The sequence below is a fragment of the Medicago sativa genome, chromosome 2, assembly GCF_051527215.1.
Source record: "Medicago sativa cultivar Bolivia chromosome 2, Bolivia_mono, whole genome shotgun sequence".
Lineage (NCBI taxonomy): Eukaryota > Viridiplantae > Streptophyta > Magnoliopsida > Fabales > Fabaceae > Medicago > Medicago sativa.
In genome coordinates this window covers 64,672,419-64,743,952 of record NC_140750.1, presented here as the reverse complement: position 1 = coordinate 64,743,952, position 71,534 = coordinate 64,672,419, and the positions used below count along the sequence as shown (strand labels likewise).

At 32.0% G+C, this 71,534-nt stretch overlaps 7 protein-coding genes and 1 long non-coding RNA gene across 11 annotated transcripts; 6 read left to right on the top strand and 2 right to left on the bottom strand.

Annotated features, from left to right (window-relative positions):
* The first annotated feature begins 2,871 nt into the window (after positions 1-2,871).
* Positions 2,872-7,077, top strand: LOC146949696 (uncharacterized). Of its 3 annotated transcripts, XR_015027357.1 has the most exons (7): positions 2,872-3,110; positions 3,211-3,237; positions 3,640-3,717; positions 4,032-4,153; positions 4,392-4,416; positions 5,010-5,066; positions 5,572-5,884. It is a non-coding gene; the product is annotated as an uncharacterized LOC146949696 (long non-coding RNA). The 3 variants fall into 3 exon arrangements; XR_015027358.1 differs by lacking the exons at positions 5,010-5,066; positions 5,572-5,884 and adding an exon at positions 7,014-7,077; XR_015027356.1 differs by lacking the exon at positions 5,010-5,066 and having other exon boundaries at positions 5,572-5,705.
* A 3,409-nt stretch (positions 7,078-10,486) lies between these two features.
* On the bottom strand, positions 10,487-11,701 carry LOC146949695 (F-box/kelch-repeat protein At3g23880-like). The gene has a single exon (XM_085748555.1). The coding sequence runs from the start codon at positions 11,699-11,701 to the stop codon at positions 10,496-10,498; it is 1,206 nt and encodes a 401-aa protein (XP_085604681.1). The 3' UTR covers positions 10,487-10,495.
* A 16,966-nt stretch (positions 11,702-28,667) lies between these two features.
* On the bottom strand, positions 28,668-34,572 carry LOC146949694 (uncharacterized). Of its 2 annotated transcripts, XM_085745636.1 has the most exons (10): positions 33,973-34,572; positions 33,216-33,325; positions 32,671-32,965; positions 32,448-32,535; positions 31,892-31,937; positions 31,034-31,241; positions 30,390-30,538; positions 29,790-29,874; positions 29,086-29,215; positions 28,668-28,987 (listed from the first exon to the last, which is right to left on the bottom strand). In XM_085745636.1, the coding sequence occupies exons 7-10, from the start codon at positions 30,397-30,399 to the stop codon at positions 28,847-28,849; spliced, it is 366 nt and encodes a 121-aa protein (XP_085601762.1). In that variant the 5' UTR covers positions 30,400-30,538; positions 31,034-31,241; positions 31,892-31,937; positions 32,448-32,535; positions 32,671-32,965; positions 33,216-33,325; positions 33,973-34,572; the 3' UTR covers positions 28,668-28,846. The 2 variants fall into 2 exon arrangements, with proteins under 2 accessions (XP_085601762.1, XP_085601763.1); XM_085745637.1 differs by lacking the exons at positions 30,390-30,538; positions 31,892-31,937 and having other exon boundaries at positions 33,973-34,571.
* Positions 34,573-38,717: 4,145 nt separating this feature from the next.
* LOC146949693 (uncharacterized) lies at positions 38,718-42,558 on the top strand. The gene is made up of 12 exons (XM_085745633.1): positions 38,718-38,968; positions 39,708-39,867; positions 39,959-40,226; positions 40,311-40,398; positions 40,508-40,641; positions 40,728-40,818; positions 40,909-41,050; positions 41,134-41,291; positions 41,418-41,538; positions 41,632-41,802; positions 41,884-42,003; positions 42,100-42,558. The coding sequence occupies exons 2-12, from the start codon at positions 39,709-39,711 to the stop codon at positions 42,283-42,285; spliced, it is 1,638 nt and encodes a 545-aa protein (XP_085601759.1). The 5' UTR covers positions 38,718-38,968; position 39,708; the 3' UTR covers positions 42,286-42,558.
* Positions 42,559-43,313: 755 nt separating this feature from the next.
* LOC146949692 (uncharacterized) lies at positions 43,314-50,250 on the top strand. The gene is made up of 8 exons (XM_085745635.1): positions 43,314-44,217; positions 44,307-44,748; positions 44,840-45,750; positions 45,834-47,057; positions 47,132-47,350; positions 47,434-48,291; positions 48,382-48,965; positions 49,996-50,250. Exons 1-7 carry the CDS (start codon positions 43,431-43,433, stop codon positions 48,963-48,965), a joined length of 5,025 nt encoding a protein of 1,674 aa, XP_085601761.1. The 5' UTR covers positions 43,314-43,430; the 3' UTR covers positions 49,996-50,250.
* Positions 50,251-50,476: 226 nt separating this feature from the next.
* On the top strand, positions 50,477-51,558 carry LOC146949691 (uncharacterized). The gene is made up of 3 exons (XM_085745634.1): positions 50,477-50,625; positions 50,733-51,083; positions 51,164-51,558. The coding sequence occupies exons 1-3, from the start codon at positions 50,554-50,556 to the stop codon at positions 51,434-51,436; spliced, it is 696 nt and encodes a 231-aa protein (XP_085601760.1). The 5' UTR covers positions 50,477-50,553; the 3' UTR covers positions 51,437-51,558.
* A 1,081-nt stretch (positions 51,559-52,639) lies between these two features.
* On the top strand, positions 52,640-53,846 carry LOC146949690 (uncharacterized). Its single transcript, XM_085741526.1, has 3 exons — positions 52,640-52,932; positions 53,013-53,363; positions 53,456-53,846. Exons 1-3 carry the CDS (start codon positions 52,810-52,812, stop codon positions 53,720-53,722), a joined length of 741 nt encoding a protein of 246 aa, XP_085597652.1. The 5' UTR covers positions 52,640-52,809; the 3' UTR covers positions 53,723-53,846.
* A 5,210-nt stretch (positions 53,847-59,056) lies between these two features.
* Positions 59,057-63,338, top strand: PSKR2 (phytosylfokine-alpha receptor 2). The gene is made up of 2 exons (XM_085745632.1): positions 59,057-59,568; positions 59,813-63,338. The coding sequence occupies exons 1-2, from the start codon at positions 59,511-59,513 to the stop codon at positions 62,980-62,982; spliced, it is 3,228 nt and encodes a 1,075-aa protein (XP_085601758.1). The 5' UTR covers positions 59,057-59,510; the 3' UTR covers positions 62,983-63,338.
* The last annotated feature ends 8,196 nt before the right edge of the window (positions 63,339-71,534 follow it).

Here is a 71,534-nt window from a genome sequence, read left to right as displayed (position 1 = left end):
TGGCCTTCTCTTTGTAATCTGAGTTATATTTCTAACCTCAATATCTAAGCTGTTTCAAATGCACATTTCAGACGTATTTAATAGTAATAATACTTGTAAGTTTAGATATAAATATGATATCTCAGTATCTCAATTGGTCTACCACATTTGATGCACGGTTGAGTCTCATTCAAAATATTAGATTATTATTCGACAGGGACATTCATTTCTTTGGAGTATTAATTAGCAGATGATATTTGGTTTACTTACTTTGCAAATTTGAGTTACATCTTGAACTTCAAGTTCATATTGGTTTATAAGAGGATCAAGATGAGATAGTAAAATTTCATTTCATATTATTCATTTGAATTTCAAGTTCATATTTTCAACCGCTTATTTTCTACCACTAATATTGGGAAAACTAATTCGTTAATTGAAAGTCAGTGGGGCATAAATAAGTTGGATCAATGCAATTTATAATAAATAGATGAAGATTAAATCCAATATTCTTTCAGGTACATTATATTGGAGAATTGTAATATACACAACACATCAAAAAATCCACTTAGAAGGAAAATATTAGGATGTTAACCTAAATTAAACAATCCCTAAAAAAAACTTAAATTAAAAGATTAATTAAGAGGATGGATTACATGTAGTAACTTGTTGGCTTAATGTGAATCAATATCTCTATGTTTATTGATTTCAAAAATAGAGTTTGGAAAGTATGGTACCATAAGTATCAAGTATGCTTTATAAAAAGTTAATAAAATAAACTTTTGGTAAAAAAATTTGATAGAAATAATAAGATATATAAATATAAATGATCCATATTATCAATGTATTGATTCACAAATATCACCTTATATATATTCTAAATATTTGGGAGACTTGTTTCCTCAAATTTTCAACATACTTTGGGAATCAAATAAAAAAAAAAAAGGGCAACCCGGTGCACTAAAGCTCCCGCATATGCAGGGTCCGGGAAAGGGTCCCACCATTTGGTGTATTGTACGCAACCTTACCGTGTTTTACTATAAATGATCCATATTATCAATGTATTGATTCACAAATATCACCTTATATATATTCTAAATATTTGGGAGACTTGTTCCCTCAAATTTTCAACATACTTTGGGAATCAAATAAAAAAAAGGGCAACCCGGTGCACTAGAACTCCCGCATATGCAGGGTCCGGAAAGGGGTCCCACCATTTGGTGTATTGTACGCAGCCTTACTGTGTTTTACAACAAGAGACTGTTTCCAGGAGCCTTATCGTGTTTTACAACAAGAGGTTGTTTCCAGGACTTGAACCTGTGACCTTTCAGTCACATGACAACAACTTTACCAGTTCCGCCAAGGTTACGCCTCACTTTGGGAATCAAATATGGTTTGAAAAATATTCTCGTTCTTCTATACACAAAAAATTTTCACTGTTTTTGCATCATAATATATCTGGGCTAACCCAATCGGTCTTGCCAAAAAAAAAAACTTAATATGATAGGTAAACTTCTGGTTTACAATAATGTGTATTTCAATTGCACTAATATAAGTATAGTATAAATCAGAGGGAAAAAGCACAGCTAACTTCTTCACTAAACTTATTTTCTTCAAAGAATGTCTCGTATCGAGAGATATTTAACATCTTTTTTTTTCTTTTCAATATTTAGATGGATATCTTAAAACTCAATATATTTTTATGAGATTTAGAGAAATATAATTTATTTTAGTTAAAAAAGTGTTTTTGTGCAAAATTCAATTTTTTAAAAGAAATGTAGAAGTCGAACATTCCATAATTCATTAGCTACATCAAGGAAATCATAGTTAGATACGTCTTCTTTCTAAAAAAAAAAAATAGTTGGATACGTATTGACTTCAAAAGTATACACCATGAATATTGAAAGAAAAAAAAATTAAACAACTTTAAATTACATGGTTTTTTTTAACATTAAATTTGATGAGATCACGTTTAAATAACTAAACGATCGAAGGTGGCGATATTTTATTAGACTTTAACTAAATTGTCTAATCCATCATGGTCCACTTAGAAACAGATATCAACACACATATTCACCATTTTTTTTCTGACAGAAATTCACCTATTAATTAGTATTTAACATAGATGACCATAATTTATATTAAAATTGATTTTTTCCTATGAGAAAATAAAATTTATATCATTTCATTAATCAAAATGTGTTCAATACAACTTGATGGATTAACCAAGATATGAAAACTAGTTGATCACATGAAGGAGTTTTCATATAATTGACTAAATACGGTTTTACATTCATGTATTATATTCCCAAATTTTATCGCCAAAATGCAGCTAGTCACTTATCTACTAGAGAATTCTACCTCAAAGTGTGAAATTTGAGAGGACAAAGACAATCTTGAATAACTGCCTCAAAGTCTATTGAAGGAGATACAAAAATAATGTTTTTTCAACACTCATTAAATTGTAAATACCTTTCTTCTTGCTTTATTGAGGAATTGGCTTTGTATATTGATATATTTAGAAAATTACACGGGAATGAATTAAACTTGCACCATAATCATAGATACCTTTTTTTTTACAATCATAGTCATAGATGTATAATCAAAATCTTAATCTTAATATTAGACTATTAGAAGGCCTATTTTAGGTATGTTTTGACAAGTGTCAATTTTTTAAGTCATCCACCTATACATCACAAAAACTACAAGGTACACTCTTTTAGCCAAATTTAGCTCTCATGGCTTAGGCGGCAAACTCATTCTTTTGAAATTCAAATCCCCACTAAAATACAAAGAAGATGCACTCAAATCCACAATTTTAGGCAAAATATCTATTCACTTCCTCGAAGACTCATACTGTCATACCTCATATACCCACTTTCTCACACTGACTGCAAATTTCTTTTTCACTCTCATAATCTCAAACCCGCTTCTTCTCTCTTCGTTTTCTTTATTCTTCCCTTTCATTGTTTCTTCTTCTCCTTCTTTTTCAAACCCTTTTCCTCATCAACATAAACATAAACATGAGTTCTTCTTTCACTACTGAGTTCTTCATTCTTCTTTATTTTTCCTCAGATTTTTTGGTTCAACCATTGTACAACACGGATCTACAACACCAGATTTGATCTTTATGGGTAAGTGACTCTCTCTCATTTTTTAATTTCGTTATTTTTTTATTGTTCAAATTATTGCTTGGGTTTTTCTCATTTTTCATATTTTGAATGTTTTTGACAGCAATGAACAATCAGTAGCTATGATAAGGTAAATTCGTTCATCTCCCTATAAGTTAAAAATGTGCTAAGAGTTTTCATCTTGCTTTCCATCTCTTATTTCATGAATTGATTCCATATTATTATTATTCTTTTGTTGAATGTTCAATTGTTTGTTCACATTCACGGTTGTTTTGATGCTTTTGCTGAAACCTCAATTTTTTCTTTTGATTTTGAACCAATACGAGAACTGAGTTGTTGTATTAGTTGGTGGTAGAATTTCCTCAAAAGAAACCCCAGTTTCAGTTTCCATTAATTTGGATTATACTTTCAAGTAAAGTTCTTCATGTTATCTGCTTATCGAATTTTGGTAGTATTTATGCGATGAATCAAGATTTTAATTAGTTATTTCAATTTTTTAAATGCACTGCTGCTGATTTCTTCAACCCACAAGGTGTTTGTAAAAGTGTCTGAATGAAGGTTGCAAGATTATATGAGTGGGATGTGTTATGAGGGCTCCTTACATATCCAGGTGAGCTTCTATTGTTTTTTGGTTTATTTTGTTGCATTTTATTTCTTTGTAGATGATCTTAGGTGTGACTCTTTAATGATTTTAATGGTGTTTTTTGCAATACTATATAACTTCATTTTACTAGCTTATTATGTATACAATATGCTGGTTCATTTATTTAGAGTCAAGCACAAGATTCATTTTTTTGTTCCCTAAAAATAATATTTTTTTTATTATTGTGCGCAGAATCTCCAATTTTTGTATATTTTCACATTATGCACTGATCTCTCTGCTCTTTGTGTTTCCACCATCTCACCTTATTATTTTATTTTCAGCACATCATGGAAGAAGAAATAAGAGCACAGTAGTAAAAGAATTATCTTGTGGCTGAAAATGGTATCACGGATGGAGCCAGATGAACTAAGAGCGGTTGTCCTTTAGAATTTTGCCATTCATGGTGAGGCCCAGCGAAAACTGTACTTACTTTGTCGTAGTTTTAAAGGCTTTCTTCTTATTGTTCTCATCTATTTTTTATGGTGTTTCTTATTTTACAAGTAGGTGTTTCTTAAGATTCACTGTTTGTAAACTTCTTATTTTACAAGTAGATGAACTAAGATGATTAAACTTTCTTGGGTTCTTTATTTGTTTGATTTGCTTCTGCTACCAATAATGCTATGTTGCTTTGTACTTTTTAGGTAGTTGATACCAATCCAACCAAAGGTATTTTTCCTCTAATCAATAGTGATACTCCTATTTTATTTTTGCCTCTATTCTAACTTAATTTAGATTCTTTTTAAAAAATCATTTTGCTGTCACTTTTGCTTAAATATGATTTTATAGTTTTGTTTGGAACTTACATTTTAGTGTATCCAAATGTGAAGTTAAGACTAAAACTTAACATGATTGTTTTGTGTTGTTCTGCATCTATTGCATTAGTTGGGGTAGGAGCGTATGCATATTGGAAGGATTTTGTTATTTTCTTTCCATAATTTAGATGTCAGAAATAGACTTCCTGAAAGATGTTTTTTTGATGCCACTTATAGGTTAACACTTTTTAAAAAGAACCCTCTTTCTACAAAAAAAAAGGTTTTTAAACCCATCTGCAATATTCGATTCTTATCTTCAAAGTCAAACCCAAGATGCTTTGTTGGTCCATGCGACATTAGTGTGAAATTTTTAACTTATTAGTGACTTTCTGTTGTAATTTTTATCTTCATTGTTGATATTTTTATTAGCTATCATATTCTTCTACAAGTAATTTCATGAAAAGTCCATGTCTTTGTACTTATTGTTAGCTGAAATATTTTGTACAGATTTACTCTTTGCCATTTTGAGTTAGTGGACCAAAAGAGTTATTTTTCTTCCAAGAGGTATATTTCTCATGAAAAGTCCCTCACCTTAGGTTTGTTTGATTCATTATCATTGTATGCTAGATGGTTTTATTAATTAATATACGAACAAGATGCAGTAAGGTTTGTATGAATTGCACATAAGTCATAAAATGTGCACTTTGCATGAGAAAACATCAGGTTAATCTAGAGGGTTCCATGGGGATATATGCTGGCCCTTTTTAAAAATTAAGTACTTTAAAGTTTAAGTATTGTTCATACTTTTAAATGTTGAGCCATTATATTATATTTCTTGGAGTAGAATAAACATGTAATTGTCATGTCAAAAGAAGTCAATTGTTTTAAACAAGAAAAACAAAAGAAGTCTGTTGTTCTTCTGTAGTTTAATAATACAATAATTCAACAAGTTATTTAGGTAATAATGTTATGTCTGTTTTAATGGTGCTGCGTAAGTTTGAGTACACCTGTTCCACTCAGAGTTAATTAATATCAATGTTTGTTGTAATTTTATGTTCCGTACGTTTAGGGCCAATTGCAAGACAAAGCTGCTTCAGCTGCTCTATCTAATATACTTAGAGATGATGCTACTATAATCCAATGGTTAGAGATGATGCTACTGAAGCTTTTGGTTCAATTGCAGATATTGCATTTAAAACTTCATATTAGGGAATTATGTGACCTCTCTTGTGTAATCAATAGTATATGCTATTAATTGTGCTTTGTGATGTCATCTATGTATAAAAAGAGTAACACAAGCAAATTGTGTATTGTATGGAATCCATTAATAGATAGTATAGTAGCAGACTAAGTAATGAGCAGTTCTTCTTGTGGTTTGTTTTCATTTTTTGTTGATAATTTTAGGCCATGTTTACTATACTATTCTTGGCTTCATGAATTTTGACATTTTGTGATTGATCAGAATTAATTCTTTTTTGCAAGTTTGACCCCAATTTATTTGCTTACAACCCAAACTTTTTGACCCAATTTAGACACAAGTTGACTTAATCAGAAAGCATCTTCTCCATACATCCTATATTTGTGCTATTTTTTCAAGAATCTTATTCCACACTCCTTCAAAGCTTCTAATGTTACACAACTACAAAAGCAGGTTTTACTTTGCTGCAATTTATAGCCAAACTTAATTAAGTCCCCACTCTGTCTACTTTTCAAAATTTGAATCTCTTAAGCCATATGTCTCTCCCATTTTGAATTTTTACCTTTTCAAACTTACTTAAGTTATTTGCTAATTGTTATATCATACTTTTTATGCATCATGTTTAAAATGTTTATTTAATCTAAACATGTGTCAGATTTTAAAGGCATCCACCTATTAACTCACAAAAACAATAAAGTACACATTTTTAGCTACTGCTACTTTTATTCAGGAATCTTTCTCTATACACTCCTTCGAAGCTGTATGACAAAAACAGGTAGTATGGTTCCTGAACCTCATATACTTTTCCGTGAAAGATTCCTCACCCCCACAATTCAAATTCAAATCGGATCAAGTTCCCCCCTCTTTCTACCATTTTTTCTTGCCACGGTCTTCTATTGACAGTTAACTACTTCTTTTATTCAATATTCACTATAATTGAAGTACATTTTGATCTATTGCCATATGTTGTTTTCTTCATTTCCTTTTTGGACAATCATTGAAGTACATTTTGAGATACCAATTTTATAATTAAGGATTTTTTTCCCCATGCAGTCTTCAACTATTTGCGTTTCAAATGAGCTTCCCATATATTATAGCTTTCGTATGAGCCACACTAAATATAATTGAAACTATGAGCACTTCAAATCAGGCCCACAGACCTCTTAATGCATTGGAGGGCTAATCAAAATTCTTAAATAACTTTTGCTTCTTTTGATGGCGATCAAGTTCTGAGTCACTATTTGGGCTTAAGGAAGAGTTGTGTGCATCTCATAGATTATTGAAGCGTTATGATTTATTGATAACTTCCACAGGCAAGGTTCAAACTACAATGGTAAGAAGGTTTTAGTGAGCTTCATTAGTGTTGGGATGGGTGGATTGTCACCAAGTGATGGATTTTTCAAGGCACTTCAAAGGCTTAAGAGTTAGCAGCAACTTTATCGTATCTTTGTTTGGTCTGCTGATGATTCTATGCCAATGGTTTTCGCTTTCAGAAGCAATCACAAGTGTTTTTGAAGATACATTACTAGCTTAAATATATGAGATTTGAATGATTTTAACGTGTATTTAGTATTACTCATGATGAGACTGTAACATATTTGTGAATGTATACATGTTTATATCTTAATAGCAAGACTAATTTAGCTCATACTTTTAGTAACAAACGCATGAAACTTCCTCAAACTATCCACTTATTAATCATAAAATCTTGAAAGTACAATTGTAGTCAAATTTAACTTTCACAATCAAACAACTAAACACAAACCATACACCAACCAGACCAAAATTATATTGTTTCTTCCTCCTAACACACAAGGCCGTTTTGGCAAAAATGAAAGCAATTTTTTATAATTTGAATGTGTGTTTGATCAGTTCGAATTATGCAAGATCTGGTGGTGGTTTTTTTAACTTTTTATACACAAGGAAAGCAATGTACCTGATTTTTTTTCTTTTGTTATCTGGAGTTATGTTCTTATGTGGGCATGTATTGTACTTAAATCTACAAGTGCATCTCTAACTCTTGCCTTATGTTATTTGGTTGTGTCGCATCATTCGATAACATTTTTGTTGCAATACTTGGTGTAAGCATGACGCTGATTCATTTTGCAATTGTTTTCAACTTCATTATTTCTTTATTATTTATATTGATGAATTTTAAATATTAAGCGTCTCATTTTTTTAAACTTCAACCATTTGGTTGATTCACAACACTACATGATTTGACATGTAATCATATTCAACTTTTGAATTGCATTGGAGGTAGTTTAGCTACTTCAAGGGTAATGCTTTGATCGTAGAATTGGTAGTGTAGTATTTTTTTTTGGGTAGCGACTAGATAAGTAGATATAATACAAGTCAAATATTTACTAAATGAGCAGATATAATACATATCAATCAAGTCAAATCTTTACACGTGGCTATTAAATTTGTGGGGACTTTATAAAGAAAATACACGTGGTTAAGCGGAGGTCGGGAGGATATATCTTTAAGTGAACAATTATCTCATCAAAAATTAAGAGGATTTAGAAACAATTAATACACAACTCAATCCGCACATTAAGAGGATTTAGAAACAATTAATACACAACTCAATCCGCACTCCAAAAACACGGGGCCCGTAAGATATACTTATGGTTTGAAAATAAAAAGAGTTAAAAAATTTGTTTGTTGGATTAACAAATAATAGTGAATTTTGATAAATACATATATGTTAATCAATATTAAATGTATTTCATATTCGGTATAACAAACTATAAGTATATAAAAATATGTATATTTATAATTAATTTTCTTCCCGTGCGTTGCATGGTGTAAATACTAGTTGTTTCAACAAAGCAAAGTTGTTTTAGTGAAGCAGCTGCTCTTGTTTCTCATGTGTTTAATCACAGTCATGTATGTATAAATTGCATTGATATTTATGAAATATAAAACTTTACCGAGAACACAACCTCTATAGTATATTTTAACATTGAAAATCAAAATGCAAAACTTGAAACCAAATTATGCTAATTCTTTAAAATACATATTTATGAAATATGTATAATTTTTAAAAATACTATCAAGTAAATTGTGTCTAAAAAAGGCTTAATTCATTGTACATCCACTATTCAACAGCAAATTAAAGGTCATTTCTAACCTATCTGTCCGAATTCAATCATGAAGGATCGAAACGAATTTAAGAGCATTCCAAAATTCCCCAGAGCGGCAGAAGCAATTTGTATGCATCGACCAGCAAATCTCAACAGACCTAGAATAGAATCAAGTAACCAATGCCATAAAAGCAAACTGCCAATCAAATCCAACACAACCCTACCAACCCGACTGCGAAAGCACATATATTTGTCGATTATATATATATATATATATATATATATATATATATATCAACTTTGACAGAACTGGAAACACTGTTTATGCTTTCAAATATTGAAATTTCCACAAGGAATGTAACCAAAGAAATTATATACTGAATATGTAAAGTGCCATTTTTTGGACTTGGAATCCTCATCATGGAAGACAGTACAAATTGAACAAAGGAGACTTAATTTGTTATTGGAAGATGGATTCTAGAAGGAACGAGGGTAAGCAAGTCTAGTAAAGAACACACTCACTAGTAAATTGTTTTACTATTATTGACAAAACTGTAACTGAAATAGCTCTAATTATCATATATATGCAGCTGAAAACAGACTAACTAAGATGAATCATTTTCAAAATATGACTCGACTATGTTTTGTTAAAATCGTTGACGTATGACTAGATCCTTGAAGCAGTAATGTTTTATTCTTATGTTTAAGTTGCTTAAATTTTAGGCTGGCTTGCTCTGTTGAATGCTTCTAAGCTCCATAACGATGCAAGGTTAACATGAACTAACAACAAGGCTTCCTCAAATAGATTAACTAACAACAAAGCTTAGACCCTTCTTATAATACTGCCAACAAAAAGTCACCGAAAAAAAAAACATGTAATTTGAAGAACATTGACACTTATTGTAATCCTAAATCAAATACATCAAATAAAACTTTGAGCAGATGTAATTTGAAGCAACATTAAGTTAAACTAGGACTCTGGGTCAACCATTGACTCTTATTATTGCAGATAGACACACAAACAATATACAAAATCTTAGGCTACTTGATAGTAAAAACACAATCAAATCAAGAGGCTCTTATAGATAAATTTTCTCTTTACTTGTGTATTCTTTGAGTGACCACAAGAGGCTCTTATGTACAAACAGAAGGCAATCATATAACAACAAGAGGCTCTTAATAATCATCAATTAAGAGAGGTTTCCGAGATCCATAATTTACCTTGTTAACACATATTCCACATGTGGTAAACACGATGAAATGAGACCATAACATGGAACAAGGAAAATAAAACTCTGCATTTAAAGAAACATGACACGCACCTTATGTTGCAAACACCATTGCAGCACCGCAAAAGGCACCCTACCATCAGTGGGAAAATTTACAAGAAATCCAAATTACAAAAGTAATTCAAATTTTAGAAAATCAAATGAGAAACTATCTAATACAATATATGATTGTGAACTAGTTAAAGTGTGCTTAAAATGTAATGCACGACGAGAAATCCAAAAAACTCTAACTAACATAAAATTGAATTAAGAACTTTTCACCCTTCCATCAATCATTAACCAACAACGATCCAACAAGTCACTACTCACAAGTTATTAAACTAGACAAAAGAAATAACATAAACAAAAATTAGCCATATATATGTTGAACTTGAATCTCATGTTCAAGTGACATATCATAGCATCTACATCTTGACATTAAGAACAAGGTGATATCAGACTTTCAATGTAGACTTCTGGTTCCATCCAACCACCAATGTTTTGAATCTCAGGAAACTCCAAAGTACCATCTTTTGAATCGTAAACAACCAACTTCGAATCGTAACTTTCCAACTCTTTAGAGTCCATCAGCAATTGTTCATCATCAGAAATATATAAAGCCTTAGTAGTATAGTAACACAAAGGCCGATTTTTTATGTGAGGAACACGGTACAATCTAGTCCAAGACTTTTTATTTCCATATTCCTTCATAACCCAAACATCAAAAAACATATCACTACTTGCAAAGATGCACAAGCAATCCCTCAAAACCCCCAAAGTTCTTCTCAAAGGATCCTTTTCGAAATCAGGCAGGTAAAACGTTTGATACGACTCCTTCTCCAAATCAAGAGAAACAATGACACGCAAAGAACTCACATCGTCTAACGACAACCAATTAATAGTGCCACTCAAAAATATTCCATACGCATCAAACGGGCCGGTATATGGGAAGTCTGGTATCCTTCTCCAAGTATCCGTACCCAAAGTATAAACACTTACTTCATCTATGCCCTCAACACCAGAAACTGCAACAATCTTATACTTATCAATGCAATGATCATACCCGAAACTATACGCGGAGAAAGGTTTTTTATCCAAATGAGATTTATTATCTAAAGGAGGTAATATATTAAACGCTCTAATGGAAGGATTCCACAAAACAGGTGGACTCACATCACCATTATACATTGTGAAACAAAGGATGCCATCGCAAGAGCGCACATGCAAAGGAGAATGGTATTCAATTTTGAGACAATCAGGGTAACTGACTTGTTTTTGGTTGACAGTAAACGTTGGAAAATCAGAGGGCATTGGGGAATCAAAGAGAACTAACTCGTCTAAGTCGTTGTTAGAGCTTAGCATGAGACGGTGGTGCGTGTTTGACATGCGAAGATGTTTCTTAGCGAATTTGGTATCAGAAATTAATGAATTGAATGACTTGCAGAGGCATCGAAGTTGAACTAGGAGTTTTACCGGGAGTCTGCATAGAATTTCAGCCACGAGATCAAACGGAAGAGTAGGTAGTGGCGGAGGGGTTGCTGTTAGGGTTCCCGTCGAGGTAAGAGTGAGTTGATGCGTCTTCGTTATGATTGTTTCGGCCATGAGTGATTGAGAAGAAACGACGTCGCTTCGATCTGGCGCCATTGCGGCTTTGTTAAACCTTTTTCGCAACAGGGTTTTGAAACAAACTTAACAAGGTACTCTCTCCTTTCGCATGAGTATGTATTTATAGTAGCAACCTACCTGGACACGTGCTCCGTACGGGACGACCATCAAAGTTATGGGTCAAAACGTATTTATAATGTTTTTTCTATTGAGAATTTTTTTTTTTTTAATTACACCCTGTGTATTCCTGGTTACACCTCAAAATAACAAAATTATCCTTAAATAAAATTTAATTTAATCTTAAATTTAGTTTAAATAGGTCATATAAATTTAGTTTAAGTAGTTAATGTAAACTGAGTTTAAGTGTACATTCTTAAGTAAGTCATGTAAACTTACTTTAAATAGGTAATGTAAACTGAGTTTAAATATATACAGTAAAAGTTAAATTTTGTTTTAACCTCTTCAACATTGTTTAATGATTCTATGAAATCTTATTTTAAGTATATACATGTAAACTCAGTTTAAGTAGGTTATGTAAACTAAATTTACATGTACCTACTTAAACTGAATTTAAGTTAACATCAACAATGTTAATTAACGTTGTTTGTGCCCATGTTGTAAAGTGCATAACATATCAACGTTGAACAACAACAAAAAATAGAAACTCTTGCATCATTGGAAAAGAAGAAGAAATTCAATTACTTATATGCAATAGAGTATGGATGAAAGATGGTTTTATTACCAACACACGTTGGCTCAGTTGGTAAGGAACGGGCAACTTCCTTGCAGAAGGTTGTGTGTTCGATTCCCTCTGCCGATGTGAGGGCAGTGTTGGTGGGTGATCTGTAAGTACCTCTATAAGTGCGCTTTGGGCCCGGAGGCGTGCCCTGACCCTGGTGGTGACCGGAGCCGAACCCACCTAAACTTTATGTAACCAAAAAAAAAGAAAGATGGTTTTATTCACTCTTTAATCTTCTATAGAGATTTGATTGAACATCCATGATTGTTTGTGGGTGAAAGATGGTGAAATTTTAGAATGAGAATGACAATGAATGAAATCAAGGTTTAAAGAAAATTTATATAAAAAGGCAATTTTGGTATTATCGTAAAATTTTAAGTGAATTTGGGTGTAACCAGAAATACATGTGGTGTGAATAGAAAAACTCCTAAAAATATGTCAAAATATTACAAATAATAAAGATTTAATTAATAATATATATGGCGTTAATAAATCGTATTTTTTATATATCATCGAAAATTATTTGTATTTTTTATATAAATTTATAAATAGTAAATATGTTTTTTTAGGGAAAATACTAAATATGTATCATGTGAATGATTTTTTTTTATATTAAATTGTAAGTACTCTTATTATTATTTAGAAGATACATAAAAGAAAATTCAATTTAACTAATTGCTGACATTGCAATAGTTGTTACTAAATGATTTTTTTTATATTAAATTGTAAGTACTCTTATTATTATTTAGAAGATACATAAAAAAAATTCAATTTAACTAATTGCTAACATTGCAATAGATGTTACTAAATATTATAAACTAAAATTGTTTTAAAATATTACAAAATAACAAAAAAAATGACATTATTTTATCATGTTTTTTTATGTACCATTGATGAATATTTGTATTTCTTATTGTACTTGCAAGGGTGGTATTTATAGCCCATTGTGGGCTTGTTTTTAGCGTGACTTAATCCCCAAGAAAGGTGAACTTTTTTGGTAGTGAACCCCGGACCTTGCATATATTATGCATTGTCCCCAAGAAAGGTGAACTAATTGTTCTTATCATGGGCTTGTTTTTACCAACTAATTCTTTCCAAAAAAAAAAATATATACAATACTACCCAACTAATTGTTCTGGAAATTTCAAAGGAAAATTAATCAATTTACATAATTCCTAGAAACAAATACAGTCCCAAAATATACAGTTACACTCTACACTCCAACTAATTAAACTAATTAGCTTTTCAAACCCTTTCCATTATTTCAAAAACTTTCGTCAACACACACACACTCTCTCTCTCTCTCTCCCTCCCTCTCCCTCCCTTGCGACACCCTTCCTTTTCTCCTTCTAGTTTTTCATCTTCTATATATGTATGTTATCCTTCCACAAATGGTCTGAATGTTTCTCCTTCATAGTTTTAATTCCTTTCATCCTGGCTCGCAGACTTCTTCTCTATTCTCCCTTTTTCGAGCACTGAACCGGGCAGGTTGAAAAGCCTCCGAGTCACCAGTTTTCACCGGTTTTAACTATGTCATGCCAATTCGCAACAGTTTGATTACATACCCGATCTGTTGGTCAGCTCGAACCGCTCACCCATCTGGTTCATGGTTGAACCTGTTCGACTACCTGGTCTGATCGGTTTTTTAAAACTATGCCTTTAATATGAAGATTCTGTATAAATAGACCTTGATGTCATCTGACAGGATTAAATTGTTGATTTGGAACGCTGGATGTGGAAATTAAATAATTATTTTTGTCATTTTTTTCTTTGCACATTTATTAATCAGTGTACATGTCATTATTTTGAGAGAGTTAGAGTGTGTGTGTGTGTGTGTGTGTGTGTGTGTGCGCGCGCGAGAGAGAGAGAGAGAGAGAGAGAGAGAGAGAGAGAGAGAGAGAGAGAGAGAGAGAGAGAGAGAGAGAGAGAGAGAGAGATTCCAAACCCCTCTTTGGTAGATCAATAAGAAGAAAAAAGAGAAACTACAGCTAAATTAAAGAGAGGAGCAAATGTTGGAGATAAATTTTTATTGAAATTTAATAATCAAACTATGTTTTGGTAAAAAAGAAAATAAAAATAAATAAAACTCTATGGGTGCCTTGGATAGACATTTATAAATAATATCATCTAACAAAACAAACCACTGCAAAATAAAAATCATACTTATGAGTTGTGTTCCAAATCCAATGGGTTGTGATGTTATGATCAACCACTCGATCATTGCTTGAAACCGTTGACAATAACCTATTGTCGGTTTTTTCAAAAGACCTCATCGAAGAGATCCTCTCGAGGGTTAGAGATCCTCTCGAGGGTTCATACGAAACCCCTCATTCAATTGAAGTGCGTGTGTAAATCATGGAAAACCTTTATCTCCAATCCAAAGAAAACTACATTCTATCAACTCTTCTCATCTGTCAAGAGTCTTGTTTCATGCCATGAGTTTGTATCTTTATGATATTTATCAATGTAATTTTTTGCAAATTGTGAGTTGGAGATTAAGGTTTTCCGTGATTTTCACATGCACTTCAATCGAATGAGAGATTTCAAAGGAACCCTTTAAATGATCTTCTTGATTAGTTCATCCGACAAAACCGATGATAGCTTATTGGTGGTGGTTTTAGACATTGATTGAGTCAAAACGACATCGACGTTGATCTTTTGATCTTAACATCACCACCCATTTAGATTCGGAGTACAACTCTTATGATATGATTTTTTTTTAGACTGATATGTTTTGTGAGGAGGTATTATTTAGGGTTAATTAAGTTTTTGACCCTTATAAATATCTGCAGTTTTGCTTTTAGTCCCTATAAAAACAAATCACACTTTTTAGTCCCTACAAAATTTTCTGTTAGTGATTTTTAACAGACATGTTAAGAACATTATAATAATCTCTTTTATAAAAAATTAGAATTTTTTAACATGTAATGAATTAAATATAATTTTTTTAAAACGCCAAAAATTCAAGATAAAACTAACGAAAATTTGGACCTAAAAATAAAATTTTGAGCTAACTTATTGCGGCGGAACGTTTTATAATGTTTTAAACAAGCAAGTATGTAAAAAATCATTAAAAAATTTAAAATTTTAAGCATAATTAAACAAATTTTAATTTAATAGGGACTAAAAACACTAACGAAAATTTTTGTAGGGAGTAAAAAGTGTGATTTATTTTTATAGGGACTAAAAACAAAACTGCAGATATTTATAGGGACCAAAAACTTAATTAACCCTATTATTTATAAACATGCATCCAGGGCCCCCTTGAGAGTGTTAATTATTTTTTTTGACCAGAACATAATTTCATAGCTAGAAATTTCAATAATAATATTAAATTATATAATATAATTATATAATTTATATTTTTAGAGGGGGTAGTTATAAAATTTATATAGCAGTCAACAATTGTTTTGTTTGTATTATTGTTAGCCTATAAATTAAACAGGCTCATTTAATATGGTCAACATTTGTTTGACATTTTTACTTTGCAGGAATCGGAGAGCTTTCTCATTTCAATTGGAAGATCTCGACGAAACGTTAAGCCTAAGGCGCATAGTCGGAATTTCGACGAAGCAAGGCTGAAAGAGCAATCTCGCGTCGAAGTCAAGCAAAAGGGCGGGAAAGCACGATTTCAAGCATTGAAGTGGTTTCCATGTAGTGGAGACGTGGGACAGGGCAGTTGTCCAAGATGGAGGAAGTGCTGATCATGGAGTTAGTGGTTCGTCATCTAAGTTTTAGTATAAATAAGAGTTTCCAAGCTGGAAAATGGGTCGCAAATCATATACAGAATTCTACAACACTCAAACTACCGGGGCGTCTATGGAAACGAGTTATACAAAATGTATGTAAACTGATTTGTAGACCACCCCTTTTTATTTTAATGCAATGCATTTTACCTTTTCTTTGAGTTTATGTGCGTAAACTTACTTTTATCTTTCTTTTATTTGCTTTGTTTTAAGCTTTTAATTGCAATCTCAAACTTGTCGAGAGACAGTGCCTTTCACTATCAAACCCGTTTTGCTCTCTAAGCAACCTGAGTGCATTTCGTGGCCTTTTTTCAAACTCTTTTTCCTATAAAAATCTTTGCACAACAATCTTGAGATTTCTAGTTCGATCTCGCTTATAATAATCAGAACTAGCCCCCGTTTGCCAAAAACACAGGCAAACAATATATATATATATATATATATATATATATATATATATATATATATATATATATATATATATATGGTCTTCTTAAAAAATTAATATATATGGTAACAATCAGCAATACTTTTTTTTTTTTAACCAAAGGAAGATGCAGCCAGAAAAGCTACATCCCCATAATATATTTCAAACAACAAAAAATTACAAAGGAAAATAAGATGAGGGAGGACATAAAACTAAACCCTGAAAGGATCTAACAAAATCTAAAGTTAGGAAGGCCAAGCTTATTCCTAACATAATCTTCCTAAAGCTGAGCAGGAACACTAGTAAATCAAAAATGAGAAGACAAAGTCAGGCCAATATTAGCAAGCTTATCTGCACGGTGATTACCCTCCCTGTATATGTGAGTGACATTGAACCTAAACATAGATAACAAATGCATACAATTATCTCATCTATTCCAAAGACTCCAAGGAACAATCTTAGATGACTTAAAAGCTAAGAAAACTAACATTGAGTAAGTTTCTAGCCAAAGACTATGCCAATTGTTGATATAAGTTATATCAATTTCAACCTTTGCCCCTATTAACTCTTTATTCAAGGTTAAACCTATCCTAAGATTAACAGCAAAAGCACCTAGGAAATCAGAATTTGCATCTCTGAAGATCCCTCCACATGCAACATTTCCGTTGAAACCACTTGCAACACCATCAGAGTTACACTTAACCCAATTGGAAATTGGAGGTGACTAGAGCACTTCCTTTATGGTGTGAGGCTTAAGAGGATTGATTTTCATATGAAAATGCTTCACAATGACAACTCTTGAATACAAGATTTAGCAGCTAGTTTATTGACATTACCAGTTAGAGAGGCACCAGAAATGAAGTTTATAGCAGTCCTAAGGGGGATAACCTTGCCAATAAATCTCTTCTGATTTCTACAAAACCAGATGACATTAAAATAAAAAAGGAGCAATTAATGAACAGATGGATTGAAGTTTCTTGATGCAAACCACAAAGAGTTTGTCAAGAAGCAGTTTCCATATAAAAAGAGACTTGGAAGGAGTTATAGCAATGTGCCAAATAGCTTTAGCCCATCTAACATTCTGAGATGTAGAGGCATGAAAAAGGTAGGCATTTTTAAAAGATAAATTCCCATCATGAGATGCTTTCCATATAAATATGTCATCCTTATATGTATTAGGGATAGTGGTAAGTTGCATCTTCTGATTAAGAGAATGATATGTATTTAGAATAACTTGGGGAACACTCCATCTGTTCTCATGAATGTAAACTGAGAGTTTAGTTTGTAAATGAGTGTGAAGATAGGTTGGAATATTGAAAACTAAGGTTAGAGGTTCTCCACACCAAGGATCAATCCAAAATCTATTTTTTTTTTTTTTTTGAAGAAGCTAAATTAGCCCACTTAAATTGACACTAGAAGGAATCGAACCACCTGAGACAGGAGCACACTCCCAAGTCAATACCACTCCAAAATCTAATTGATTCACCATTGCCAATTTTCCAGGTAACCTGCTCCTGTAAAGTTGAATATTTATGTTTTGCACTGCTCCAAATAGATGAAAAAACATGATGATTGATAGGCTTATTATATCTAATCACTCTGCTTCTAACTAGCTGAGCCCATTGAAGATCGGATTGCATTATGTCCCAACAATTCTTCAACTTACCTGCTTCATTGATGTCGGAGAGATTCCTTATGCCAAGACCACCTTCATTGAGAGGTTACACACTTTGTGCCAAGAAACAGTGACAAGTTTTCTTTGATTTATATCACCACTCTAGATAAAATTTCTCATCCATTTCTCCAAATCTTTTAGCAATTTGACTGGCCAAGAATAGATGGTAAGACAATAAAGAAGCATGCTTTGAACAACACTTCTTACTAATTGAATTCTACCAGCCATTGAGAAAAGGGGTTCTTTCCAAGCTGCTAGCTTACATTTGACTTTGTCAGCAATATGTTGAAAATATATGTAATTTGACTTGCCTTTGAAAATTGGGACACCTAGATATTGAAATAGAAGTGTGCCAATAGTAAAACCAAGATTGTTTGCAATCTGATTCAATCTATGATTAGTGATGGAGCCTGCATAGATTGATGATTTATGAGGATTGACAAATTGACCAGAAGCCTCAGCATACTCCAAAAAGACTTTCTTCAGAATCTTCAGAACATTGATATTTGAAGTGGTGCCTTTGCAAAAAATCATCATGTCATCAACATAAAGGATATATGATGGGATATGTAACTCTCTAGTGCCATGCATCAACTTAATTCAACTCACCTTCTCTGACTAACTTTGTTAAACTTCTACTGATAACTTCCTCTGAAAGGCAAAAATGAGAGGAGATAGGGGATCTCCATGTATAACCCCTCTATTGCAACTGAAGTAACCATGGAGATTAACATTAATTGAAATTGATAGCTTAATCCAATTGAAAAATCTATCACAAAATCCAAAACCTTTAAGAACCCTGAGAAGAAAACTCCAGTCAATACTATCAAAAGCCTTTGTTATGTCAACCTCCATAGCTAAGTTACCACCATAAATATTCTTGTTAAGCATATTAATAGCTTCAGAGGTCAAACAAATACAATCTTTAATACGTCTGCCTTTGATAAAGCCTCTCTACTGAGTTGATATGATAGTTGGCATGAAACTGGAAAGCTTATATGCCTAGATTTTTGTAATGAGCTTAAACTTGAAATTTGCAATGGCAATAGGTCTGTAATCAGTAACAGCACCTGCATGGTTAGTCTTAGGCACAAGAAAAATATTATTTGAATTAAAATTTGGTAAAATCCAACCAGGTTTGAAAAATTGTAAAACAGCATTTGAAACATCAATTTTAATAATTTTCCAAAAAGTTTGATAAAAAAGTGCTCCAAATCCACCAGGACCTGGGGCACTTTCTTTATTGAGGTAAAAAACAGCTTGAGTAATCTCCTCCATAGTGGGAAGTATAGTGAGAATGTTGTTAATTCTATCGGTGATTAAAGAAGGAATCACTTCTTCCACCATGCCATTGTCTGTTGTATTATTGTTGTGATTGAAAAGATAAGTGTAGTGATTGACAATGTGCTCTGAGATTCTAGTTGGATCAGTTAACAATTCATCACCATTGGTTAAGGAGGTAATAAGGCTGTAAACATTCCTAATTTTGGCCATTCTATGGAAAAAGGTTGTGTTTCTATCTCCTTGGCTGAACCAATTGACTTTAGATTTATGCTGCCATAAAGTTTCTTCAACCTGCAGGGCTTTTTCTAGATTGAGTTGTGCATTCTTTTCTTGTTCAAGAAGTTCATCAATGAAACCAAGGCTATCAATCTCATCTTGAATCAGATTCACGTTATCAGTAGCAATCTTGACCTGAGAATGAATATCACCAAAAGTTGTTTTGTTCCATAACTTCAAGGCATTCTTTAAATGTTTCAGCTTTTGGTTTAAAATATACATTGGACAACCTATGAATGTATTGTTCCAGCTATCATTGACAACATTGGTACAACCAGTGTGAGATAACCAAATCTTCACAAATTTAAATTGAGAAGCAAATTGAATTTCATCATTTTTAAATTCAAGAAGAATGGGAAATGGTCGGATCTAAGCTTAGTTAAAGTTGTGCAGGTTACCATATTGCAAGAAGTCAACCAATCTTGATTACCAATAACTCTATCTAATCTTCTTTGAATGTGGTGCCTTCCTTTTCTGCCATTGGACAAAGTATAAGCAGCTCCTCTAGTGTGGATATGAATCAAGTTATTTCTATATGTCTAGCTTTGAAAATATTGCATAGCATTATTTGAAGGTCTATAATTGCTTCTTTGTTCATGTGCACCAAGGATAGTGTTGAAATCACCCATACAACACCATGGAAGATTAATAGAATTCTGAATATTTTCCAAATTCTCCCACAGTTGCCTTCTTTTCACCAAACAGTTTGAGGCATAAACACCAGTCAACCCAAATTGCTTGCCATTCAAATCAACTTGCAAAGTAATTTGATGATCATCTAAGTTAATTAACACAGGGTAAGGGCGGATTTATGTTGGAGCTATGTGGGACTATAGCTCCACATGCTTTTCCCTATAATTTTTTTTAAAAAAACATTCACTCGCACTTTCTCTTTCATTTTCCCTTCCTACAACACGTACGCCTCTCTTCTCTTTTCATCCTCTCTCAAATTTCAATCTCTCTCAATCTCAACTAACAACAACAACTCTCCATTGATTCTAAGGTAAGCCATTGATTCTCCAATTTCTCCCTCATTCTCCAATTGTTTGTTTTAGGGTTTTAAAGTTGTTAGGGTTTTCTTTGTCTTTGTGGTAGAATCAAATGATAATATTTCTTATAATCTTAGATTAAGGTGTCCTGCAATTTCTTCTTCCTGGAATATCATTTTAGTGAAAGCTTCCACTCTGTTACTTGTGGAATTTGATTTCCAGTTTTCTTGAAATATCATATTATTGAAATCCAGTTTTCTAAAGAGCTTTCGTGACCGTGTAAATGGAAAACTTCCCAACAACATTAACAAGATCCACTCTGTTACTTATGGAATTCGATTTCCTTTAGATTATATTTAACTGTTTAATATTTGTTTATGCATATACTAGCTCATTTTGTACATGTTTGCCACATATAGACAGATTTCGTTGTATCAAAATACTTTTTTTTTTTTGTTAGAACTTAGAAGTGTATATAATAAATACTTTTGTAAGTTTGTTAATTGGATTAGTAGAAGCTGGGGTTGGTCACTGTTTCTCAAACTAAAGGTTGATCAACTTATTAACACAAGAAAATTCAGTTACTTGTACCAATGATTGTGTGTTTTATAGGATGAATAAATTTTTTCCCGTGCTTTCTAGAGACAAAGCTAGTTCTTCGGCTAATCAAGAACCAACGAATAGTATGTCAGCGCTTTGTTTTGGTTAGGGACCTTCTGTTTGAAGCAACAGTATGCTTGGTTGGGTTTTAGTGTACTGCCAAAGTTTTTTTTGGTTGTTGTTACATTTTTACCACTAAGTATAATTTAGCTTCGGGTCTAGTTGGGAGGTGGGTTGTTTTGGTTTGGAATTTTGCAGTTCCGGGGGTTTTTTATTGTTTACGGTGTTCCGCCTATATACGGCATCGGATTTTTGTCCCTTTTCATTTTATCCGCGAGTGGTACGGTTTTAGTATAACTCGACGTGAATAAATTTTGTTGATTCTAAAAAAAAAATTAGTTTGCATTGTTGTTTTTTTTTAAATTTTAGCTCCACATGTACCTAAAGTCTGGATCCGCCCCTGACACAGGGTTGATGTTTTTGGAACAAAAACACTAAAGGTTTGGAAGTAAATTTCCTCTACTATTTACACAAAATAATTTCATACCAAGTCTGTCTATTCATCCCATTGAAAAAATAGCAATATCCATCCAGGGTTCTGAGATAAAGCAAATATCAGGTTTGTGAATCATCAACAACTTCTTAAGAGCTAACTTAGTTGGGGAGTTAGCAAGTCCCCTCAAATTCCAAAATAGACTCTTCATTTGAAAGGTGACTTGGAGCCAACCTTTGATCTGGTAGTGTAGGTTTTTTTTCTTCAGTAGTACAGCTTTGTTACCCTTCTTGGTACCCTTTGAAATGACCTGATGGTAACCATCACCATCCAGTTGATCCTCATTATTAGTAGGTGACTGAGTAAAATCAAAAGATGATTTGTTAGCTTTGGTCTACAAGTAATCTAGCTTGAGGAACCTCAGTAGCCTCTAAATCAGCCAAATTGGCCCATGAATCTTTAAGAAAATCAATGTATTTCTGAGCAATCTCAGCTTTAGAAGGAACATTATCAATGCTTTTGAAAGGGCTCTCGGTTTCATCATCTATACTGTATATAAAGAAAAATACTTCTTTCAATACTTTTGGGTTGAATTTTTCTTTCCAAAAATACCCTCAATTTTCATTACAAATAACACATGTAACAAATATATAAAAATAAATTTAAATATTAAAACAAATGTAACAAACATCATATGAATATATTTTTTTTGTTTTTTTACCTTTATCATTTAAAAAGTGTAACAAACTAGATGAGTATGTTTATACTTACTTTTTCATCATTCCAATTATATATATTTAAACAGCTTTTTCTATAATAAAATTGTTGTTAATGTCATTAAAAAAAATATTTAGATTATATTTTTTTGATATATTGTATTATTGTTGGTGTCGATGAAATAGATAATCATGGTTAGTTTGATTTTTTATAACTTGAAAGCAACAAACATTTATATTTTTTTTAGTTTTAATTAAAATCAAAATTTCATAAAAAAAACACCGTTCATAATTTTCAAACATTAGCGCAATAAAAAAAGCGGAAATACGGGCACATGAGTGCCCGTCTTTTCGCTAGTGATTCATAGTGTTTTCAACAAGCTCAGTTTCATCACTGCTTGACTGTTGTGCATCTTCCTGTCTTTGTAACTTGTTTGTTAAGTCATTTTTTTCTTTATGTGCAAAAGTTGCATTGTGTGCCTCTATTGCATTATTAATCTTATTCTCCACCTCCACATCTTCCTTGCTTTACTTAGAAGTAGAGGCTCCCAGATTAACAATCTCAGGTTTTCTGGCAACAACTCTCCATTCTATGCCAGTCCTTCTTTGTTCTTTATGAGCTTTGTTGTTAACATCACCATCAGCTTCCTTATTTTGATCTTTATGTGCTACTTGCTTATCTTTGTTCAACAATCTCTTACAAATTTCCACATAATGTACAGTGCATTGGCAATGTGTACAAAAATCAGGGAGATTTTCATATTCAATGTCAACATAAAATGCATATCCTTTTCTTTCTGCTAGAATTATGTGCACTAGATCCTAAGATAAATTCATGTCTACTAAAACTCTACCATAATGGCCAAATGCTCTATCTAACCTTGGCTTACTCGTTATAGAATCAGTACATATAGGGGTCCCATCCCCACTAGCAATAGCAAACAAAATCCTCTGCCTCCAATATTCTTGGGGAAGACCAAATATTCTAATCCATACCTGAACTGTAGACTGATTTTGCATGCTAGGGTTGAATTCCTTAGACCATGCAAAAAGCTTCAAAATACCAGGATTCAAAGACCAAGATCCAACAGATCTAACCCTTCAGAGATCCTCCAAGGAAGAGAAGATGAATTCATAGAATACCTTCCCAATAGAAGTGATTCCCCATTTACCAAGAGAGATTCATAGAACCGTCAGTTTGGAGCGCAAGTTATTCATAGTAAAAGGTGATACCCTTTCGGCCATATCATTATTCCATGCAAGTTGTGTTTACACTCATCCAAGCCAGAAATTTACTCCTCTTCAGGAATTTCTATTGCGATTCCATCACCTTTTTTGCATGGTTGAGGTAACTAACTGATTGGAACATCACAAACATTGCTAAGGGATTGTGCAAATGTTTTTTGTTGTTTTTTGGTCACGGTGAGTGACAGAGCTAAGGGATAACCTTTGTGTTATTGTTGGTGGAAATTGGTGGATCGGTTTAAGAAACAAGGTATGATGAGGTTTGGATCAATGGAGGTGGTGGTGGTCATGGCTGAAGGTGGTGGTTTGCGGCGGAATTTTAGGTTTTTTAGTAGGAAGGGAAGGTGGTGAACAGTAAAAAAATCTCACATAAATCGCCAGAGCACATATCAATCCCCATAAAAAATAGAAGGTCCATATCAACGGTCAGCAATACTTATCTTAGAATCATATTAAATAATTCTACTAAAAAATTTAACTTTTTTTTAGAGGACTAAACAATTTAACTTATAGATATTATTACACGATTTACATGTTAAATTTGAAATGATTGAGAGTATTCAAGTTTTTTTTTTTTTTTGTGGTGGTCGGGGTTTGAACCCGGACCTTGCACATATTATGCATTATCCCAACCAACTGAGTTTAGCTCACGAGGACAGAGTATTCAAGTTTGATCCAAATAAACTAAAGTAGAATGTTTGTAAAATTTAAAATTTTAACTCTTTTGTTTTTGAAGAAGGTAAACTAGCTCATTTAAATTAGAGCAGTGCTATTTAGCACGACTCAAATGACCCACGACAACACACGAGATTCGAATCGACGGATGGCATACAATACATGGGAGGAGAGAGAATTCAAGCAGTGCTGCACATCATTATCCAAGGGTTATGCGCGTGTCGTGCATTCTCGTGCATGTAATTGTGTCGTGTGAAGAAGCAATTTCCTTTAAATTACGGAAAAATCGAAATTGAGATCTTGGGAGGAAAGCACTTCAATGTATAAAGTCAATTCAATTAAATCAATTCAAGTGGGTTTAAACATTTTAACTCCAAGAGAGTATTAAATCATCTCTTTGGCTGAAACATAATTTCAGATTATTAAATTTCAATAAAATATTTAATAAAATAATTTATATAGTTTATATAGTAGTCAACAATTGTATTAATTATTAATTTATGTAAATTTTCAAAACAAAAATTATATACATACAGTATTAGTCAGCAATATTTATCTTACAACAATATTAAATGATTTTATTAGATAATTTAACTTAAATAATATTATTATATAACCAGTCAAACAATATTATTATATGATTCACACTGAATTTGAAATTATCAAGAGTATTTGTTTTTTTAACCTATACTGAAATAAGGTAAAATGAATTTTTTGTTAAATTTAAAATAATCGAGAGTACTCGAGTTTGATTCTTAATTGAAATAGTTATTTAGAAATGCTAGGAACACTCTCATTCTAGAACTTTTTCTAACACTCACTCTCATATTAGGTAAAACTCACGTGGGCCTCATCAGTTTACACAAGAATGAGCGTAAGAGAGAATATCAGAAAGAGAGTGTTCATAATACTCCTCATAATTATTTAGTAGACTTATTTATCAACCGAACTCTAAATTATTAAGATCAATTTTCTCTAAAAAAAATAAAACCCAAAGACTTAAGAACAAAAAAGAGTCAATTTCCTGCATTAAATAACATTGTAATATAAAACTCTGTTTTTCTAATGATTAATGTTAGTAATTGATTTTTAGCTTTTTTTGAGGTGAGAAAAACATAAAAAGGGAGGTTTGAATTGTGTTGGCTTTTTCAACCAAAAAAAAATTATGTGTTTGTAAAACAGTTCAGAGTCTTAAGCAAAACATAGTCTTGTTCAGCGTCTGAACAGAGTTGAGTGCAGCGAAATTAAAAAAAAAAAAAAACACACACACACACACACAGAGAGAGAGAGAGAGAGAGAGAGAGAGAGAGAGAGAGAGAGAGAGAGAGAGGACAGAGAGCAATTATACTGGTTCCTAGAGAGAGAGAGAGAGAGAGAGAGGACAGAGAGCAATTATACTGGTTCCTCCTATAAATCGAGAGTAGTCCAATCTCTTTGCACTTTTAAGGGATTTTCACTATAATCTCATAGATTACAAATTGCTCAAACACACAAGCAAGATACTTCATTTGTTCAATCACACTGGAAAGAGACTTATGGTGCACAATCACACAAGAAAGAGACTTCTACATAAAAACAATATATGTCATTGTTGGAGTTTTAAACATTTTGAAATATTAGTCCAACATAAAAATTTATATTGTTTTCAATTCCATGTTGGCAATACCTCCTCTATTCTATTTCTAGATTAAACCCTTCTTTTTACAAAAATATAATAAAACTGAGATACAGTTCTTTGTTTGAGGACAGCCAAACCCCATTATCATATTTCCATATGCACTCTGTCTTGAACCTGAAAAGCCTTCAAAAATTCATAATAGCGCATTTTAAGGCACATCTCATCCAAGTAGGGCTGGCAATGAACCGAACCAACTCGATTAGACAATTGATTCGTCGAACTTGGTTCATAAACCAAATGAGCCGAACTTGAACTGAAAATTAAGTTCGTCAACTAATTGAGCTGAACTTGAGCTATATGTAGTTCGACTCGTTTGGTTCACGAGATGACTCGATTATACACACATAACACTTAAAAAATATTTTTAAATTTATATATAATTGATTTTACACAATTAGATAATTGATTATATATATAATACTTTAAAAACTAAGACAAATGAATTTAAAAATTGGTATAAATTCCAATATATTTATGTATCAAAAATTTAAATTCTTTGACTTTTGAGTTATGTGGTTCAAGTGACTTTACTCATTTCCATACCTAAAGTTATGTGCTTTGAACAAACGTAACGAACCTAATGATCCGAACCAAACTATTCGTGAACTTTAAACGAGCCGAACTTGAGCTGGAAAAAAAGTCCGTGTCAAACTCGAACCGAGGTTCGAAACGAGTCAATTCTTAACGAGTCGAGTTGAGCTCAGACAGGTTCGATTCGACTCGACTCGACTCATTTCCAGTCCTACTTCCAAGTCACTTAACCTCATATGCAAAAGCAAAAGAATATGTTAATTTTATACTACTTTACAATAATCAATATACCAATGTAAAGTTATATTGAAAACTAAATATATTGTACCCGTGGAAAAATGTGGTGTATTAATTACTTTGATATGTCAACGATATATAAAGAGAAGAGCGTGTGAAAAAGAGAAATGATGGATGTGTCTATTGTGGATGGTACCATCATGTGCAAGTGTGAAATTTGGTCTTTTATATTTGCTTGCTAAGATTTATCATAACTTACTTCCTTTTCCCTTCAAAAAGGTTGTAACATGAAACAGAAACCAAAATAACATAATGATATCGTTCTTTATTTATATCACCATATCTTTAATAAAAAACTTGGTGTGACAACCAATGGTCGATCTTGGGTTCTAAAGAAAGGTTATCCTCTCACAATAGGTTTATCTTTAGTGACAAAGTAAAACTTTCTTCGCTGTTTTTATGTTAAAATTCTAAAACGACACTTAATAAGGAACGGAGGGAGTATATGAAAAAATAAAATCTACTCTTTTATAAGCTTGCTTGCTAAGATTTATCATAACTATAACTCCCTTATTCCTTAAAAAGTTTATAAACCAAAATATTAGTTAGAGTTTCCTTTATTTTATTTCGAAGAAAGTTCTCATTGTTTTATTTAAAGCTCCATATTTGACCATGTATAAAACCCATTAGGAAGTAATCAAAGTATCCAAAAGTCGATCTTTTACTCTCTGTTTTTTTTTATTATTATTTTAAATTAATCAAGTCTTCCATTTCTTAAGTCCTATTAATTAATTCCCAATATTTAGCTTCTGTGCAAATTAGGTTAATTTATAACACTCTAAAAATGAAAATGCAAAGCTTTATTTCTTAATAGTTCTTTTTTTACTAACTTCTTTTTTATATGTTCCATGAATGACAATCCATCCAACAACAAATTCATCTAGTTCATCCACTATATAATAAAATTATTAACAGATTAGATCCAATCTATCAGACATTTGTTAAAATTAATAATAAATAATTTATATGAAATTTAGACAATTAAATAAATATTTAATAAATATTTTAAATAAAATAATGAATGAATTAGATGGTTTCTATATATATTTAACGGATGTATTTAATCAAATTTTAGAAAATAAACTTTTATTAGATTGTAAATGGAATAAAGAATTATTTTGAAGTTTATTTTGACCAATCCACTATGATCCCTACAATTCATCCAAGGCGAAGTCTTTTTACTTTTTTAAGATAAACCCAACATTACGTTATTATTTGTCAAAGATAGTCCCGTTAAATTTACGCTGCACTCATGTGAACATTGCAACATACAAAACTTAAATTAATTTTGTCCTAAATCGATACATGGATGTAAAATCATTTTTTTTAAATGAGTTTAATGGATATGTTTTTTTAGTGTAAATTAAATTAGTTTAGATTCAATCTCCTTCTTCATGACGTGTATCTGGAAGCACTCTGACGATCAAATCAGAATGCCCGGAATATGAGACATATTTAGGACATGAGATAGCCTTTATAGTGAGTGATTAGGGTTTTGAGAACTCTAACATTTATCTAAACTAGACCATCGACCCGTGCTAAAGCATGGGTCATACAAAAGAACAAATATAGCGCAAATATGAAAGTAAATACTTTACTTGAATTGAAAAAATAGTATAATTCAATTCATAAAATAAATTGCCACAAACGTTTTTAATGTACCATATTAAACAATTTCCATGACATCGACCCTGTTAAGGTAACATAACATATAAATTTAATGGCTTAGTCTTTTGAAGAAAAGAAAATTCAACGTCTGTCGACATAAAAATAGTACCGATATGCAATAACAACAATACTATAAAACAAAGTGCTACACATTACGGAAAACTTCTCTGTAGACCACATTTGATGTCACATCAATATCTTGGCCGTCCTCATCACATGATCGAAAGTACCAATCAACACCAGTTTCGACCTCACATAGAGTGGCAAGTACCGAACCTTGACACACCTGTAAAAAAATTCATCGCCTTTTGCATAAAAATCCTGAACATGTATATTGACTTGAATCCAAAACGATATTTAAAAATTTCAAAAATAGACAGCTACCTGAGTTGACTCAATCATACTTTCGATTGTCATTCTCTTGGTGTTAAGCAACTCATCTGATAGAGATGCAGAGCTGTTTGTTGAAATTTGGCGAACACTTTGGGTCAACTTGAGTGATGCATTTTTCATACTGATAAAAGTATACCATGTCATTAAAAGCGCAGTGAAACTCAAGTAGCTAAGTTGCAGAAAAAATTCATAAGTCACTAAGTTGTAGGAAAAAAAAGTACTAACACATAAGTTTCAAGAGAAAAGATTTATGGTTTATTATAAGGAGCGAAGTGGATGAAAACTATACAGGCGTGGAGTATATGTCCAACGATTGATTGATAATATTATAAAAATATTTTCTTAAAAGCATGTCAATATGTGATTAAATCTTTATAGCATATCAAAGAATAAAACGTTAACGTCTTTATTTAAAAAATTTACAAAAACGTGAAGTATTAAAAGTATACTATTTGATCCATTGACTACAGTTTTATACCACAACTAAATTAAACCAAACAGATTACTGTTAGATTATATATTTTTTTCTCTTAGTTGAATGGAAGTTGACTATAAGCAGGCATTGTTTATACAAACAACGAACTATAAGCAGACATTGACTATAAGCAGGCATTGACTATTACACATATCTCTTTCTATCTATATTCACTATTATGTGCCTTTATTCCAAAGCATACAAAAACGGAAATGCTTACCCTGTCATGTAAGCAGCAACATCAGGTAAATCGCCATTAAGTATCAGCTTAGTCCCAAAAAACGCATTAGCAATTCCCATTGCACCTAGTTTTAGCAAAGTGAACATCAAGTGAAAAATATTTTTCTAGTTCATGGGTGGATATTAGTAGAAAGTAGAAACTAAAAACAATGAGTGCTGAATTACAAAGGCTAAAGTATGAGCTATTAAACATCAGTATTTTAACAGCAGTATTTTAAGAGATTCATAATACACGTAATATCTTTAACAACGCAATATAAACTAAATATTGTTAAAAGTACGATAAATGAACCTCATAGTGACAAATAATGCATACAAAGTTAACACTAAAGCCCACCAAAATACATCCTCAACACAATAAAATAGAAAGTTGATTCATATGCTATGTAGATCTTGTCATGTAACAACAAATGCCTCCAAATGATTCTTAGACCAGTGGTTTTGAAATACGCCTAACAGGTAATAGCTTATGGGTCAAATTCAAAACGCTTGGACACAGAACTGCCAACTAAATTAACCAATTATAGTTAGATAGACACGGATAAATTGATACCATAGAACATATTAGTTTAACATTTACCTGTCTTCATGAAAAATAGTGTATAAGCCAAACAGGAGAAATGACTTCACATCAAGGATATTAAAATAGGGTAGCTAGCATGATTTTTACATCAGTGGTTCAGAAAGACGCATGAACGACCAACAGCTTATGGTACAAATTGGATTCGCCTGGACACACAATTGATAACTAAATTAACCATTCACAGTTAAATACAAACGAAGTAAAGCAACACATATAACGTATGAGTTGAGCTGATTACATGTCTTCATGAAAAATTATTGTATAAGCCAAGCAGGATAAATTGCTTCACATCAAGGAGAACAAACAGAAACCTTGTAATCTTATATCACTCTCCATTCTAGTTTTGTTAGATTTCTTTACAACTATCAAAGGATTTCCACACAAAAAAAAAAAGCAAAAGTTGCATTTCTGTTATATTTTTTTGTTTCCTTTACAATATTTCAAATTTCTAAATGGCAAAAGTAATAATAGCATTGAATTTGATTGAATCAAAATTCGAAAACCAATAAATAACAGAGAAAATTAAATCTCATTCTTGCAATACCATAATACTACTCTATTGATTAGTAAACTAATTGAATACAAATTTAGGCAAAAAAAGTGTTTTACAGTTTCTATAAAGAGATTGCCGGAAAAATTACCATGTCAGTGGTGATATCAAAGAGACTGGATCTACGGCGACGGCGATTGAGATTACTTCGGCTCAGAGAGTACTTCTGAGCATGACTTGCAACCTGCGTAGGCGTTCTTGTTTTCACATATTCCTTGAGATTCCTCTCTAATCACCTTTTCCAACTTTCTGCAATCCAACCAAAAACATCTTGTGCTCTTCCTCCGTCCACGGAATCCCTGATCCATTCAATGAAAATCAATAACAATAATTACTTTTCAATTTCAATCAATTCAAACAAAGGAAGAAACACAAAAATTATCAAGTTAATTTCAAGTCTTAGCCTGAAAAAATTAAAACAGTTGCAAGTTAATTTCTAAACTTAATCAATGTGGAGCATATTTAATCCCACTCAATGTGCAGCAAGTTTAATCCCACAACAGCTGCAGGATTTCTAAAACTAAAACCTGAATAATTTCTACTTTAGTAACACAGTACAGTGTCAAGATTGATGCCTAAAGCTGTAAATTACATAAGCAGAAATATCATAAGCATCCATCTGTTACAATATGAGTCATTCCAGAATAGGCTCCTCAAAGTTTTGACTTCAAATAACCTGCAGAAATTCCTACTTTACTATGAATAAGAGTTCCTCAAAGTTTCAAGCATTTGGGTTTTTCTGATTTTTTTTACTAACCATTAATTGTCTAGAGAAAAGGGACATTATAATTGAAGTTCGACCAAAAGGTTGTAAAATTTGTTTAAAAATTGTTAGAGTTATAAATGAGTGTTTTGTTCCCTGATTTGTCAAACATGAACATAATTAAGTAAAGAACATGTTATGCAAAGGGAAACAAACTTGATGCCTAGTCTATGAGCCTGTCCCTACCGGCAGTTGTAGAATGCCAATTCCATGGTAAGCAAAATCACAGTTCCTGAATGTATTTTTTTTCTTATATTAGTATTATGAATGCAAATAAGATACCAAATTAAAACTAATAACATTTGGTAACTAAATTAAAAGCTGACACCATATATGTGATTTACAATTTACAAAAGAATAATGAAAGGCATTTAGTTTTACAAAAAAAAACGGCATTTAGTGTACTTAAACAGAAAAGTTGCATAAAAATCTCACAAATTCGATGCTAACAGTCTTGCAAATCATCAATTTACTCACATGCTAATAGCGATGCATGCTACCAAGTAATAAAAGAACAGCGATGCACGCTAACAGTGTGTTACGTATGAACTGTTTTAAAATAAAATACTTGCATATTAATGAAGTATAGTTGCTCACAAATGATTAACGATCTAAACAAAAAATTCTAAATTTCATATCAAAATATCCAATGAAAATGCCTCAAAAGTCTAGTGTTCATATCAAGACAGAATAGTGTTCCAATTTCTCAAGACATAAATTTGGATGCTGGAAATAGACTTACAGTGCCATGTCAAATTCCATGTGGAATGTTCTCAACTTCATCAAATCACTTTGAACAAAACCTTGCACACAGCCCCATTAGAGTTATCCTGAATTGGTAGTATAAGATGAGCAACGAAAGCATTTTTAATGAGTACATGCAGTAATAATAACACCAGTAACAGAAAAATAGATGGAGTTAGGATATGAATATGGAAACAAAACAAACCATAATATAAACTAACCTTTCAAGCAGATTAGCGTGTCAGCATCAACTTGATATTTTGCAAACATAACAAAGTTGTCCAAACTTGACATCTAGATCCTTATCTTACGAAACAAAAGCTTATAAAATAATTCAAAACAGAGAGAAAAAGGCTAACATAACTAAGGAAAACGCATGACTCTAAAGGAACTTGATGCAACCATTGTTCATTTAAATAGGAGTAATGCTTCATAGACCCTGAATTTAAGTAATTTCACTTACCACTCTCTCTTCAATCTTCTCTCTTCTCACTCTTAACAGCCACTATGCTGCAACTGGATTACGTGGAGAAGGATTAGAACCCAGGAAAAGAATAAACACATCTATGTTATCGTTGCAGTAATGTAACACCAGAAACTCTATCGTACAACAGCAATTCATAGGCCAAAAACACCCGAGAAACACAACAGAATTCTAAAATAACTGTTACGAATAATGCAGAAATTACCTTATTCATAGGCCAAAAACACCCGAGAAACACAACAGAATTCTAAAATAACTTCTATAAATAATGCAGAAAATTACCTTATCATGTGGTTAAAAGGATCTCATGTCCATTCATTATAGATACACGGATTTGAAGCAACTCTGCCAAGAAACCACCGCCGCGCTAACACTTTGATGTTTGCTACAACCTACTCAGTCGAAATAACAATATTATGAAACTGTTCCCTCCACACTAAATAGACCACCATTTTCAATGCCTTATAATTTTCCCAATGCTATACACTTAATTATAACTATCAAATAAAGTTTTACCAAAAAATGCAAAATTATAAGTGGTTAAAGACCAAATTGAAAAGTTCTACTTGCATATATACATTATGATTGAAGAAAAAAGCTCTCAAGATCTTGGTGAAATATTTAGTATGGTTGGCAATACCTCGGCAACATAGGTTTTTTTTAATAAATATAAAAAAATGCAAAAACAGATAAATTGTTTTGATTTACAGATATTAGCTTCACCTTTTCATAATTTTGGACCCCCCACATAAAATGAAATTTCATGGACATATTACTCTAGCCCAAAAAACCACAAACATCTATAGTGCTAAAAAAAACAAATTCAGAATTGAAACTCCAACATACTTAACACCTTTAAAAGATAATCCAAATTTCTATGTAGAATGGTTGAGTACAAAATGAATGGCCACATAGGAAAATCTAAATCACAAATGCAAATAACGGAGACCAAATAATTTTATAAGCATAAAAATGGCAAATGCATTGTAGAAGGAAAAGAGAAGAAGAAACAATCTACGAAGACGTTCGAAGGACATACCTTGACTTGTTGAAGGATTATCATTGATACCATCAAAAGACCTTGCATCATTTACATAAAAACCCAAAATAGGCTACAAAAAAAACAGAAAATAGAAATCAAATCAATTATATGAGGGGGGACAAATACAGGAATAGAAAAGTTACAATGTCACTAGAAAGAAGAAAAATTGCTTAGATTTAGGAAAACCCCAATATGAAAATCCCAAAATTGACAAACAAACCAAACCCCATAAATTGTTTATACGTAAGATTACCTTGAATTGTATAATAAAATTGAAATTGAAAGTGTATGAAACATCGCAAGCTAAAATGTTGAAAACTAGTGATGGTGGTGATGATACGGCGGAGCTCCGCGGTGGTTCTGGCGGCAGGAGAGGACAGTGGCAATGGAAGAATGGACTGGAAGTGAAGATAGTGAGGGTGGGAGGTGGAGAACGGTGAGGGTCAGAAGTAGAAGGTGGACGATGGCTGAAAGTTTTCAAATTGCTGGGATATGTGAGAAGAATATGGAACGCAAAAGTTGTTTCTTATGTTTATGGCTTTATGAAATAATTTGGTTTCTATTGTGTTGTTTGCGGCTTTTTTTTCCTCTTGTTTTGTCACTATAGCTGTTTCATAATTAAAGTTTAGGTTAGGGTCAAAACAGAAATTTTGTTCTCTAGAGTTTAGGAAAAATTAGGGCTTCAAAATTGGCATGGGTTAACTTTTATATATAGATAGATAGCTATCTTGGGAGGACCCATGTGAATTGATTAGGATAAGTTAGCGTTGGATCCAATATGAATGATCTAGATTAGGTTATCCGACCATGATTCAATGGATTTACGATAAATCCATGTGGTGGTTTACGCGTGCGTTAGTGACTTGAGGTGATCCGGTACATAAAGAAAATGGGTATTGACCTAGTCTGAAACAAGTAAAATTTCATTTTATAACTTTTATTAGTAGTATTTATTTTTTTCCTAACATTAATAGAGTAATTTTGTAAAAGTAATTCAAAATTACTCTTTCTCCTACAAAACTGTTACATCTTTCATTTTGTGTATAACGTATTAGAGTGACTTTATATTTAGAGTAATGATATTTGCACAATCATTTTGTAACAACTTTTGAAGCAGTTTTTTTTATTGATAAAAAATAAGAGAGAGAGAGAGAGAGAGAGTAAAAACACAATAGTTGTTACAAATATCATTTTTCTTGTATTTTGGAGCTACTTAAGTATTTTTATTTAAAAAAGAAAACAGTCTAGATGTAGAAGTTGGAGACATCCACTAGTGTGTATGGGTGGCATGTAATTTTATTTCTTCTTTTGGTGGCGGCATCTTTTGTTGGGATACCTTGTTTTTGTAATGAGCAATGATATTTGAACAACCATTTCATAAGAACTTTTGGGACAACCATGTTGTTCTCTTTTGTTATTGGTCAAAAACAATAGAGAGAGAAAAAGGAAGAGAGAGAATAATAACACAATGTGAGTATGAGAGAGAAAGTTGTCCAAAAGTTGTACAAAAATAGTTGTACAAATATCATTTCTCTTTTGTAATAGATATTGTGTGATGGGCGATGCTATACATCGCGAAGGGATTTGATCCCGAAATCGCGAATACGCTTTTTTGTTGTATTTCTTTCCTATATAACTAACATTAAGCAAAAAAATTCCAAAATATAAGGACCACGTGTTTTATAGAAAATAAAAGAGAGCCATTCACGTGTCTAAAAAGCAGCATTCCAACAACCTCCAAATCACCGTCATAACTCTCCAATTGTAACCGTGAATCTATATCATCAATTAAACTCATCTAGATGTATCTTCATATGCCGATTCAAAAAAAAAGATGTATCTTCATAAGCATTAGCAACTTAGTGCAGCCGATGGCAGGTTTCATGAAATCATAGCTGGTGTTTGGTGAGGTGATGTACTCTTGGTCTCGTAAACGTAGAAGAATGGAAGGTGAGAAGTGAAGGAAGGAAGGAAACTAGTTTAGAGTGAAGCTATATCATTTGAAGAGATAAAGTGAATTTAGAGTGGTTAAATCATTCAAATCGGTGCAGTATAGGTGTCATATACATCATTCTTGATAATTCGTGATACGCCTATTCGCGACATCTAGCATTATCCTTGTGTGATTTCACTCTTAGCACATCTTGTGCGGGATGAATCACTTTTCGTTTGAACAATATATTCCAATTTGATTTGTTAAAAAAAAAAGTTCTCCTTCTTCTCTCTTTAATTATAAGCGGCATTTGAAAATACTTTGTCCTAAAATATAAGTCGCCTTGCAAATAATTATGTGGATTTTTTTTTCTTACACTTGTTAATACGACTGTTTCATCTTAAAAATTGAAGTAAAGTTAGATATATTAATCTATAAATGATTTTTGTTTTAAAAGATCTACATATAAAATAAACACCTTAAATTTATTACACTTTGTTCGAATCTTATTTATAAAAGTTCTTAAGTTTCTTAGAAAACTTTTTGGAGGCAAAAAATTTGTTGCAAATTTTTTTCCTATTTTTTTGCTTTGGGTGGATGGTTTAAATAAATAAGAGCCTCGGCTGTTTTATATGATACAAACGTACCGTTTAAGTTGAAGTGAAAAAATATCAGACAATTGTCAGACCAACGATGTTTTATGGATTAGAGCATTGGGCGATTAAGAACCAACACGAGAATAAAGTAAGTGTGTCGAGATGAGAATGTTGCGTTGAATGTGTGGTAAGATTAGATGAGATAAGATTAGAAATGAAAACATTGTCAAGATAGTTGAGGTAGTACCTATAGTATAAAATATTGTGGAAAGAAGTTTAGATGGTTTGGACATGTAGAGAAAAACACGTAGATTCTTTAGTAAAAAGAGTAAATCAAATTTAGGATAGTCATATTACAAGAGGTATAGAAAGACTTAGAAAAACTATAAGAGAAACTATTAGGAAATATTTATAGATTAACGAGTTAGATCTAAATATGGTTTATGATAGAACAATATGACGTATTTCGGTCCATGTAGTCTACCCCACTATGTAGGATAATGTTTGGTTGTTGTCGTCGTCCTCTTTAGAAATCATTAACTCATGTTTAAAAAAACTATTATTTCATTTCAAAATTGATTACCACATTTATTAATCAATGAGATTATCAACTTCTCGAGCATCACACTGGTCCAAGTACTAGTATAGGTAAAAAAATCAAACATTATCAATACAAATGGACGGAAAAAGTACTCTTTTCATCTTAAATTAAAGGGTTAATTAAGTAAATGGTCCCTGTAAATATTCAGAATTTTGTTTTTACTCCCTATAAAATAAAATCACACTTTTTAGTCCTTATAAACTTTTCCATCATCATTTTTAGTCCCTATAAAATTTTTCCTTTGGCATTTTTAATCCCTATAAAAAATTTCCATCAACATTTTTTGTCCTTAAAATGCTTAAGGAAAATGTCACAAGGACTAAAAAGTGTGATTTTATTTTATAGGGACTAAAAACAAAACTGTGAATATTTATAGGGATTAAAAACTTAATTAACCCTAAATTAAATGTAATTTTTACTATTGTTTTTGTCTCAAATGATTTACTTTTATAATATCAATGCATCATTTATTATTCTTTTCAACTCTAATTTATTGAATTTCAGTCATTTAACTACTCTATCAACTACTCACTCCGTTATCAATTATAAGCAAATTTTATTTATTAGATTCATTCAATTAATTATGTACACACTCTCTCTCTCTCTCTCTCTCTCTCTCTCTCTCTCTCTCTCTCCCCCTCCCTCCCTCCTTGTGTTCAAAAGTTGTCACAAAATAGTTGATCTACCACCATAGGAGGTAAGTGAAGCCGGTGGAGGAGGGCAGTTGTTGGTGGTGGATGAAGGTGATGACGGAGATGAAACTTGATTGCAGGGGTTGTCACAAGCAGCACACATTGTGAACTGGATATGTTCTTTTTAGTCGGTTTTGAGGTGGCGGTGATATGATGAAGCTGTTGTTGCAAAATGTAGACACCATATTGTTTTCATAATTGAGAGTGCGGTAAAGGAAAGGAGTAATGATATTTTGACATCCATTTAATGACAACTTTGTTGACAACCTTGGTTTTCTCACTTCTTATTGGTCAAAAACAATGGAGAGAGAAAAAGGAAGAGAGAGGATAACAACATCATGTGAGTATGAGAGAGAAAGTTGTTCAAAAGTTGTCAAAAAGTGGTTGTCAAAATATCATTTCTTAAAGGAAAGTGACTAGAAAATAACATAAAAGTATGATGTAAGATGACATTGAGGGTAGTTCAGTCATTTCCCACTTGCCTAATACCTCAGGGAGTTTTTTTTATCAATCCACCCTATGTTTTGATGATTCAGCAGCCGACTTACCCCAATCATCTATGACAACTCAACAAATTAGTGATGTGACACAAATTAAATGGATTTAGGAACCAAAATTCAAATGATTAATATTTAAAGGGCAAAATTTAAAGTATCTATTAACTATCTAAGAAAACAAATGCCTATCAAAAACTCACAACTGTCCTTGCTTAAAAAAATTTAACTTCACTAAAATGTCCCTTTATTGGAGGTTAACTTGGTAATAATTTTTGAAATGGGAGAACCCTGAACTTTTTACCACACTCTCACCTTTTTACCCTTTTCATTACACTGTTATTTCAATTAATTGAAGGATACATATGTAACAAGTAGTTCTATTTTTCTTACCATGACATTTCTACCCCTTTTTCATTATGCAAATACAAAGAGAGACTAAGGTTAAATTTGTTAATAGCAACAAATTGCATGGTTTCCCGGTTCCAACTGACAACAGCAACCTATTGTCCAACGGTCTACTCCAACACAGGCTATTACCCGCTCAAACAGCTTCTATCAGTCTACTACTACTTCATTTTCTGTCACAACTTCTTCATATTCTCTTTCTCATAACTTCTTCATACTTTTCTCTCTCAAAAATTCCAACAAAGACATCACTTCTTCACTGCTCAAAGGTATCACTTTTCATACTCTTTCCCTTGCTGCCCATTTTTTTTCTTCCAAATCTCATATTTTGAAAAAGAGAATCGCATAAACTAATGGTTTGTAATATAGATCTACGTTTTTTTTTACTCTTCTTCAGATTTTCTTTCGATTTATGCCATAATTGTTGTTGTACATCTACTATAATCATCTGCTGTTGGTGGTTTTTTCTTATGGTTTGCGTAAATGTTTGGGAGTTGGGTTTGTGCTGCTGTTTTTGTAATGTTTTCTGTGTTTTGTATAACAGACCTATGCTTATTTTAAGCTCTATTTTTAATTTTCCAATTTCATCAGACCTAGAATGATTTTTATATTGTTTGATTTTTCTCAAGTGTTTCTACACATTGCAATTATATGATTCTGTTTCTATTTTTTCCAAAATCTTAGATGTTTTGTATCACTTTGTGCTCTTGATTTCTGTTCTTATAGAGTAGATATCCAATACCAAAAAATATCATATTTTATTTTATTTTATTTTGAGTTCTGATGTGTTTAAAATACAGTAAAAGGTTGTGTTTTTATTTTATTTTAAGTTGTCATGTGTTTAAAATCATGAAAAAATATGTGGTTTTTTGTTGGTTTTTAGTTGACATTTGTTTATATATTTTTGGACAAGTTTTGATGTGTTTAGATTCACTTAAAGTATGTATTTTTTTTAAAGAATTGCTGCATTTTTATTTTACAAAAACCGTGTTCCTTAACTCGATGTAGAATGGAAGATGATGAAGAGGTTGCTCGTGGTTTTGATAAGATCAAAGACCTTGATGACAGTAAAGATGTGTGGGTCCTTGCTGTGAGGATTGTTGATCTCTGGCCGGTAATTGGCAAATACAAAAGTGAACATGTTGAAATGATCGTTAAGGATGCTGAGGTATCGTTTTATTTTCTATCCTATTTCATTCTTACATACAGTTAAGTTCAATAACACCTTACTGACTAACTACATATATCAAACCATACAGGGTGATGTAATTCATATTACACTCCCTAAAGACTATCTTGCAAAGTTTAAACCTCAACTTATGTTGGATCAAACTTATGAAATGGAGAACTTTAAGGTTAGCACCAATGACTTGGTTGTCAAGGCTTGTGATCATAGATTCAGGCTCACAGCCACAGGTGCTACTGTGATTGCAAAACAAGATTTTCCTGACATTGCTATGGCAAGCTTTAACTTCAAGGACTTTGCTGAAGTCCTTGCTGGTAAATACAGGCCAGATTTGTTGGTTGGTGAGTATTTGTGTTTAATGAATGATCATTAAGTTTAATTTGTCAAACCATCTTACATTTTTTTCATTCTTAAATGTACATCAGATGTAATTGGAGCCTTTCAAGAAGTGACAAATACTAACAGGGGAAATGGGAGATTAAGATCGATTACTTTTACCCTCAAAGATGCTAGGTAATTAAATTTAATTACTCATCTATTTCACATTGATGGCTTATTTTAATTTGTCATGCAATAAAAAAATATATTGTTCTTGACTGTTGCTGAACCTGTGCTTTTGTAGTGCCAATATTCTTCATTGTTGCTTGTGGGATGATCATGCCAAGCTGTGTGCCGATGCCTTCTCCAAATTTGATGGAACTCAACCTCAACCATATGTTATACTTATCAAACATGCAAGGGTTAAGCCGGAACAAGGTACCTACTTTTTTTTTCAATTTGTTCATTCATTGGCTTCTAAGAGATTAGACCTATTGGTAACCTAAACAGACCATTATTTTCAGCTCCATACCCACTCTGCTTCACAAATACTTGGGATGGAACTCAAGTTATGTTCAATCCACCTTTACTAGAAGTTGCACTGTTCAAAGAGAAGTATGTTTCATTTAATTATTCATATCCCAAACATGCTCAATCTTTTGTGAATATTTAGTTTTGCATGCTTTAATGTTTGTTTTGACTTAGGTTTAAAGATCTTCCATCAGATGCTCTTTCCTTATCTCAAACATATTCCCAATTCAGTCAGGGCTCCCAATTTTCCCAAAACACTGATATTATGTCTAATGCCAAATTTCTTAGTCTTGCTGAGATTTCTAATATCAGTCAGGTTCTTTTTCACCACCATTATCTTCATCAAACTGGTTTAACAATCTACAATTCATTCTCACCATTTTTTACTTTTGAGTACAGGAGTTATCATGTGTCACCGTTGCCGAGGTCAAAAAGTTAAATGCTACCAGATATGGTTGGACTTATGATGGATGCAACCACTGCACTAGAAGTGTCAACCCCGAAGGTGATAAGTGGGTGTGTTATCATAAACATAAAAATGATCAGCCATTGCCAAGGTATATTGTACTGTAATATCACATCCAATTAATGAACTATGACTACGGTTTTACATAATGAACTGCGAATTCACATTTTTATTATCACCACTAATAATGACTATAAGCCTTTGTTGTTAATATTAGATACAGGATTGAAGTCACTGCTGTCCATAAGGAAGAATCAATCAGATTAATCTTCTGGGATGATTTGTCTACTTCCATACTCAAGATTTCTGCTGCAGATCTCAGGAAAAAGATGGTTAGGGTGAGTGCTCTGTTATGTTGCTTTACTGTTTGTTATCATAAATGCATATTGCTTTTTTTCCTTCATGTTTAATCTTTAAATCATATAAACTAGGCTGGCCTTACCAATCCACGCACATACCCAAAAACTCTTGATAAATTGCTACACAAGAAGAAGGTTTACAAAATAAAAGCACTGCCTGGAGGAAATCCATGTACTGTTCTCCAAATTAGTGAGAGTGAACCACTACTAGCAAATCTGGAGAAACAATTTGGTTTGGTGGAGGTAAAATCTATAGACAATTCTGTATATTTCATCCACTTTCAAACTATATACAATTATTTACAAATGCTCATTTCCATACAGGCATCTTCAGGTAAGCAACCTCTTGGACTTGAGATGGCTGATATTGGAACTTCAAGTAAGCAAAGTGTTGGACTTGATTGTCTTGAGTTGTCATCCAAGGATACTTCTATGGTTGCTGTTGTAAGTCCCTACATCATATACATTTTTCTATACCTCATATATCATATCCAACAATATCTTAAGAAATAATAATATACCATGGTAATCTTTTTGTAGGAGTCTCTTTGTGGAGAAAATGATCTGAGTGTAACTTCCTCTACTCCTCCAAACAAACGACTCTCCGTGACTGACGCTGATGCTGAAGTCGTACCTGCTACACAAGATGTCGAGGCTACCCAGCGTTCAACTACCAAAGTTACCAGGGCTCCAAGGACTATCAAAACTCCAAAGCTTGAGCGCTAGATGTTGATGTTGTGAAGAACATGACAGGAGAATTTTGGTCACCTAACTATCATGCCTCTTTTTGGTTTATGAACTAAGTTTAACTTTAAACTTTTGTTGGTTTAATGTCCTGAACAACTGTTCATGGAACTTGCTTAAGTTTTAGTATAATATATAATATCTACTAAGACAATGATGGTACTTATTTCAGAGCTTGAATGTTGGTTGAATACCACTGAACTCATTCCTAACAATTACCTATTATCAATCTTATATGATAAATGTTTGTGTGAATGTGAGTATATGTTACAATCTGAGCAGTTTTTTCAATAAATCCAGTTTTACTAATGTGTTGAACCGATTCTGTAAAATTGTTCAATCACAATCATTCATCACTAACAAAATTAGCTTTATACATTTCGAACCATATCAAAGCTATGGTACCATAACATTTTTATATGGAGTTTTAGTTCTGCCTTTGAGATTTTCAGTCTACCATCAATATCAGCTTCATTCATTTGTTAATAGCACCACACACAATGTTGCATGATTTATTAAAACAATGGCAAAACCATATATAAATACCTTCTACGTACAATATTTGCCAAACTTTTATGATCCCTTATTATCAGACCTGCTATATACAATAAGGTTTAAATACTGGTTTTTAATGTACCATGAATTTTTATAATATTTACCGAATAATGATGATTAACTTAACAACCATGATTTTTTTTTTTGAATTGAATATTTTTATTAAATTATTAACAATTAAACTTTTGTATAAATTACAGCTCTGATGTGACAGTAGCAGACTGCAATAGGAGTAAGCTTCACTGTAGCCCCATTATCCTAGGATTTCTTAAGTACATGCTAGAAAGGTAATACACATACTTTATGTTATAATTTATTATAATATTGAAAGCCTTAGTAATCTACTCTTTTAACTTATTCACTTCCAAAATTCTCATTCAAATTTCATTTTTCAGTTGGAGGGAACCATCTTTTCGTTTGAAATTTTAATTTCAAATTTTTACCTTCTTTTCCATTTCGAAAAACCAGTATTTGTTTACAAATTCATAAAACACTTTCTTATTTTAGCTTAAGTAATACCACTACCAAAGCACATAATCTTTCTCAACTTCTGAAATACCTTTGAGAACTCAATGGAGGATGAAGATGATAGAACAAGGAAGAATAAATCATCTTTAAGAAGATTGAGAAGACAAAATTATCTAAAACAAAGGCTCCAGAAGAGAGCCAAACTTGATGTCAATGTTACAACCCAGCGTACACCTTTTGCTAATATCACTAATAATCAAGTTCAATCAAATTTACAGCAATCAAAACAAGGCAAAAAAACTCATGGGACTACTCAAATCACTACTTCAACCAGTAACTACACTCCTAAACATCCATTTAACATAAACATTCCAAACATGAACCTTCATTCTTTTCGTCCTTTAGGTTCTGCAAGCAATACTAACATTCAGACACCAATGGATAACCAACCTATTATTTCACTTAATCACAACACTCCTGTACTTATGCCAATGTCAAGGTTCAACATAATACCTTCTGTCATAAATACTAACAGAAAAACACCACTACCCACACCAAACATTATTCATCCTCATAGTCTTCCAAATTTCACACAGCCAACGTCATCAGCTGATTTCCAAATGCCCAACAGGACTCGAACTAACTTCAATCAACAAGGAGTAAACTTGATGAACAGGTTTTCTGCAGTTGACACGGACAAAGCTTCATCTTCAGGAGTCAATAATCAAATACCGAATCCAATTGGAAGTTCTGATGATGATACAAGTTCTGTTGATACTGAAGAACAAGCAGCTTTCATGTCACATCATGAATCTGAATCTAACAGTAGTGAAGATGAAGATGAGGTTATGTCAATCAATAACAATACACAACTTCCAAATTTAGAAACAGGTAATGTTATCAATATCCTTTGTTACAACAAGCTCATTGCTGTCTTTTATATGCAATATTACTTTAAAAACTATTTATTATTATCTCAGGTTATTCTGATATTGGTGATCCTTCTTTTGAATGTCGTAAATGTGGTGCATGCATGTGGTACCAAGAGCGTAGGAGGAAGTCAAGAGAAAGTTCTAATCCTGAGTTTGGAATGTGTTGTGGCAATGGCAAAATTCAAATACCTTTCTTGCCAACACCTCCTCCGTTATTACATGATCTTATGTTCAACAATTCTTCAACTGAAAGCAAACAATTTAATCAGAACATAAGATTATATAATACCATATTTGCATTTAGCTCACCTGGATTTAAGGTTGATAAGGGAATTATACCAGGGAGAGGTCCACCAACTATCAGAATTCAAGGCCAATCATGTCACCGAATGGGAAGTATGATTCCTGCTGCTGGAAAGACTCCAAAATTTGCACAGCTATATATATTTGATACAGATAATGAATTGCAAAATAGACTTGATGGGATAAGGTAAAAATTTTCTTATATATTCTCTTGTGTTTTTAGGTTTCAATGTATTTTATTCATTCAATGTATAACTTAAACCACCCTTATGTATCAGGAATCCTAATCTTAATATGCAAACTGTGTCAAAGTTGCAACAGATGCTTGATCACACCAACTGCCATGCTAAATCATTTAGAAAAGCTCGTGATAGATTAATGCAAGGCAATGCTGAGAACTTGAAGCTAAAGCTCATATCAGATAGAACAACTGATGGAAGGATTTATAATCAACCTACTGTCTCCGAAGTAGCAGCTTTGATAGTAGGTGATGTGGACTCTGCAGCAAGAAGAGATATAATTATGGAGAGGCAGAGTGGTCGTTTAGAAAGAATTGATGAATTCCATCCAGCATATCTTGCATATCAATATCCGCTGTTGTTTCCTTATGGTGAAGATGGATATAGAGACGATGTTCTTCACCGAGGCATCGTTGCAGGTAAACAATCAAAGATGGATCGACTAACAATAAGAGAATGGTTAACATTTAGACTTCAATCGAGGAAAACAGAAGCTATGACAATATTATGTGCAAGGAGGTTATTTCAGCAGTTTTTGGTAGATTGTTTTACAATGATGGAGGCTGATAGATTGAAATGGTTGAGGAAAAACCAGTCCAAGTTAAGAGTTGGGAAATACAAAAGTTTGAGTAACAACCAAGGTAATGTAGATGGCCAGACTACAAAGCAGGGTAAGAGAGTTGTACTGCCGTCAAGTTATGTTGGTGGTCGTAGGTATATGGATCAACTTTATTTTGATGGTATGGCCATTTCAAGTTCTGTTGGGTTTCCTGATTTATTTATCACTTTCACCTGCAATCCAAGCTGGCCTGAAATACAACGCTTTGTTGGTGCAAAGGGTTTGAAACCACACGACCGACCAGATATCATAGCAAGAGTTTTCAAAATTAAGTTTGATGAACTTCTCGATGATTTGACAAAAAAACATATCCTTGGCAAAGTAATTGCGTGTAAGTTTCATTTCTATATATCTCAATAACTTTAAAAGTTTATTCTATAAACCTTCTTCAACTGATTATTCTTTTTGCTATAGATATGTACACCATTGAGTTTCAAAAGAGAGGACTACCGCATGCTCATATTCTTATATTCTTGCACCCTTCCAGTAAGTATCCTACACCAGATCACATTAATCAAATAATTTCTGCTGAGATACCACACCCTGAGAATGATAGAGAACTGTACAAATTAGTTGGCACTCATATGATGCATGGACCATGTGGTTTAGCAAAACCATCATCACCTTGCATGAAAAAAAAAGATAAATGTTCCAAATTTTTTCCAAAAAAGTTTCAAGCAACCACAGTTGTTGATCATGAAGGTTATCCTGTGTACAGAAGAAGGGATAATGGTAGGCAAATTATTAAAAATGGAATCAGCTTGGATAACAGATATGTTGTGCCACATAATCCATATTTATTGATGAAATATCAAGCTCATATAAATATGGAGTGGTGTAATCAATCAAGTTCAATCAAATACTTATTCAAATATATTAACAAAGGATATGATAGAATCACTGCTGCAGTAGTTTCCGATGGCTCAAGTCAATCCAATGCAAATGACAATGCTGATGAAATTAAACAATATCTTGACTGTCGCTATGTTTCACCTAGCGAAGCTTGCTGGAGGATATTTGCCTTTCCAATCCATGGAAGAAAGCCTGCTGTTGAAAGATTGTTCTATCATTTGTCTGGAGAGCAGTCAGTTTATTTCAATGATTATGAGCAAGTGGATGATGTTCTACTAAAGCCTTCTGTTACTGAATCAATGTTTACATCATGGCTTCAATGCAACGCTAAATATCCTAAAGCAAGGTCTCTTACTTACTCAAAATTTGTGTCCAAGTTTGTTTATGTTAAATCTACAAGAACCTGGAAACCAAGGAAAAAAGGATACACCATTGGAAGGTTAATGTGGGTGCCGCCGAGTACAGGTGAAGTATTCTATTTGAGGATGATGTTAACAGTTGTCAAGGGACCAACTTCCTATGAAGATATTAAAACTGTCAATAGCATTTACTACAATACTTTTAGGGAAGCATGTTATGCAATGGGCTTCTTGGGGGACGATAAAGAATATATAGAAGCCATAAAGGAAATGAGTGTTTGGGCAACCGGTGTTTTCATACGAATACTATTTGTAACTCTACTACTTTCCGCGACTATGGACAGGCCAGTTCATGTTTGGAATAACACGTGGAAGTGGTTAAGTGATGGTGTTCTATTCGAACAAAGACGAGTGGCTAATAACAGAGGTATAATTCTACTTGCATCTTTTTCTTTTATTGAATAACTTTATTCTCATTTTATTATATTCTAATCCTACCAGATTTGGAACTCACCGATGATCAAATTAAGAACTTAACTCTGACATTAATTGAAAGGCACATGGAGAAGAATAGAAGATCTTTAAAGGAATTTAAAGGATTTCCATACCCAACAGATTATGTCATGGAAGAGCTTGGTAACAGATTGATTTATGATGAGCTTAACTATGATGAAGATGCATTGAAGTTGGAATTCAAAAGACTATTCAGTACTCTAACAGGTAAAGTGCATATACATTGGTGTTCTCAGCATTATTTCTAACTATCAATTCATAGCTTTAACATATATTTTATACAAATTCAGATGAACAAAGAGGCATTTATCACAAAATAATGGCTGCTGTTAATGGACAAAATGGTGGTGTGTTTTTCTTACACGGTTACGGAGGAACAGGAAAAACATTTATGTGGACAACTTTAGCTGCTGCATTGAGGAGTCAGAGTAAAATTGTTCTAACTGTTGCAACAAGTGGTATTGCTTCTCTTTTGTTACCTGGAGGTCGAACTGCTCACTCCAAATTCAAAATACCAGTGCCTTCATTTGAAAACTCAACATGTAACATTGATGGTAATAGCGATCTTGCAAAACTGTTAAAAGTTACAAACTTGATCATATGGGATGAGGCACCTATGGCTCATAAGTTCTGTTTTGAAGCTTTAGATAGAACTCTAAGAGACATTATGTCTGACACTGCGGACGGTGACAAAATATTTGGTGGCAAGGTCATTGTGTTTGGAGGAGACTTTAGGCAAATTTTACCAGTTGTACCAAGAGCTAACAGGTCAGACATTGTACATTCATCAATAAATTCTTCATACATTTGGGATGAATGTCAAGTTCTAACACTGACTAAAAATATGCGCCTACGATCTAATGCTGGATCATCTGATGCCGATGAGTTAAAGACTTTCTCCGAATGGATACTGAAGGTTGGTGAGGGAAAGATATCTGAGCCAAATGATGGCTTTGCAGATTTTGAAATACCTGATGACCTGTTAATTAAGGAGTTTGATGATCCAATTGATGCTATTATGAAAAGTACTTATCCAAACTTTTTGAATATGTACAACAATCCTGATTATCTACAGCAAAGAGCTATACTTGCATCAACCATAGACGTGGTTGATACAATCAATGACTATGTTCTTTCAATTATTCCAGGTATACACAATCCTCATTATTCATTGACTCTATGATATACATTCACAATTACTACATATTCACTAAACTAATTTTGTTTTATTCATGAAGGAGAAGAAAAAGAATACTTCAGCTCTGATTCCATAGACAGGTCAGAAATTAACGAGCAATGCCAGTCTTTTCAGTTATTCACTCCAGAATTCTTAAGTACATTAAGAACTTCAGGACTTCCAAACCATAAAATCAAACTGAAAGTTGGAACTCCTATAATGCTATTAAGAAATTTAGATCAAGTAGAGGGATTATGCAACGGTACTCGACTGATTGTTACTAGGATGGCCAATCATGTTATTGAAGCTAAGATCATTTCAGGTAAAAATGTTGGCAACCTAACATATATACCAAGAATGTCCATGTCACCTTCTCAATCTCCCTGGCCTTTTAAACTTATCAGAAGACAGTTTCCTATTATTGTATCCTACGCAATGACTATAAATAAGTCACAAGGCCAAACTCTTGACAGTGTTGGTCTATATTTGCCAAGATCAGTCTTCAGTCATGGTCAATTGTACGTTGCATTCTCCAGGGTCAGGACTAAAGCCGGTCTAAAAATCTTGATTCATGATCTAGAAAAAAAACCACTTTCCAACACCACAAATGTGGTTTACAAGGAAGTTTTTGATAACCTTTACTGAGTAAGTTTATTTGCCTCTTTTCATTAACTTTATTGTCAATATTAACATCACTATATATGACTGATATGCCTGTTTTCATTTGCCTGTACTAAATAATATTAACATCATTATCTTATACACAAATTAATCTACCTGGGTACATACTTCAATTTTTCCTGCCTCCTGATAAACATGATCATAACTTGCAATATTTATTGTTCATGCTAATTATTTTCTACACTTTTTTATATAATACTCAATATAAGTTTTGGCCTATGAATTGTTCATATAATACTTTATATTTAATAATGATTCCTGTTACTTATGATACAATTTATGATTCTCATTCCTTTATCTATAAATTTACAAGTTACAGAAGCTATTGCTTTTTCCCCTTGGTTTTTACAAAGAACATCCAACTATTTGAATTTAATTTAAAATCATTTTTCGTTAAAAAAAAAATAACATAAGTAGGTGCAGAAATTTGCTACAGATTTATATGAATTCATTTATGTGGAGACCACCAGCTACATGACCATTCGGAATGCTTGATTTGTTAACTGTTATATATTCTTTACTTTGATATTTTGCTATATCTAATCTAGAGTGTGATGATTATTTCATGGAAGCAATGTGCAGGATTCGTCCCTGATTTCAATTTGTTTTTGTTAATTCTGTTCATGTTATTTTCTAATGCTGTTCTGTTCGTAGATTCTTTTTCAAATGTTCAAATATTCAGTTAACAATGCTGGATTTATCAAACAATTTTGGTTGTACTGACACTTTTGTAGCTATTAGCAATGTTCGAAAAATGATTCCTGTTACTTATGATACAATTTATGCTCATCTATGTTATACAACAAACCCATATCATGTGATCAAATATAACTCAATCAAACTTGGATTAAATACTGAATGAATTGACAAATCATATCAACTCATAAATGAGACTCCATTGAATAACTTGACCAAAACATCTATTCATTGATAAGTCAGTGTTAATCAACCACCTATTGATTCAATACTTTATTGCCTACTTTTTTTTACATAGGGTACACTGTTTGCAGTAAAGAATGCCAACTGATGGGAACACACACCAAGTTTAGCTACACCTGCAGAATTCTGAAGCTGTACATGACTTGGATTTTGTTGCTTTTATAAAGCATTTTGAACTTGGCAATCAATTTGTATTTCTCATTATATTTGTATTGCGGCAACTTATGGTAACTTTATAGCTCTCTCAGGAATTGTCTTAGTTAGCTGTAGCTTTTACATTTCAATAAAGAATACTTTTCAAGTTACACTCTATGAAATGGCTAACCAAGTTAAATGCATGTCACAATAAGACAAACTCATTACTATGTTCACCTGACATAAAGATAAGGATTCTAGCTTGCTACATTTCAATGCACAACCAAACTAAAGATAAGGAATCCTGCTTGCTACTTTTGATAAGGAATCCTGCTTGATACATTACATACAACAACCAAACTAATTATTTTAATACTTTATTTTGCTCAATAATTCATCAACTCAGTTTGTATAAATACTCACTACAAGCTCAAACTCTATACACCATTATAATTACTCAATATAGATTTATTTTACAATGGATGCAATAAGAAAAGTACTTGCTAAGGATCCCATTGAAACTTTCTCTGCTATCAAGTTATCAGTACAGGTTCAGTTTATATTAATTATTTGCAATTTAATTTTTTAACTGCAATCTCTTAAGTCAAAATATGTCCCTAACACTAACATCTATTTGTTTTTGTTATATTTCTTTAGATGTATGCTGAGGTCGATCCATCATTTACACAAAAATATTACAATCAACTCAAGGGTTCATGGTATGTTCTTAATCACGATGACAGGGGCCACCTTTTAACTTGCACCAAAAGTTCGGTTAATCCTCTCTTGACTAATGGATGGATTGAAGTTAAGCACTTCAATGAGTTTCCTGAAAATGTTGAAGTTGTCTTTGGTTATTATGGAAACAATATGTTTGTTGTGGAAATGTTCAAGGAGGTGACTGCCCATAGTGAACTCCCTAAGTGGCATAGTCGCAGCACAATACCTCATGAAACTGCCTACTGTGACACTACACTTGATGAACATGACTTTCTCAGCCCAATGAAGGTTTTAATAAATCTTACGTGTTTCTATTTATTAACATTAAATGTATCCTATTTATTCAAATTATCTATTTCAATGTGCAGACAATCAACGATGATTTTAGCCAGATTCTGAAACAATATCGATACCAAGGTCTCATATTTTGTGGCGATAGTGGAAACGAAGAAAACTTTGAAGTTTACTTTCTCAATGATCAAAAATTGACAACACAGTTTGGAACCAAATGGGATCATTTCTGCAAAGCAAACCGATTTAAAATTGGGCAAACTATCCGCTTCAAATTGGACCTTTCCGATACTGTCAAGTGCCATGTCTACCAAGTTGCTTCAACATCTACTTCTAATGCATCTGCATAAGATCTTCTTCAATGTGTTTCATCTACTACTATGTTTAATCTTCACTATGTAATATGTTTCATATCACTATATTTTAATTTGTATCTGGTTTGTTTAATTATGATGTACTAAGTTCATTAATTCTCTATGTTCTATTAAGATTTATCTACTTTTTAATCTTTCACTTCTATATTTTCATTTCATCAAAGCTTACCATTATTTAGTATATTTTTACCTTTTAATTCCTTCATATCAACCTCAAAATAAGATATGGTAGGGATTAAAGTATATTTTTTTTAAATATGATAAACTACAATTAAATTGAATATCATAAAACATTAATTATTTTTTTACAATTTATAACAACTTAAAATAAAACACTACTGTTATTCATACCATTTCTAATTTTAAACTTAGTTACTACAAATATTTTATAACCACTCAGCGGGACAAACATACAATCTTCATGTTGGAATTTCAAAATTCAACATTACAAAGGATCCAGCTAAAGATTGAGTCGACCCGATAAATTCAAACCATCCTTTTCCAATGAACTTACACCTTCCATTTCTGCAATCAAATTCAATTTCACATTCATATGTCTTTTGTGTTTCTTCATCTATAACAGTTAAGCTATTATTCTCATTGATATTGAGTTGCTCAGACACATGTTTTGGTAAATGCTGCAAAATATCTACAAAATAACCATGAAATTTGTGTTTTTCAATGCGATTGTAATCAATATAAATAACTATAACAATTTTTGTGGGATAAAAACTATACTTACCATAACCATTGATTTCTTTGACAACTTCGTAGTCCATATTAGAGGATTCATCTCTACTTGGTGTGAATCAATTTGTCAAAGTCAAGTGGCTTTAAATAAGAAAAAAAATTACTTTAAAATATATTTGTTATAATTACTTAATTAATTTTAATTTTTTTTCAACACTGTATATATCTATCACCATATTAGTTTATGAACATATATTGATTTGACAATTCAATTACTCATACAACCTCCGGTCATTTTTATAACCAAAAATGACAATTTTTTTTTCCTTATAATAGTGACCGGAGGGTGTATAATACTATAATATAGATTTCTAAACTTCTCTGCATAATAAGCTTTGGCTTTCCAACCATCATTTATGTACAGACTACTTTAATGAGTTGTGTTGCTTTAACACTATTAACTTGCATGCTTATATATTCGTTTGGAATATTATGTACAGACTTATATGGACAAAACAGATACATACAAAATTACTCATCAAATAATATATTACAATATTTTTTTACTATAAATATTACATTGTTTGACTCACATCTAAGAATAGGCTTCAACTATAAATACATCTACCCTAACAACTAATATAACTCTTCAATACTTAATGGAATCAACTTCATCATCAATTAGTCAAGTACCAGAAAATGAAAGATCTGTAAATTGTAGCATAGCTCCTTTTATGACATCCGAGCCTAATAGACCATTCTTCATAGCTGTCTGCACAGATGTAATACTACTCTTTCTCATTTCATTTTTCCATATTTTTATCATCACTTTAGTAACATTGTTTTATTTTTTGTATAACAGATCATTTGTGAATTAGATCCCCTTTTTGTTGCTGAACATTACGACGAACTACTAGACAATTGGACCTTGCAAGATGGTTATGGTAATAGTCATCAGGTTGAGTTTAACAAATGTATGCTTATGCCTATACTTACAAAAGGTTGGCACCAATTCAGAATTTTTTATCATATAGCTTCAAATCCACTTATGTCTTTCACATATTTGGGGAATAGTACATTCCAAATCAAAATCTTCAATGGTTCTACACCAACAAATGAATATCCACGATATCATAGACATACTACTTCCTGTCTTAAAGATCTTACATTTTATGTAGACATGCCAGACAAAGATCCAATTAGTTCGAAATTGGTAACTCTTCTATCCTTCATTATGCTTTTAAACCAATTTTTTTAAGCCTTTTTCAAACATAAATATGCATTGATTATTTTCTTCCATTTCAGATTCTACCCACAAACCTTGGAATTTTCCTTCAACTTATAAATCATGAGTACCTCAGATTGTGTGGCACCTCTAACACTATCACTGTTTGCAAACTGATATTCAAAAAGGATACTGTAAATCAAGGAACAACTGTCATAATTGGACGTGGATGGAAAGCCTTCTGCTTAACCAATCGAATTTATCCAGAAAGCATTCTAGAATTTAAATGTGACTCAATCATGGCTAAAAATATCGTTTCCGTTATGAAAGTATCTAGACATTATTAACTTATAATCTATCATCGATTAATATTATAATATTATTTTTACCTACTTATTGTAATTTACTTTTTGTAATATCATTACCGTATTATAAACATTAAGCCTTTCTGTTTAACCATTGTTCTTATAATATTGTGTTCTCAATAATCATCTAATGTTTTACCATGCTTTAATGTTATTCACTGCTGCCTTTTTTGGTTCACTACTCGGTTTTTTTGTTCAACCTTAACCGCAGCAACAATTATCATATGTAAATTAATTTGTTTCCCTGTCTCTTTATAACCTTTTGTTTTAAACAATGTACTGGCTTCCTTCCTTCATGGAAATTTTATAATGTGTACTGTTATTACTATTTATTATACCTTACTATTTCAATCTATATTAAAAATACTTACTTAAATTGTATACTATTACTTCCATATTTTGCCAGGTCAATTTAATTAAATAATATCATTGTACACTTTTGTTTTATCATACCATTTTTTAGTACTATGTCTTTCTCGCAGACACACAACTCATCGCACAACGACACATGATTTGCCGCGCGGCGCAGCCGCGCTACCCGTGCTCAGCACGGGTATCTCGACTAGTTAGTAAGTACGTGGCCGAAAACCCTCAAGTGACCACTATTTACGGGGACTAAACATATAAATAAGGCTTAAAATTAACATTTTTTTTGACAAAAAGATTCAAAACAAATAATAATATAAAAATTCAAAAAGTTTCAGGTTCGATTCAATAAAAATTTAAAAAAATTCAAAACTCATTTGGGTTGACCTGATGATATTGGTTTGGGATATAAAAATAGTACACGATGCAATCCTATTTTCCTTTGAAAATAGAGTATGTGTATGGTGAGAGTGTGAAACAACAATGGGAGGGAGTCGTTAATGGCTAAATATAAAATGATGAAAGAGTTGTTAATAGATTGAAGGTAATCACGTGATATTAAGGCGCAGACAGCCGTAGTACGAGTAGGTTGAGTAGTTGACCTGATAAAGCAAAGCAAATCAAATCAAGCAACAATTTTAATTTGTAACCAAGAAAATATATACAATTTTATTTAGGGAAATAATTATTTATTGAATTTAGACATAAATATAAAAAAAAATTATAATATTTACTAGATTATATTTAACAATTTTTAAACTAATTTCATTTGACACTATTTTTTAGTCCAAAAATTGGATGATCTGTTTCGTGAATAGTGAAAATAGAGCTACAAAAACTATAATTGAACATAAATGAAAAAGAAACTTAATAATTATAGTTTGTTCAATTCATGATGCTAATCGTTTTCCTCATAACATTGAATATGTGAAAGCCGTTCAAAGTTTTTGATCATATACGACCATATTTCATATTTTGCGTGATTATGAGAAAATACTTAGTTAAATCTGCACAAAGAAAGCTTTATTATAACATGGACACACCAAGTAATAAACCTTTTCGAGTCCGAATAGACAACGTGATGAACTCACGATAAGTGTAAAATTACCTATTTTCGCGTATACTTTCTCCGTTTTAAAATACATGTCCAATTTTTGCAATGTGCACTATTTATTTGACTTACTTTAACCATACTTTTTAACTAATGTATAAATACAAATATTAGCATGTAAGATGTTGTTTGATTTGTCTCGACAAATATTTTCAAAATATTAAATTTTTATAATTTTTTACTTTAAATAATTAAAGATATTAACGGTTAAAATTGTGCATTGACATATGCAAATTGGTTGACTTGAACATGTATTTTGAAACAGATGGAGTATAATTTAAGGCCCTTTTGTGAAGAAACCTAACAATAATCCTCTATTTTTTTTTGGGTACAACAATAATCCTCTAATTTAATGTACATTAATTAGATATCCAGACCATTAGTGATATTTCATGTATTATGATCTTTTTACTAGTTCATTTTTGTAGTAATGGAGGACCATGAATGAAAAACAAAGTACATAAAGTAAAAGAATATCATGTTAAACCAAGTTGTATGGGCTCCAGGGCGAGGAGCTCCTTCCAAGGACGTACCCGGGGAATACCGGGTTCGATTCCCAGGGGGAACAAGGCTTGTCTAGTGCACATGCCTCTACGCACGAGCCGGATTAGTCGCCCACCGTTGGTGGGTTGGAAACCGGTGTGAAAGCTAAAAAATATAAAAAAAATCATGTTCAAGCAATTCGCTACGCGAGCAGAGGGGCTACTCTCCCCGTTTCAAAATAAGTGTTGTTTAAGTTTGTTACACATATTAAAAAAATCCAATAATATTGTTTATAGGCATGACATTTTTACTAAAATAGTCTTGTCAACTATTGGTACATTTCTCATCATTATAAATTAAAGTATAATGTGATACTTTGGAAGTAGTGTGCTAGTAATAATTAAAGGGCACTATTGAAAAAATAATAATTAATGGTACATTAATAAGTGAGAATGACATTCATTTTAAAACATTTTTATTTTACTGAAATGACACTCATTTTAAAACTTTTTTTTTTTGTTACAACATAAGTGCTATTTGGTAAACATGTAAAACTTAAACAAATTCATGAATCCATAAAATCATTTAAAATTTTATAATAAGAGACTGAACATGACAATTTCAATTATATTATGTTTAATTGTAAAATAGTTTTAGATACTTAACAAATGTGGGTATGAGACGAAACAAAAACCGATTTTTTTTTTTTTGATAACAAGAAGGCCTAAGCCCAACAAAGAAAACAACTATCGTCTAACAAGACGCAGAGCAAAAGTACCAGTTAAATCAGCTGAAAATATCATACTAATCTAAGTAGGACAATGTTCATATAATATCAAAGTGAAACCTCCGTCACAAGCTATATTTGCAAGAGCATTGACATAGACATTAGCTTCTCTATAAGAATGACAAATCTAAACCTCCAAATTCATGTCCGACAACCATCTAATATGTTGCAATAAACTCCAACTTGTCATTCCCACTTTCGAGAAAGAGTGGGTAGAGAGTAGTGATCACTACCCAAGAATCAACATGAAACTCCACTCTATTATATCCACAATATTTGGCTAACTTCAAACCTTCAAACGAACCCCAAAGCTCACCTAGATACACATCACAACTCCCTAATCCATTTGAGAAACCGCAAATTCACTCCCCATTTTCACCCTATAACACTCCTCCATATTACAATATTTTGTCTAAAGTACAAAGCATCCAAAATATCAAAGTAGCATTTTGTCCATCAAACATTGTATACAACAAAAAATTGTTCAATACCTTAAAAGTTTGATATATGTTGTTATATCTTGTATTGTTCGATTTTATATTATTTTATCTTATGCTTATCTTTTAAGTTTTAAAATATCAAACGCAACCTATAAATTCTTATGACATAAATCCAAGTCGTTACAAATAAATCCCAATTGTTAGTTTGTAAAATTAATGTTGAATTTGGTGGATGAATACAAAATTGCTTTGTCAATCTAATACGAACCTTTTACATAAAAAAAAACCCTTTCTAGATCAACTAAATAGACTCATGATAAAAAACTAGAAAAATATTCTTTTGACATGTTAGGTATATTTAATTTGTTGAGACGCAAAATTGAATTTTTCCCTTTTCAATACTTAATAGTAGTACATACGAGTTTCATCGCTGATATTTTTAAAAGGAAAAAGAAAAAAACACAATTAACAAATGGTGATATCATTAAATTGAACATTTTTACTTAATTTTTTCTTGAAAGAATCTTTACTCGAATTTAAATCTGAAATATTAAAGTTATACATGAGTTTTACGTAATATTTATCACATCCCATCGTCTAACAACAAAAAAAATATAATTTTTCTTCTTAGTAAATAAAGGGTTAATTAAGTTTTTGGTCCCTATAAATATCTGCAGTTTTGTTTTTAGTCCCTATAAAAATAAATAACACTTTTTAGTCCCTACAAAATTTTCCGTTACTGTTTTTAGTCCCTGATAAATTAAAATTTGTTTAATTATGCTTAAAATTTTAAATATTTTAATGATTTTTTACATAGTTGTTTAAAACATTATAAAACGTTCCGCCGCAATAAGTTAGCTCAAAATTTTATTTTTAGGTCCAAATTTTCGTTGGTCGTAAAAAAAACTTGGTGTTTTAAAAAAATTATATTTAATTCATTACATGTTAAAAAATTCTAATTTTTTATAAAAGAGATTATTATAATGTTCTTAACATGTCTGTTAAAAATCATTTAAAAATGTAAAAATTTAAGTATAATTAAACAAATTTTAATTTAACAGGGACCAACACATACTTTTAGTCCTTGTAAAATTAAAATTTGCTTAATTGTGCTTAAACTTTTAAATTTTTAACATATTTTTTACATACTTATTTAGAACATTATACAAAGTTCCTCCGCAAAAAAGTAACTCAAAATTTTATTATTAAGTCCAAATTTTCATTAATATAATCTTGAAATTTTGGCTTTTAGAAAAATTCATATTTAATTCATTACATGTTAAAAAAACTAAAATATTTTATAAAAGAGTGTCTTACGATGTTATGAACATGTTTGTAAAAAATCTTTCAAAAATTTTGAAGTTTAAGCATAATTAAACAAATTTTAATTTAACAGGGACTAAAACACTAACGGAAAATTTTGTAGGGACTAAAAAGTGTGATTTGTTTTTATAGGGACTAAAAACAAAACTGCAGATATTTATAGGGACCAAAAACTTAATTAACCCGTAAATAAAAAAGGAAATATGTTACTCCCTCCATCCTACAATACTTGGCACAATTGACCTTATTATGCATGTCAATGCATAATTTTCATAAAAAAGTTGTATAATCATTACTTTATCAAAAATAACATATATTTTTAATACAAAAATTTTATTTGTATATTCCTTAAAACATTAACCATTGTCCTTTTCAGCAAGACAGAACTCTTCATGGTTTTACACTTTTACTTTTACCACACCCATGACCCACCTACCTTCACAAATTCACAAGATTTCAAAGAAACAGACAAAGATTAGGTGACCCTCATTGACAATCAGAGAGAGAAACTGTTGTGTTTGTAAGTCAGCTAGTTAGACTTTTGTTGTTACATCCTGTTTCCTTTCTTTGTCCACTATGATGTGATCAAATCCAAAACTCTTAAATACAAAATTCATCACATACACACATAAGTCAGCACCTCTTTCCTCATTTCAAATCTAACCAAATTTATTATCAAATTTATATTTATATTTTATAGATTCTTAGGAAAGATAAAGAACTTTCCTTTCTTGTCTTCATCTTTGATAAGACTTGTGCTCTTTATCTCTCCTACATTAACCTTCCTTTGATTTCAAATTTCTGCTATCTTTGTCTTTGAAAAAAGCTTACAAAAAAGTGGTTTGGTTTTGAAATATCTGAAACAGATCTATTTTCATGAGGGTTTGTTGAGGTTAGGTTCAAAGGGACACTGTTTATGTCCAATTGTCCACCACCCCTTTTCTTTATTCACCATAAATTTCAAACCTTTACTTGTTTCTAGCATCTCATGTAAGTAAAGATTTGATTTTTAAGCAAAAGGGTTATCTCTAGAAGTGATTTTATATCTTTCTTTCATGTTAAGCTAAAAGGGTCACTGTTGAGTTTATCTATATTGAGTATCATGGGTTTTTGTTTTTTGAGTCAAAGTTCTAAACTTTCATGTGGGGACTAATAAGGGATCTCACTACTTCTACTTGTTTGTGTTGTATTCATTGTTGTCTCACTTTTTTGTTTTTTTAATGGCCACTGTTGATTGCTTCATTCACAAGCTGTTGTCATATGGTCCATGTTCTACTTTCTTTTCTGTTTAGAGGGGTATCCTATCTCTTTCTTCAAGGTTAGTTTTTTAATCTTATTTTCCTTTCAGATTGACTTGTTGGAGTTTTCATAGATCTATTTGTTATTGGGATTGGTGATCTAAGTCATATCCTTGAAATTGGTGTTTTTTCTTCAAGTTGTGTTGTGATTAAAAAAGTTGCTTCATTTGTGGTTCTTGTCAGTATAGTAGGTTCTGTTGTGGTGTGTGTCTATGTGAGCTTTAGCCTTTCTTTTTGAGCTAAACTTTGTTGTTTTTGTTTCAGGAATGGTGTTACTCAGATGTTTCTGGTTGTCACTGTTTCAGTGTTGTGTCTTGTCTTGCTTACTTTGTTTGTGTCTGAGTCTTGACAATGGAACAAAATCATGTGATCCTAGTGATTTATCAGCTTTGAAGGAGTTTGCAGGCAACCTTACAAATGGTTCAATTATCAAATCATGGTCCAATGATAGTGTTTGTTGCAATTGGATTGGAATTGTGTGTGGTGATAACAATGGAGAAGCTGTTTCTAGAGTGACCAAGTTGAGCCTTTCTGAAATGAGTCTCAATGGAACAATTTCACCCTCTTTAGCAAAACTAGATCAACTCACTGTGCTAAATCTTTCATTCAATCATCTTCATGGTGGATTGCCTTTGGAATTGTCAAAGTTGAAGATGTTGAAGTTTCTTGATTTGAGCTATAACATGTTGTCAGGAGGTGTGAATGAATCACTTTCTGGTTTGAAGTCCATTGAAGTGTTGAATATTTCAAGCAATTCATTTTCTGATAAAGTTTTCCACCTTGGTGAATTTCCTCATCTACTTGCTCTCAATGTGAGTAACAATTCATTCTCTGGTGGATTCAGTTCTCAAATTTGCAATTCTTCAAAGAATCTTCACACACTTGATTTATCTTTAAATCATTTTAGTGGTGATCTTGAAGGTTTGAACAACTGCACTGTTTCTCTCCAAAGGTTACATTTAGATTCCAATTCATTTTCTGGCCCTTTTCCTGAGTCATTGTATTCAATGTTATCATTGGAGAGATTATCACTGTCTGCCAACAATTTTTCTGGCAAGTTAAGCAATGAGTTAAGTAAGCTTACTAGCCTAAAATCTCTTGTAGTTTCTGCAAACCATTTTTCAGGTGAAATCCCAAATGTGTTTGGTAACATTTTGCAATTAGAACAATTTGTAGCACATGCTAATTCATTTTCTGGACCATTACCTTCCACTTTGGCTTTATGCTCTAAGCTTAAAGTGCTTGATCTTAAAAACAATTCATTGTCAGGTTCAGTTGATCTTAATTTCACTGGTTTGTCAAATCTTTGTTCACTTGATCTTGCCAGTAATCATTTTACTGGACCACTTCCTAGTTCATTGTCCTATTGTCATGAATTGAAAGTTTTAAGCCTTGCTAGGAATGGTTTAAATGGTTCTATACCTGAAAGCTATGCCAAATTATCTTCCCTTTTGTTTGTATCTTTTTCGAACAATAGCTTAGATAATTTATCTGGTGCACTTACTGTTCTTCAGAAGTGCAAAAACCTCACAACGCTTATCCTCACTAAGAATTTCCATGGCGAAGAAATTCCACAAGATGTACCTGGAGGATTTGAGGGTCTTATGGTGTTAGCACTCGGGAACTGCGGTCTGAAGAGTCATATTCCTTCTTGGCTGTTAAAATGCAAGAAATTGGCTGTACTTGATTTGTCTTGGAACTCTTTGAATGGCAGTATCCCTTCGTGGATTGGTCAAATGGACAAATTGTTCTATTTGGATTTCTCAAACAATTCTCTCTCAGGTGAAATACCGAAAGGTTTGACAGAGTTGAAGGGACTTGTATGTTCAAATTGTGGAAGACCAAATTTTGGTTCTTATGCTTTCATTCCACTCTTTGTTAAGAGAAATACTAGTGCTAGTGGTTTGCAATATAATCAAGCTTCAAGTTTCCCTCCTTCAATTTTGTTGAGCAATAACATATTAAATGGAAGTATATGGCCTGAAATTGGTAACTTGAAGGCACTGCATGTGTTGGATTTCAGCAGGAACAACATCAGTGGTACAATTCCTAGCACTATTTCGGAGATGGAGAATTTGGAAACATTAGATTTATCTTATAATGATCTCTCTGGTACAATCCCTCCTTCATTTAACAACCTCACATTCTTGTCGAAGTTCAGTGTGGCGTATAATCGCTTGCAAGGACCGATTCCAAGTGGAGGGCAGTTTTTAAGCTTCCCTAATTCAAGCTTTGAGGGCAATTTGGGACTTTGCAGGGATTTTGATGTTGATAATACTCCTTGCAAAGTTGTTAACAATATGAGGCCAAATATGTCTTCTGGTTCATCCAGAAAATTTAGTAGAAGCAATGTTCTTGGCATAACAATCAGCATAGGGATAGCGCTTGCTTTGTTGCTTGCAGTTATTGTGCTAAGAATGTCAAAGAGGGAAGAAGATAAGCCAATTGATAACTTTGATGAGGAGGTGAGCGGAAGGCCACGCAGGTTATCATCTGAAGGGTTTGTTGCTTCGAAATTGGTGCTTTTTCAGAATTCAGATTGCAAGGATCTCACAGTTTCGGATTTGTTAAAAGCAACAAGCAATTTCAACCAGGCGAACATTGTCGGTTGTGGTGGCTTCGGTCTTGTTTACAAGGCGTATCTTCCGAACGGCATGAAAGCAGCTGTCAAGAGGCTTTCTGGCGACTGCGGTCAGATGGAACGTGAATTTCAAGCCGAAGTCGAAGCCCTCTCAAGAGCTCAACACAAGAACCTTGTTTCTCTTAAAGGCTATTGTCGGCATGGCAATGACCGGTTGCTAATTTACTCGTACATGGAGAACGGTAGCTTAGATTATTGGCTTCACGAGTGTGTGGATGGAAATTCAGCTCTGAAATGGGATGTACGACTCAAGATTGCTCAAGGCGCGGCTCGTGGATTAGCTTACCTGCATAAGGATTGCGAACCGTACATTGTGCACCGCGACATCAAATCTAGCAACATACTTTTGAATGATAAGTTTGAAGCTCATTTGGCTGATTTTGGTCTCTCAAGACTACTTTCACCGTACGATACTCATGTCACAACAGACTTGGTAGGAACTTTAGGGTATATTCCTCCAGAATATAGTCAGACACTGACAGCGACATTCCGCGGCGATGTCTATAGTTTCGGAGTTGTTCTTCTCGAGCTTCTTACCGGTAGAAGGCCTGTTGAAGTCATCAAGGGGAAAAACTGCAGGAATCTGGTGTCTTGGGTTTATCAGATGAAATACGAAAATAAGGAGCAGGAAATTTTTGATCAAGCCATTTGGGAAAAGGAAAGGGAGAAACAACTATTGGAAGTACTGTCCATTGCTTGTAAATGTCTTGATCAAGATCCAAGGCAAAGACCTTCTATTGAAATGGTTGTTTCATGGCTTGATAGTGTAAAAGTTGATGGCTTTCAACAATGATCTTAGTTCTTGCTTTGGTTGGTGTATCATTGACAAATAACATTGCAGTTGTAAAGCAAGTTTGTTATATGATGGTGGAATGGAATTTTCTTGTTATTTTTGTTTTGGATAGGCAAATGTTAGTATATTACTTATGTTAGTAGCTCCTTTAACCCTTTAGCTCAAACCAGTCGAGTTATCAAAATTCTCACGAATGTTCTTGTTATTGTTATAGCTACACTCTCTTATTTTGTTCTTTATATGAGTCCTTTACTACATTATACTGGTAGTTGTTGTAAGTTGTAACATGTATAAAACAATAATTTTTTGTAATGAAATCTTGCAAAAGCAATGTAAAATGTTATCTTTGCTGTTTATGACTTGAAGGCTCATTATATGTGTGATTTTAATGCCCTATTGTAGCATGACTCTTCTACTGTGCCATGCACTTGCTTTGATGTGCATGTGATGCATGGTATGACAAATGATTTCTAATTCTTACAGATTTGTATTTGTCTTTATTCTTCAGGCTGATTTCTTTGTCTTGTCTAAGACTTTTATTAATCACTCAGTTTTGGATTTTTTTTTGTCTCCATTCTTGATTGTTTGTAAGATCCACTATATGTGGCTGAAATTTGTGGATTGTGCTTGCATCTAAAAAGCATGCATGGAGCATTTCTTTTGTTTTCTATTTATCTAAAATAAATCTTTTTCCTTAATGACACATGACAGAATTTCACACTTCTATTTTCTGTTAGAGGAATATGTAACACCATATACTATTCTATTGGTTGAAATTAAAATGAATTTTATTAAATCATATAAGTTTCATGTAAATTTAGTGGGCCATTATAAATTTCAATCTCGGGTTTGTTTAAGAACACTTAATATATGAATTAAAACTTGGTAAAATTTTCGTGTATTTTACCAAGTTTTGATTCATAAATTTGGAAATTATTAAAAGGAAAACGTGTTACTTTTTATGCCTCTTGTGGATTAAGGATGTTATGTAGTATTTATGTCATCCTTCTTTCTTCTCTATGGCTGCCTTGTTTGACTTCCAAAACTCTGCTGCATGATAATGTTGACATTAAAATCTTTCTTCCTATGAGAAGTGGATTCCTACCCTCTTTGATTTCAAACAAAGACTATCTAGAAAAAACAATATATTCAGAGACTAAGTTAGGGAATAAGCCTATGCTATTTTTTTTTCTATGGAAAGTGAGGGTTGAAAACCATTTGGTAGATTTCAATATAGTCAAGTCAAAGAATTTGTTAGAGGGAGGAAAATGATACATTAACTAGTTCTCTTATAAAAATTTGTATTGTAACGTATCATATACTTCACTCATAAAAGGTTTAGGATTTGAGTTGTTTGAAATTAGTGTCAATCACATTAGTGACCATATGATGAAGGTTGTACGATCTAGATTTTAAAATTGAATTCAAGATTTTAGAAAGACTAAAATTTATATTAAAATACGCACTATTTAATCTTGATCGAACGACAATAAGACATTATGTGCCATCGTTCACGAAATTGTGACCGGACGAAATCCGATTTCAAACAATCATAGTGGTTTAAGGGAGATAATTGACCTGAAAATTCTTAAAACGCGGGGCATCGTTGTCCAATATAAGATGAGTGGAATAAGCACTTAGGAATTGGTAATTGCCATGATCTGGCTGCGGAACACAAACACCTAAAGTGGCTTTCATATGAGAATGAATTAATGGAAGGAATTTTTTTAGTTGAAATGTAGCCTTCTTGAAATTCAATGAGAAAATTATATATCTTTATATATATACACCCACTAACAAAATAACAAACAACTAACATTCATCATTTAAAAAAATATATTTATTCATTTTTCTTTATAAAAGATGTTTGACTTACTTTCATTTACACACTTACTCTTATGTAACCTTAAAAATAACTTTTCCCTATTGACCAAAAAAACAGAAAAAAATATATTTTCCCTCTAACATGTAATAATAGAGGTGCATCTTTTTATTTTATTTTATATATATATATATATATATATATATATATATATATATATATATATATATATATATATATATATATATATAGAAAAATTGAACAAGAGTGTGTAGCCAGTGGCGGATCTTGAGTAAATTTGTTGCGGGTACCAAAATTGTATGTAATATAAATTATATAGTTTCATGAAAAAACAATGAGTAACCAATGTGGTTGTTCACATTTGATTGGAGTCTGGGTGAGCTGGTTCGATTCCACACAGGGAATGTTTTTTTAAAAAAAAAATATAAAAATTATAGTAGAAATATAAAAACTAAACAGAGGAAGGACTCAAACCTGCGCAATTTCATTGAAAGTCTGGCACCCCTTCCATTGCAACCAAGGGAAATTTATGATATATTCATGCCTAATATTATATATATAGCAATCTTGGTGGATGCCATGGCACCTGGGGGTCTCCAAAGAGATCCGCCCCTGTGTGTAGTATTCTCGTCAAATAAGTATGTTTAAAGTTTATCATACTACAGTATAATGATATTTGTGCATCTTTTTACACACACTTATATACATATTATTTGCTTTCACTGCATCTCTCTTCTCACCTTATAACTAACATATCATATCATATTTTCTTTTTTTTGACAAAATCATATATTTTTGACAAAATCATATCATATCATATTTTCTATTCTTTTATCTTTCAAAGAGTAAAATAGATATCGAGTGATCATGAAATATTTTCCTATATCATATTGTTCATAAAATACAGTTCTCTTATTTATGTTATCTTGTGCAACACATTCTGTCATCAAATTATGAGCTTAATAATAAGAGTTTGACTCTATAAATTTAATGGACGGAGTTCATATGAAAATAATTGTAAAATGATTGTCATCAATATCAACAATAATTTTTCCTTCCTGAATTTTCTTTATAAAATAAATCCATTATACTTGTTTTTTTTTTTTTAGCATTAATGCAAAAGCACTAGTCCCATATACTAATATAAAAAATAAAAAGGCGGGAGAATGTGTGGACACTAGTTAAAGATATCTTAGCTGATATAAGTGCAATTTTTCAATCCTAAATCCCATGAAACAACAAGTTGCAATATTCTCTCAAAAAAAAAAAAAAACAAGTTGCAATATAACACATTTAAATATACATATGATTAAGACTTTTGTTTTGTGGCAGTTGAGGTTTTTCTTCATGTTTCTATGACAACTTGACGTGAACTCACCTAATGCACTAGTAAGTACAAATTGTGTGGTAATAAACATATCCATCCAACTAATATCTTTTTTCACGTATAGTGTATTTTACTAACATGTACTTTAGACAGAAACAAATAATAAATGATATTGGTGATGAAGTCATTATAACGCGTTTGAAATTATTATTTTTCAGCTGCATTGAATAATGATGCTACGGAATCAGGAAATTTCTTCCTTTGGCTTGATGTCACGTTGAAAATAAAAGGGTATGGAAGAAAATAATGGAAAGGGAACATAATGATACAAGATGGAGGGAAAATGGTGTATGGAAAAGGGAATTGGATCTACTGCAGTAAAAAAAAATTAGGGTTATCCTAAATTTTGAATTTAGTCTCTAAGAAATAAAATGAGAAGTTTTCATCCTCACAATTTTTTTGGTTTTAGTTTTAGTCTCTAATAGATATAATTTTGACATCTTTTTGACATTTTTTAAACATAAAATGAATATATAAAGGTTGAACATAATAAATGGACATAACATAGATGCATCTTGATCATAAAAAAGTTATAATCTTGACATTCATTCCCTAAAAAAAATATTGACATTCATATGAACATAAATTGACCATTAAAGACCGAAAACAAAAAAAAAATTGTGAGGACGAAAACATTTAATTTTATTTTGTAGGGACTAAAATCAAAATTCATTATATTTATAAAAACAAAAAACTTATTTAACCCAAAAAATTATACAATGAAACGCAAATGCAAAATGGTTGTTAATATGGAATCCAACTGTCCAAATTACACGATAACAAAACAAGATCAAGATGATCTTGATTATTGTTTTGATATCAAGGAGTGGAAGTCATAAACTATGTCGCATGAGTTCATCAAAGTCTTCACATATACATATATATTATCTACCAATAAAGTCCTTACATTTACAACGATATTTGAACAAATATATTTATGATTTACGAAATATGAACCAATTCTTTGTCAAATGGATTTCGAATTTAATTTTAATGTGATGTTAGTATAAAATAAAATGAAATATATTAGATTTCAACGAATCAAGAGCAAGCACAAAAATCTTAAGCATGGTTTAGAATTTGAGTTAAATATTTGTAATAACGTGACAATTTATGATTGATTTGCAATGTAAAGTATATTTACATTAACAACGTATTGATAAAATCCTTTTTTTTCTTTTTAAAACTAACGAAAGTTTAAAATAGTCCAATTTTTATAAAATATTTGATCATATTAGTCCTCTGACTTAGTCAACCAGACTATGAAATTGTTCTAGAGAGACAACAATGATAGAAGATTTTGAATTTTATGAAATATTTTAAAATTTTGTTAAGGTCTAAATTGTTTAATCTACAAGATTTCAAGAACTAAACACGTGATTCATTCATTAAAAAAAATACAAATTAGGTTTAAAGTTACGGAGCAAAAATAATTAGCTTATATACCAGATTGCAGTTTCCACGAGTATTTACTGTCAACCTCCCCCTCTAGTTCAAGAGACAATGTTAATTAACCACCAAGGGAACACATAGGGGGGCTAGTTTTCTTCTATAGATGAATTCCTCCATCCATATTCTCCTCTTAAAAATAGTCATGGGTTGTGCAAGAAATTTAGACACAAAGATAAATGTTGAACTTAGAAAGATATTGTTAAGTACAACAAATGAACAAATACAATGATATTGTTAAGAATGATCTATATACTTTGAGCAAGCAACATGTGATAATAAAATTAAGGGTTATGCTAAGGGCACTCGTTAAGGAAACCACAAGTAGTAGGTTTGTATGAGATTCAACAATATTTTGACTTTTAAAAAGTTAAATTCATCACTTTTTACCATTTTTCAATAGAATATTTCTATTTTTATCCCTTTAACTAATATCCTTAGGGTATTCTTTAACATTTCCCTAAAATTAAAGGTGATACAATTGATGAAATTAAAGACTTTCAAGTCTTTCATTAATTTATACATAAAGCTCCAAGTAACAACACTATTTATGAAGTAGTTTTTATTTCTTTTGTATATGCAGGTTTGAATCTGAAACAACAGTTAACTATCGTAGACCAGCGAACGGTGGTTAATTGTCAGTGGGAGTAATATGGTTATTTTGGGGTGTCTAAGAGCAAATAATGAAGTCTAAAGAGCAATTTTCTTAACCCATGACTTTTTTGGTGATTGAACTTTGTTGTTTTCTGTTTGGTACTAGTCCAAAACAGGCACATACCTTTTTTGTGGGAGATTGGTTTTCTTTTCCCACCCTCCAAGTCTCTCACGAGCAACTTGATCCCGTTTGGATTATATAATCTGAAGTTGATTTTAAGGTTTTCGAAATATGTAATACAAAACATATCGTTTTCCCTTTGATCAAATCCACTGCCAATTATCCCTTTTTTATTTTAAAAAATAACTACTTTAGTTTCTATAATGTCAGAGCAAGATATAAGATAGATAGCAAAGTCAAGGACCTTACATCTAAAGATGCGAAAGAGGTCAAATTAAAAGATGTATGTAAGAGAGTCATGGATACATGGGAATCAATAATGGAGTTTAAGACAGAGAAAATGTATGTTGATTCTTGTCATTTGTTCAAAATTGTATGCATAAACTTCTCAATTTTTCTGTAATATGTGGAAACTACTATTTTGGGGCTGTTGAAGGAGAAAATTGTAAAGTATTAATTAGATTATATCATGCATATTGAAAATACAATGACAAACAGAGTTGACTCTGCTCACAGTCGGTTAAAGAAGTTTCTGGATAATAATATGGATGACATATGTAAAAATTGAGTTTCAATTAACAACATGACAAAATGGTGTCATACTCATATTCAAGCTTCGTTTCAGAAGGGCATGATTTTATTGGAACACATATTCAAAGGAAATGTCTTATGGTCAAAGTTGGTTAGAAACATATCAAGAAACACATTGCATTTTATTGTGGATGAGGCAGATCGAGTAGTGAGTTGTGGTATTGATAAATACAAACATGGTTGCTTAATAGGGTAACATACATATTATCGCGTGCGTGTACACATGCAATGAAGATTAAGCTCAATAACCCATTTGTTTGGATGATATTTGCGCTCAATGGAAGATGTTGCGATTCAGGAATGACAATGTTGTTAAGGAAGGTCAACCTGTTATATCTCTTCTTCTAGAATAGGATTTGCTTCAGGCATTTTCAATAATATAATATGAGTGAAAAAACACATTCAAATTATATAATATATATATATATTATGTACCCACTCCCTTCGTTTTATCTTAGTGTCTTTCTCATGTGTAGTTTTGAGGGGATTTTGGATTTTAAATGACGAACTACGTTAAACATGTTTCAGATTATAAAATACAAAATGTCCTAATAACATAACAAAATGCATATTCATGTTGTTTCCATTATACTGACACATCATGATACAATATGCATGCCCGATTTAACGCTACTGATTACAATATGAAGGTACATATGAAAGAGTAGTGTCACTACAAGAAATATGCCCATTTGCCAGGGATTTTGACAGGGGCATAAAACCCCTGGCAAATTTGCCAGGGAAAATGCCAAGAAAACCCCTCACAAATGGACTTTAAGAGATGCGGGGACCACTTACAATAAGACAGGGGCTTGCCCCTCGCAAATATGCACAAGCCCTGTGTTTATTTTGAGCGGCAATTTGAAATTCAAAGAACCTGTCAATACAGGCTTTTTTCTACCATATGCGACGGATTTTCACAGGGACAGCCCCTCGGATCAGCTAGATTTCTGCCAAAATCAGAGATTCCTGCATTTGAGTTGACAAAGGTCTGCAAAAAGCTAGCAGCACAGCTGTAATCTAGCTATAGCTAGGCTTTTTCCCCTTTATATTTCAATTCATTTCGTAACGTGATCTTCTTGTGGTGTTTGAGACTTAGAAATTTCTTTTTCTCTCAATTTCTTTTACACACATATGAACCATTAAACTCATAAATTCATAATACTTGCAAACAAATTCAACTGTTTTAGTCTCTTTCTGTTGCAAAAACACCAACAATTACACAAACCTTTTGGAAAAACATAAGACATCCCTTATTCTAACTTACAAAACAACAATCGCAGAATTGAAGTTAGCATAGCAAGTTCCTAAGATCATTGCTCCTTGTACTTGTTCTTAATATTTTCAATCCTTGAATTACCCTTTGTAGCTTCTTCAGCCGCATCAATTGCTTTGTCTTTGAATCCTCTCTCTCTATGGTTAATTATTCGCACTTCTTATATGTATATGTTGTTGTTGTTGTTGTTTTTTTTTTTTTTTTTTTATATAAAATGGAATATATGCTTTGTAGGTAGATTTGTTGATTATATGTATAGTTATAGTTATAATTATACTTTTCTTTTTTGAAAAAAAAAGTTATAATTATACTAGAATGCCAAAAAATGGAATATATAGCATTTTTTATAATTATTATAAAACTGTTTATTTAGATTGATTAAAAAAAACTGTTTATTTAAGTAGAAAATAGTTTATTTACTAACTAAAACAGTATTTTTAGGTAGAAAACTGTTTATATACGAATTAAAGCAGTTTTTTAACTATTTTTTTTAATTTATGGAAATTCGTTTTTTATATTTCTGTAGTAAAAAATCTGATATTTTTTTTACTGTTTGTCAAACTTAATCTGTTTTAAAAAAATTATTATTTTTTAAAATAAAAAAATGGGTTTTAAATAAAAAAACACTTCATAAAAAAATATACTAAAAAGGTTTATCGTTGGAAAACAATTTTTTTTTTGAAATAGTGTATTCAAATTAAGTTTTTTTTTTTAAATTAAAACTATGTTAAAAAAAATAAAGCTATTTTATGAAACAAATAATTGTATTTAAAAAACACTTTTAAAAAATATGCGATTATTTTATTGTTTTAAATACCTTTTATTGATTAAAATTATTTTAAAAACATTTGTATATTAAAAAATTGGTTTTAAAAAATAAAACATTTAAAAAAAAATAATTTGCCATTTCCCAGGGGTTAAACCCCTCGCAAAGGCCTTGACATAAGATAACCTGCTGATTTGACATTCCGTCAGTCAGCAGTCAAGTCAGAGCAGACAGTATAGTTCAGAGCAGACTGCATAGTTGCAGAAAAAAGTGACGAAATTTGCCAGGGCTTATGACAGGGTTTAAGCGACGCAATTTGACAGGGGTTTAGCCCCTCGTTTTTTTCCCAGGGGTGTAACCCCTCACAAAATGTTAGCGACGAGCTGTTTTGCCAGGGTTTCCGCCCCTGGCAAATTCCCTCACAAACGTCCCTTTTCCCAGGGATTCTGTCCTTTTCTCAGGGAT

What these genes read in the sequence shown, in the direction of transcription:
- LOC146949695 (XM_085748555.1), bottom strand. Translation starts at nt 11,701, where the DNA reads ATGGCGCCAGATCGAAGCGACGTCGTTTCTTCTCAATCACTCATGGCC.
- LOC146949694 (XM_085745636.1), bottom strand. An exon ending in GTTGCTGCTTACATGACAGG is followed by an intron (nt 29,216 to 29,789) that starts GTAAGCATTTCC and finishes TACTTTTATCAG; the next exon opens with TATGAAAAATGCATCACTCA. An exon ending in GTATGATTGAGTCAACTCAG is followed by an intron (nt 28,988 to 29,085) that starts GTAGCTGTCTAT and finishes ATTTTTTTACAG; the next exon opens with GTGTGTCAAGGTTCGGTACT.
- LOC146949693 (XM_085745633.1), top strand. Translation starts at nt 39,709, where the DNA reads ATGGAAGATGATGAAGAGGTTGCTCGTGGTTTTGATAAGATCAAAGAC. An exon ending in AAGGGTTAAGCCGGAACAAG is followed by an intron (nt 40,642 to 40,727) that starts GTACCTACTTTT and finishes CATTATTTTCAG; the next exon opens with CTCCATACCCACTCTGCTTC. An exon ending in TCAGGAAAAAGATGGTTAGG is followed by an intron (nt 41,539 to 41,631) that starts GTGAGTGCTCTG and finishes CATATAAACTAG; the next exon opens with GCTGGCCTTACCAATCCACG.
- LOC146949692 (XM_085745635.1), top strand. Translation starts at nt 43,431, where the DNA reads ATGGAGGATGAAGATGATAGAACAAGGAAGAATAAATCATCTTTAAGA. An exon ending in ACTTCCAAATTTAGAAACAG is followed by an intron (nt 44,218 to 44,306) that starts GTAATGTTATCA and finishes TTATTATCTCAG; the next exon opens with GTTATTCTGATATTGGTGAT. An exon ending in TGTTCTTTCAATTATTCCAG is followed by an intron (nt 48,292 to 48,381) that starts GTATACACAATC and finishes TTATTCATGAAG; the next exon opens with GAGAAGAAAAAGAATACTTC.
- LOC146949691 (XM_085745634.1), top strand. Translation starts at nt 50,554, where the DNA reads ATGGATGCAATAAGAAAAGTACTTGCTAAGGATCCCATTGAAACTTTC. An exon ending in CTATCAAGTTATCAGTACAG is followed by an intron (nt 50,626 to 50,732) that starts GTTCAGTTTATA and finishes ATATTTCTTTAG; the next exon opens with ATGTATGCTGAGGTCGATCC. An exon ending in ACTTTCTCAGCCCAATGAAG is followed by an intron (nt 51,084 to 51,163) that starts GTTTTAATAAAT and finishes TTCAATGTGCAG; the next exon opens with ACAATCAACGATGATTTTAG.
- LOC146949690 (XM_085741526.1), top strand. Translation starts at nt 52,810, where the DNA reads ATGGAATCAACTTCATCATCAATTAGTCAAGTACCAGAAAATGAAAGA. An exon ending in TCATAGCTGTCTGCACAGAT is followed by an intron (nt 52,933 to 53,012) that starts GTAATACTACTC and finishes TTTGTATAACAG; the next exon opens with ATCATTTGTGAATTAGATCC. An exon ending in ATCCAATTAGTTCGAAATTG is followed by an intron (nt 53,364 to 53,455) that starts GTAACTCTTCTA and finishes CTTCCATTTCAG; the next exon opens with ATTCTACCCACAAACCTTGG.
- PSKR2 (XM_085745632.1), top strand. Translation starts at nt 59,511, where the DNA reads ATGGTCCATGTTCTACTTTCTTTTCTGTTTAGAGGGGTATCCTATCTC. An exon ending in ATCCTATCTCTTTCTTCAAG is followed by an intron (nt 59,569 to 59,812) that starts GTTAGTTTTTTA and finishes TTTTTGTTTCAG; the next exon opens with GAATGGTGTTACTCAGATGT.